Consider the following 72,089-nt stretch of genomic DNA (forward strand, 5'->3'; position numbering starts at 1 on the left):
TCATCAAAACTCATCCAGTTGTTCCAAGTACAACTGCTATAATTTCTTCCATTCCAAGTCAGGCTAGATATTTCACCATGGTAGAATTACGTTCTGCGTTTTTCTCGATACCAATTCATGAGGATTCTCAAAAGATCTTTGCTTTCACTTGGGAGAAGACCTAGTGGACATGGACTCATCTTTCACAGGGGTATACAGACTCACCTAACCAGTTCTCTCAAATTCTAAATTGAGATCTAAAAAACGATGATAAAGGAAACTCAGCCACTCACTTCAAACGCCAGGAAAGGAATGCTCTCCCAGACCATGTTGGTCTCTTTTTATACCCCCTTTTCCCCATCCCTTCCTGAATCTCCTCTTCAAAGAAGCCTATTACAGCCTTTTGATTTGCCTAGCAGTGCCCAAAGTGTGTGTTTGGGTGGAAGGAAGGGGGGTTGGGGAGGGGCAGTGACCTTTGGAGATGTGAGCTTACTCTAGTAAGTAACTTGTGAACTCTCATATTTAATGGTAAGTAGGGGTACTTTAAATTCTTGATTTGATTAGCTAAAAATAAATAAGGGGAGAGTTAATCCTATATTCAGACCATCATCCCACCCTCTCCCTCCACTCTAACTCACTCAATGCTGGACTGAAATGAAAGAAGTCACCCCACAGGGCTGACTGGGTCTACAGAAAACTTGTGATTCCATCTCCAGGCAATCCTTTTACTTGTTCCTAATTGATTCCTGTCTCACTCACTACAGTGGCTGTTCCAGACTCTCCCTCTCCTCTTCAAATTTATCACAGTACCCTGCCATCACCACCTCACTTTTGGGGGTTAGTATGAATTTGATTTGTATGTCCTGTGTGTATCTGTATGTGTGCATGTGGTCTCTGTTGACTGATTTCTAGGAGAGAGGACCCAAGATAAAAAAAAAATGAACCACAGTACACATGAGTTATTTATTGAAATACTTTAAAAGGTTGATGATGGAAAAAATAAGTTTATCATGAGGGTTTAGATTCATTAGATTTATTCTTTCATTTAAAAAAGTCGCTGTCTACAGGGAGTTCTAACCAGGTATAGAACACATCAGGAAGCATGCGGCAACTGTGATATTCTACAACAGAGCAAGAACTGTGCACTCCCTTGGCACTACAGACACGGCCGAGACAGGATGATTTTACAGTTTGGAGGAAATTAAACAGTAATGGTCTTTTGAACTAGAAACATTCATAATGTATAAATTGGCTCCTCCCCATCCCACCCCCATTTGATCTGAAAGGGTTTATAAAATACAACATATTCAAAAATTAAGGAATACATAACAATTACACTGATTCTTTTGCTATGTGACTTTGGGAAAGTTTTGCTGCACCCTTCAAGGGGAGCCTCACGTCCAGCTGTGCATGTCAGAGATCATATCAAGCCCCAGTGGCTGGTGGGCCATAGTGAAGCTGTCCTTGAAATGAAACAAAACTCTATTGGAAAACTGACAGGTATCCTCCAGGGAGGGAAAATCGTGAACTGTGCCTCATGGTGCTTCGATGCTGTACCCCCCCCCCTGCCCCCAACGCATCATTTCAAATGAATGTGAAATAAATAAGTAATCCGTGAGCAAGTACAATTGAGTTGAACTAAAACCTATGATAGTGAGTTCCAATTAAACACTAATATGTATGTGGAAACATCTATGGACAGCATTTCCATAACTCAGTTTTTTGGGAAGCCACATATCTTGCTGCCTGAGTATGTACATTATTTACAAAACATTCCCTTTTGGCCTCTGTAGGCCACCTTTACGTGGCCATTAAGTAGAACTCTCCTTTGCATACACACTAGCCAATACTGTAGTCATTGCTATCTTTTAAAATACTCTTATGCAAGAATTACAAATATTAATAAAGTAACTCTGCATATATAAATATCTCAATATTTCTAGCACAATTTAAAGCATTCAGAATGTACATAAAAGTATTGGTTTTTGGTAGGGCCATTATTGAACTTGTTGTTTAGATCATCGCTGTTTCAACAACGCTTTGTACATAGCAAACCCCAAAACTGCAAACACTGTAGCACCAAAACTTGCTCGAAGCCAAAATGTGGAGCTCTTGAGGTCTGCCTGCGTCACATGCCTGCAGTCAGAAAACAGAAGCGATTTCAAAAACAGGATTTATTTTGAGAACGTGGTGTAACAGCAATCAAGAACTTTTAGGGAAGTATTAGGACACTTGTCAGCTATGTTTACTGAAACTCTTCATCTCAATTCAGCTTCTAATAGAGATTGGTCTTTATGGTGTAGGAGGAAAAGGCACTTTTGCAATTAGCTAACATTTTGAAACAGATGAAATTTAAGATTTCTCATCACTGCCTTTTTCTCATGAAGAAAGACCAATAAGTTGGTAAAAAAAAAACAACCCATGCTTTTAAATTATTTGCTGGGTCATTAAAAATAAGAAATACAATCAAGTTTTCCCATTTTTGAGGATGGTTTTGCTGAATTCAAACAATTAGCAAAATCACCCTAACCCAGGAGCTTCAAGATACACTGTGTAGCTTAGTGACAAGTCACAATACTTTCCTAGGAGCAGTGAGAAATAAAACTTTAGAAATTCTGGTCCCCTTTAAAAATTCTGAAGGAACCCTCCCCCTCCAAAGGAAAAAACAAACCAACTACTAGTTTGCATTACATCGAATACTTGTTAATAGGAAATCAAGTGTTAATGAAACAGGCAGTGACAACAGTACAAACCAAAAGACGCAATGTCACACGCAATGTAAGACGGTGGATGGCATAAAAGAAGCCATGTTATGCATGACAAGGGCAGGACAGCCAATGCCCCCAATCTCCCCCATTACCACAAACTAAGTTTGTGAGCATGCTCAGTTAAAAACACTGCTGGCCACCCTCAAGAGTCTCAAGTATGACAGCTTACCATAAGGAAGATAAAGCTCTAAAGCCAAGGTGGGACCAATGAGTTTATCAAGTGTCACCAAAGTTTTGGTTAAGCAAATGCAACTGAGGTGATGTGGGAAATCTATGAATCAAAGGGCTTCTGGATACTGTCTAGGCTGGGTTATCTTTAGACCTACCTACATGGGAGAAATGGATTTGAGGTGAAAGTTAAATGTCTACAAGGAATGAGACACTGAGTGTATAAAAACATACAAAAGAGAGTTAATAATAGCCAAGACATGAGTTATGCCAAATTATTTTGCCCCTTGATTGGTCTTAGACTGCAGAATCACCTTCGTTTCTAAACATTTCCCTGCATGTTGTAGCTAGGGTGATTCTGCATTCCACATGCCCCAGGAACTGGAGACGGTAACACAAGCTGTGGTATTCCATGCTTTATCAGTACTGTCCAGCAGCACAGCACTCCAATACTCTCCCTCACACATCAAAAGAAAAGTAAATCTCTTTTTAAATTATTCTTTATGTGTGTTTTTTAAGAGTAAAATGATAACACAGGTGCATTCCATCTTGCAAGTTAGTTCTTTCAACACACAATCTCTCCCTTTTTTAAAATCACTTAAGGAACTAGTTATCTGGGTTTCAGTTTTTCCAACTGGAAAACACCCAGCAAGGTCAAACTGGTGAGCGTGGGAAATGTTACCTGGCTTCAAGAAAAAGTGGACCATGAGATGACTCCATGAAGATGGAATCTTCTACAGAGTTGACAGCGTGCACCTGGTGAACAATACTGCCTTCGTCGTCTGCTAACAGCATGGCACCCCACTCGGCTACCTGGGCTCTTAACCTTTTGCACACATGCACAGTTGTGGTTCATGGCACAGCTCAACACAGAAAGGCTCTTAGAATATACCTCTCAGTTATATAATATAAATTTAGTTGCTAGTTTGCATTGCTTTGTCTCATTCTTTCTACCTTTTTCAGACTCTAAACAAACTTATTATTCTCTAAGAAGATTATCACCTTCAATAATATTTTGTTAAAAATAACATTTAACACCTGAACAAGAAACTCTAGGGCTCTTGGACACATTTCCCTGTACATTCTCAACACTACTATTTCTAATGATAGGTCTGAGACACTTTGAGAAGCTAACACATTTGCTCCTCAAAACCACTACCATTCAGCATTTTTGGACAAAATATAAGCACACTGGGTGTTTGTTAATAATGAAGCTAACAATTAGATCCTACTATATGGGGTCAAGTAACTCACCAAGAGCCTAAACTCTTTTAACCTTTTCTGACAGACTAATTAACCATTACAGAAATAGCACGTATGAAAACTAACACACAAACCCAACTAACATCTTAGGATCTATGGAAAATGTCCAAGTTTAGACTGACGATTCCATGGCCTAGTGAGAGTCTTCTCCAAGTTAACAGATACATAATCATAAATAGGAACACAGGCTATCAGTCCATTCCAGATCCTATTTTACAGTGGGCTCCGATCAGCAAATGATTTCTCCACTTGGTATTGAGGGCAAGTTTCTCACTTTTTCTGCTTCAGAAACAGCCCTTTAGACCCTACTCTCTTTGCTGGGATTTTTACCAGCATGGAGAAGAAGAGGTGTTTTTTGTTTTTATTTTTTTAACCTTGCAGGACAGGAAGGGTTGGCTTGCTCTAATCAGGTGAAAAATATAATTAAAATGATTTCCCAACACAGAATCCCTAAATCTGTAAAGATGTTTAATGCAGGCTCCTCTTTATGGAGTTATAACAGGGTACTGCTACTGAAGAAAACATCCATCTTGTCTTGACAGCTGCGTTTTCATTGGCTTTGCAAAACAGTATTTACTCTATTCCCCACAGCGCTTTATGTAATATAGATGCACATATTTACACATGAGAAGCATCAAACACACACTGCTGAGACTTGGCTCACACTGATACAGCACCTTAACGCCACTGGTTTGCTGTAATACTTAAGGCAACCAACTACTTACTCATAAAATATTTCAACATCTTCATCAATGTTACAGATATACTGGGACATGGAAACATGCTTGGGGAAAATAAATTTTTCCTTTACTAAATGTACTTGAAAGCTATGCTAACTAGGTAGTATTTACAACAGAGAAGGCATTTAGAAATCTGACAGAACATCTGTCATTACTCAGCTAACTGGCATCACGTGAACACAGACAAGAGGGATCTAATATGTATTAGTCAAGCAGGCGGCAAGGTCTGATTCATGTTTGTTATTTCAGGAGCGCTCTAGCATAAGTACAGGCACTGGTTTCATAAAACTGTTCCATATTTCATTTGCAAAGGCAAGCCAAAACCGTTCCTCAGCGATCCCAAAGCACAAATCTCTCATAAGGGCTCACGCCAATTATCATTTTAGAAGACATGTCGCTATCTTATGACATATCTGTTCTACCTCAACTACCACTCCAGGATCTCCTAATGTTGCCTGCCAGCCTAAGACATACAGTTCAGCAATTCTCAGGGACAATATCTGATTAGAACATAAATAATGAATTAAGTATGATTAAATGCTTGAAGCAGCCTTTACTTCAACGAATGGGACTTATATTGGTGCCTAAAATATAAGGCTACAAATGTAATTATATATGCATAGGGTGAGCCCTAAGCTGCTGCAACATGATGAAAATGAGCAATTCTAAGTATATGTTTCTTAATTTCCCTAGTTTTTTGCTTTATCAAGCAATTTAAAGATTATTTTGAAATTTAGAAAATATTCTGAAATTTTCTATTGGATAAACATCAGTACATTTCTAAGTAATCCAAAAGGGACTCAATTCAAATAAAATCTACCCTAGAACCTAGCAATTGTGGGGGAGGGGGAAGAATAACTTCTGGGTGAAACAAAGCACTTAATTGTATCAAAAAGCACATTCCCTACATCAGCACTGTGAGATGTGTTATACAAGCTTCACTACTTCCATTTTACAGATGAGAAAGCTGAGGCTAAGAGAGCTGTCTCCAGCTGAGTTGCTCTCATTCACAGAGCAAGGAAATGGTACAGCTAGGTCTCTGACTCCGAGTTAAGTGTCTTTTCTGGAATATCACCAATAACTCTCATATTATATATATCCCTAGGCAGAGTCCTAATTTAGAGTGGGGGGGGGATAGTTAAAATGGTAAAGTATAATTTATTTTTCCTTAGCGTCAAAAGCAAGTCATTTCACAATGGGAAGAATTCACTAGAACAAGCTTTCTGGGGCTTATTCAACAAAATAACCGGTAGACTCGGGCCTCAAGGCGTTCTGAAAGCACTCAGAATATTGAGAAGCAGGGCATGGGAGAGGGGCACTGTGCCATGCAAGTCCTTTGGGACCAAAGAAGAACACTGACTCTGGAGTCAAGTCCAATCTCTAGTCTCACCTCTTACTACCTGTAGGGCTATGGGCAAGTCACTGAACAACTGTGGGCCTCATTCCCTCATCTGCAGGATTTGGGGGTCAGACTGAGAGCTCTTTCAGTCCTAGATCAAGGATTAGAGGATGGGAAAGGGAAATAGGAGGAAGACGAGTATCAGAAACCACTGCAGTCATTCTCCTGTGTCTCCCCCAATTATCTCTGATCTGAATTGATACTTTCCTATAATCTTATCCCTTCAAACCATAACCCAGAAGAACACAACACCTAGGGGAAAATACATTCTACTGACATTCCATGCACATGAGCACACACACATGTACTGTAGGCATGAAGTTAACTTAGAAGAACAAAATAAATTACCATATTAAGTCCAAGATAACATGCACCTGCAACTGAAGCTCATCTGACTGAGAGGACCCATATACAGGCATTCTAGTCATCATAACACCAGAGCTACAAAATCAAAAACCTGTTGAGGCCTTCCCAGACTACAGTAGCACAAATATTTTTGTTCACATCCTGTTGGGGGGGTGAGGGGTGTTGTTTTGTTTTGTGTTTTTTGGTGGGGAGGAGGGTGTCAGCTATCAGTACCTCAGATCCTAAGGGACTCAGATCTCTGGACAACACAGCTAGATTATGGGGGAGAAACAGAAAGTAAATCCAGTTTTTCCTGACTGCAAGGCCAGCCTGTTACCCACTCTGCTACTTGACATCCCATAACCAAGTCCATTAATCAAAAGATCATTTCTCTCAAATTTTGAGATTGTTTTGCCGAAAATGCTTTTTTGAAGTTATGTGTGTCAGTTTTCTGATTTTATTTTCTTTTTTCTTTTTATTTCTCTATTCCTTGTTTGGCATAAAGTATTTTGAATATTCATTTTCAATATAAAAGTTGATTTTATTTATTCAAACTGTAGGCCTCGGAGACACAATATAACACAATATTTTGGTGACGTGAAATGTTTTAATCTGTTTTTTCTCAAAACATTTTTAGAATTTCCATTATAAGAGCCCAATGTGGGTTACTAGCACCACATCCTGAAAGCAAGCTGTTAACTGAGCATGCCTTAATACTGACACAATTTGGGAAAGGCTAGAACAGTGGTCCCATGTTCCCTGGATGTCAGCAGAATTCAGATTTGCAGAAGATGGAAGTTACAGAAAAATGCTCTAATATCATCTAAGTTCACCGAAATAGATGAATTAAAAAGAGCATCAGATAGAGCAAATTGCAGCTTGCTATATATTTTAACACACCAAGAAATAGATATTTGTCAACTAACAGCAAAATCTAAAAGATGCAAGCAACGACAATTTACTTGAGGGAATTTTAACAAATTCTTAGGTACCATAGATGAATACAATATCTATGAGCAAACTTCTACAAGGTACCAGCTGCATTCATGAGGAAAGTCTAACTACACCCTATGTACATTTGGCAACTTGAGTTACAGTCAAGCACCATCGTTTGTTTTCAAACTATAAAGAAAAGGACAAAGCCCTTCCCTTTCACAGAATCACCTCCCTAATATAATATTTAAGATTCTGTTACACTATCTGGGTTTCTGTCTTGCCATACCCATCCAACAAACATTGACCATGCACCTCAGAGATTTTTTTGAAGTGCTTGGGGTACAAATATTTTTAAAAGACTTTCTTAAGGAGCTTGCAGTATACTTAAGTCAAGGAAAATGGCCACATTTTAAACACAAGTATAATATAAGGTAGGAGATGATGGTAGCCAAAGTAGTCTTTAAAAGACCTTTGTATCCAAGTGAATGAATAAATGCAATGGAATTTATGAGTTTACATGTGAAACAACAAAAAGGTTCCTTGAAGAACCATGTTTTATTAGCATATTGCCCAAGCATATGACATCAGACTTCTGCCACAGAATAATTCTAAAGGTTTGAAAATAGGAAGATCTCTTCAAAAATGATTGTGGATTAAGAACTGAAAGAATTGACCACCATTACTAAATCAATGGTGTTTGTCCTGCTAACCAATTTTTAAATTCCTAAAATGAAGTAATTTTTTAATTTAAAAAATGTAAGTGGGAATCCTAACAGATGTGAAGTGGGAATCCTAACAGATGTGAGAACTACAATTCCTGGATGGAAAGTTATGATCAACTCCTACTCTAATATTCAACAGAAAATGAACTAAGAACTTTGCTACTGGAGTAAAATGCTGTTCTCATGACACATAAACAACAATCTTGTGATTTGACTAAACTAATACAAATCATTAAAACGGAATGGAAAAAACCTAACATAAAACAAAGTTGCCAAATAAAAGTTTCTTTGATAAACATGTGGCTAAATAAATAGGAAGATTATACATAGAAACATACATGAACCATGTGTAAAGAAAAGTTATAAAAAATGACCAAGAAGTAGATGAGCACTAATGAACACCTATGAAAAAGAAATTTAAATTATGTAATTTAAGTCCCGTATTAGACTAACATGCATAGAATAGAATGGGAATGTATGAATTTGGAAGAAAGACCACTAAAAAAGGGACCTAGGTAGTTCAAACAAATGATCTAATTTACACCTTTATAGTAATTTTGTCTCAACATTAAAGAAGAAAAAATAATTTGGTAATTTTTTGCAAGAAGGATTATATATATACATAAGTATAAAATATATAGAGAAGGCATTTTTCATTGTTTTGAACTAATATGGCTCTCATTAAGGAAAATCTTGGGAAGAAGCAGAGAGGAAACAAGTATTTATTAACCATCTTCTATATGCCAGGCACTATGCTAAGTGCTTTACAAATATAATCTCATTTTATCCATACAATAATCCTAGGAGGTGGGTACTGTTCTTTTTCCCATTTTACAGTTGGGGAAACTGAAGCAGAGATTAAGTGATTTAGAGAAAAAAACAACCTGATAACAGGTTAACAATATAATTTATCACTATGTAAAAAGATAAACCTAAACAGATTGGTAAGAGCAGAATCAAATTAGAGCAAGGCCTAAACAGCTTTTACTTTGCAAGAGAGCTCAATAAACATGACTCTGTTTGTGTCCTCAGTTTTACATGCTAAATACAATATACACTCAGTCAAATGGAATCAAGGTAGTTGCCTATCCTGGGAAACAAAACTAAAGAAACAGGAGGTACCTCTTTAACAGAGAAAGGGGCTATCTTTCTGGATAGACTTTCAAGAAACAACCCTGAAAGGGACTAGGTGGTAGGATGATCCTTTCAATCATTCCTGTTCCTCTTTCCACACCATCAACATTTAATTTTTCAGTTACCTATTTTCATGTCAGAGATAAAAAAATTCTACTGTTATTGGTAGACGTTATGCTACTTCCATTTTATAAACTGAAGTAGTTAAAATACTTATGATTCTTTAGAGATCAGTCGTAGTCCCAGAGTATTTCTTGTATGTCCTACATCCCTCATGTTATAGTATAGGTCAAAGGTACTGGCCTAAAATCATTACAGCCACCAAATGGACACAAAAGAGTATCAATAAGATATATAATAAAGATAAAAAAGATAATATCTATTACAAATGTCACTCCAAGATAGCTTATGAAACACCAATCCACAATAAAAAAGTCACTAGGGATGTCTAGAATGGATTATCAATGGTGAACAATATTATGCCTTAAAAAGAATACTGAGAGGTAGAAGCCTTGGGTTCTAGTCTTAATGTTGGTTAAATCATCACAACCTCTAAGAGTCAGTTTCCTAAGGTGTCAAATAAAGGGGTTAGAGTAGATGATATCTCAGCTCCTTTTCAGTTCTAAAATTCTATAAGTCCATAGGTTTGTAAGTAGTACTTCCTAGGAGCCCATGAAGATTCACAAAAGATCATGCTAAATCAAACTCATTTCCTTTTTATATAGAATCACAACATGGATAGATCTGTGGAATACTATAAATGCATTATAGATTTCAGCAAAACAATTATCAGATCTCCCATGACAACATTATGGATATGATGATGAAACCCTGATTCATAGATGATATTCATGAGAGTATTGATCCAGCATTTCTCTTTCAATCTGTAGGATGTCTCTTTTAGTAGAGTCCTATTAGGGGCAAATGAAGATTTATAAATCTAACACTTTCACCAATACTTTGGATGAAGGAATAAAAGGAATTCTTAAAAATATGATGATGACAAACTAGAATGTGCAACTGAATAGACTACAGATTTGAAATAATATCAACAGGCTAGAATGATGGGTCAACAAGATGAAACTTAACAGAGATAAATATAAATTCCAAAAAAAAAAAAATAACTGCATAAAATAAGCTGGAGTCTTGGTTTAGTAGTTCACACTAAGATGATTTGGGAATTTTAAATTACACTCTTAGTGTGAACCAACAGTGTGACACAGAGCTTTTTTTTTTTTTTTTTAAGCCCTTACCTTCCGTCTTGTAGTTAATACTGTGTATTGGCTCCAAGGCAGAAGAGTGGTAAGGGTAGGCAATGGGGGTCAAGTGACTTGCCCAGGGTCACACAGCTGGAAAGTGTCTGAGATCAGATCTGAACCTAGGACCTTCCATCTCTAGGCTTGACTCTCCATCCACTGAGCTACCCAGCTGCCCCCGACACAGAGCTTTTTTAAAAAGCTAACATCTTTAACAGAAATATAATAGACTAGAGAAAGTAATAGTTAAAGTGCATTATGTGGGGTCATACTATATCTGGAAAGTCATGCTCAGTCCTAGGGGTCACATCTTAAGAGGAATGCTACCAAACTAAATAGTGGTCACAGGCCACCATGAAAGAGAGAGGTCTGGAAAGGATCTGATCTGAGTAACAGAAATGGGGATATTGGACCTATAGAAGAAAAGACTAAAGAGAGACTTATCTTAATAACTATCTTCAAAACTAGAAAGATGAACATGCCAAAAAGTGAGGCTATTTTGTGTATTTCTAAAGGAGAGAGAGAAAGGACTAATGGGTGGGTGAAGTTGCAGAAATGGAGTAAGGGAAAAAAATTATTCCAACAAGAAGTTACTAGGTCATTTAGTGGCACAAGTACTATAAAAGGTCCCATTTAGATATGGCCAGGAGGAGGCCAAATGATCTTCTCTGTAGGATGCCACATTAGCAATTCTTGTTCTAAATGAGAGTGTGATTTGTGAGTCTATGACTATGAAGCCACTGAGCAAGAGAATTATTTAGTTTGAACTAACATTATTTTACCAAATCAAGAGGATAGTTTCTGTATGATCAGTGTTCTATAAAGGTGTCACAATAAAATAAGATGGATTTTTTAACAAAACTAACTGAATTTTTACAATCCAATCATTGTTATTCCTGTCGAATCTTAGGAGGTGATATGCTTATTTTGCCATCACCCACATCTAAACCACTTTTGAATCTTCTCTTTTAGAATTTCCTTCAAAGCCAGTTTGCAAGCTTCCCTTGAAATAAAATTATACCTCATTCTTTGTTACTCAGCTTGACTGCAACTTTGTTTACCAGACAGAATAACATTGGAATGCTTTAAAAAATAAAATAAAATTTATCATTAAAGCACAAAGATTTGCCAGCATGAAGGATGTTAGCTATAGGTCTGAAGAAGATTCCAAAAGAGGGTTTCTAGACCCATTTCTGAGCCCTGGCAATGCTGCTGAAGCAAATATAAAAACTTTTGAGAGTAACTGCACTGGAGGGAACAAGATCATTTGGAAGAATCAGTTCTGTTTTGTTAAATAATCCAATCCCATCTTTCATATGCCAGGAGGCGAGGACTTAGAAAAACACAACTCTCTAAAAGTGGTCTCGTTGGCCCTGAAATCGCTTTTCCATATTATTCTAGGTGCTTAACAAGCTATGTCAGATGCTATGTTGCTTAGGAGTCAAAACCAATCAGTTAGCTTCAGGAATAGAGATTCTTTAAAAAGCTACAGCTCTCTTCACAACACATACATTAGTTTAGACCAGTGATGGGCAAACTTTTTAAAGAGGGGCCAAAGAAGGAAATGCTTATCTGTCAGTCTGTTTCTAAGGCAACTCTTTCGAAGTTCCATTGTATTGTATCCTACTTGTTGTATTTGTCAGGTTAGGAATAGTGTCTTACAGCCGGATAGAACATTTCAGGGGGCTGCATCTGGCCTGCGGGCCGTAGTTTGCCCATCACTGGTTTAGACTATATGCCATGAACATTAGTGAAGTGATTTTGATAATGTTTCATTTGTCTGAATAAGCAAAATTCAAAAAAATACCACGTACCACTGTAATCTTTGTACTCTGGATGTCTTCACCTTCCAACATTTCTAACATATTTCTACTGCAGTCTATTATCATTCAATATTAAAAAATAAAAACATCAGCCTCTTAAAGTAGAAAATCCCAAATCTTCCTTAGTCATTCCTTTGCAAATTCCTCCCCAAATCCATCTCTTATCTTTACAGAATTACTAAGGATGATACAAATCCTAAGTACAAACCACCATTCAGCACAATGAGAGTTTTAGTGAAAATTAGTTGCATTTTAAGAGGAGTCTCCTGGCAAGTGGGTGGCTACATAGTGAAAATCTGTATCAAAAAGAAAAAGTATCTACTTTCTTTCTCTGGTACTTTAATAGAATGCCCGGCAGGCAGTAAATAAAGTGAGGACCTGGTAAGAACTGCCGTGAAGAGTTTGTTCTTTACAGATTGCAGCAAGTCTGAGTTGAGGAAGCTCTGACAGATGCAGAATGTGCACCTGTTGCAGGCGCACAGACAGCGTAACCGGGCATGGCTGCGAAAACACACAGAAGGACACAGTTGAGTTCTTACTCACCAATGAGGCACCGCGGGGCTGTGCCAGTCGTTTGTTGTCGTTGTTTAAGAGACTAAGGCATAAGCAACACTTACAAGGAAAGGGGCAGCTGGGGCAGACTAAAGCTGTGCAGAGTGTGGAGCTCCCTGAGGTGACTGGATGGGCCCCAAGGCCCATGGAAAAGACCTAAGGGCACAGGTCCAAATTTGAGCTTTTGGGGAGGCGGGTGGGAAGAAATTATTGCAGGGCTTTCAATGGAAAGAGTCTGCACAGCATTAGATGGCACCCTCATCAGAATCAATTTAAAAAATAAACCACAATCCGCCAACAGGATAAGGTTTTGTTTGCATTTAAAACAACCTCCACTCCGCCCCCCTCCCCTAGCACACACACATGCTTGAAAACCAGGAAGGAGTAAGTGCTGCTAGAGGACAAAAGACAACAAAAGACAACCTATCCGCCTCAGGAAAGGCAGGAGTCCTGCCCCCACCCCCAATTTACCCACCACTTTGGATCTCAAAGGAAACCCAAAGTGCTTCTTCCTAACCTGGAGGCCCATCGTGGTGTTAAAGTGCTCTCCACTGAAACTGCGCCTGGCAGGCATACCTGGGACAATATCTAATCCAACTGGGATCAAAAAGGAAATTAATTTAGGGGCCTTTCAAATGGAGAGAAACAATTCGGCCCAGTGGCAGGCCAGACAAGTTGCACTTCAACATTTGTGACCAAAGGCTAAAGGTGCTCTTTAATGACTGCCCGTTGGTCAGGCCCGGTCAGCGTGTGATGCCTGGACAGGTGCCCACATCTCCACTTAAGAGGCAGGGAATGGAGTCGGGGGGCCTCTGTGGAATCAATCATCTGCCCTGAGCTTCAGCCTCTGAGCATTTCCAGAGGCTTTTCAGATGGACGACATGGCTCTAGTGGTGAGGCCTGGGGGCTGGGGGTCGTCACAGCATATGGTGGTGGGATGGATAAAGAAGATTAGCCCATGGAGAAAAAAAAATTAAGTTCAATAAGAACCAAAACATTCCTTTTAAAAACATGACTTGTGAGGATGAGCACATCACTGATATTAAAGCCATTACCAGCTGTCATACTGGAATCCATCTGTTATTTTATAAATTGAATCTAAGTCTTTAACATACATAAAGCTCTATCTATCAAGAAAAGCAGGATGCAAAGTGTGCTTAGCAACAGCAAGATACTTCAGGAGAAGCAGCCTCAGATGAATCAGAGCACAAATCTCAACGTATGTACATTTTTCAGATATGGGTGGTGTGTGTGCATATATGTAATACTGTGAAATGCATTTAAAATGTAAGTCTACACAAAAAGATACATTAAAAACATATTAAAAGCATACATTAAAAAAAGATGCTATATATCAAGCAATAAGCTCTACCAAGCAGTGGGTTTCTTCCTGATTATATTATGTTAAAAAGTATTATAAGGAGCAGCTGGGTGGCTCAGTAGATTGAGAGCCAGGTCCACAGATGGGAGGTCCTGGGTTCAAATCTGACCTCAGACACTTCCTAGCTGTGTGACCCTGGACAAGGCACTTAACCTCCATTACCTAGCCCTTACCTCTCTTCTGCCTTGGAATCCATACGCAGTATTGATTATAAGACAGAAGGTAAGTATATATTTTTTATTTTTAAAGTATCATAAGAATTATAATTTTTAAGTATTATAAGAAAAGACATTTGGCAATCCTGAAAGGAAATGTTAACAAAATTCCTGGGGAACTATAAGGAAAAAATAATTTATAAAGTAGTTTTTTAAGAAGACTCAGACTATTCTTCAAATTCTATTCTATTAAAGTTGCTAATGTTTTAGCAGAAATCTGTCTCTATAATGATCCTCTCTGCAGATATATAAATACAATGTATATACATGAATTTTAAAGCAATAATACCATGTAAATTGTTCAAACACAAGGAATTACTCATCTGAAGAACCAGGAATGACTGTTCATTTAATTAGAAAGTAATTAGAATTTTAAGAGGGTTTTGTTATTTTTTTCTAAGGAATCAGTGGAACAACAAAGAAGTCAACTATTTGACTTTTAAAATTTATAATAGGCCATAATCTTCTGAAATCATCCTTTCACTTGGGGAAACATAAACCAATCCTGGTTAACAGCAATGTCTGATCATTACTCTTTATCATATTTTTTTATAAGAAAAAATGTCAAAATCTGTATGATGAATTAATTAAAATGTGTTTAATGATGGAATTTTCAATTTAAGCCCCTAAGAAACACACAGCCTGAAGCACAAGATTTTGTTGCAAAAGAGAATTTATCTCTATGCTGTACTAGCAGAATACTTTTCAGTAATGCATTCTGAAACAGTCAGTCAATTCAATGGGACCAGTTCTAGGCATGTGTGATCCACAAATATATGGATCAATGCCATAAATGTACATGAAGTCATGACCCCCTGGCCATGTATGCAGAGCATTCCTTCTGCTCAGTGCCTTCTACATTAAGGTTTTCAGCTTACAAAATTGAACTTTCTCTTGTCTGAGCTCCCCTTTTCCTCACTGATAATTAAACACCAGTAGAAGAAAAGTTCCTATGAAGAAAGGACATATGAAAAATGCCAGTTCCCACAAACTGGTTAAAAATCAAAGAAACAAATTCTTTTTTTTTCTGTAGTGATGTCTTAAAGGCACAACTTAAAAACATAACCCTCATATGCTATAGTAGGCTTTGCTTTGAAAACAGGGGCTGTTTTTTAATGGATTATCCAAACTTTAAAAAATAAAAGTTGTACTTTCTCACTGAAGAAAACTCTCTTTCTGTTGCTAAATCACTTCAGTGTGGCAGCATTCCCCCCTCATGACTGATCGTGGCATGCAGTGCCCCTATACCCCATGCAGCCTATAAACAGAGACAGCAAGTACTTACGGATACATGGCCATTGTTGTCAACTTAACAAAGATATCCTTACTAGGTGCGTCAGCAGTATTGCAAGTGAAGGCTTGTGGTGGAGGCATTTTGTGTTTCCTGCAGAAATCACTGGGTGAAATGCTATATTCTTGTCGAATTTCATGCAGGTCTGATTTTGCAGCTACAATTAAACAGGGGATTCTACTGTCCATGAAGTGTTGCTATGGAAGGAAAAAAAACCTTCAAAACTCTGGCTATATGAAAACTCAAGAGCAACAGTCTGTGAAGCGTGAACTGTTTCAGTTCTAATTGGGAAGGGATCATTACTTTCAAAAGGACTAACAAACATCAGGAATCAAAGAATAGTGTTTGTTTAGACCATTCTCGAACTACAACTAGGGTTTGGACAGTCTTTCTTTAACCTGGGAAATTAAGCTAATCTATAATGGTAGCCTAAACTCACTAAAACATTATTAAATTCCACATAGGCATGACTTTGATAATAGAACACCACAGTTACAAACCTTAAAAATCCTGGCACAATATTCAAAGGACTTGGGATTACTGACATCATATACCAGGCATACAGCATCACATATGATCTCCGCCTCAGTTAAGAATTCAGATTCAGAGATATCATGCAACTTTGAAGAAAAAGATAAAGATAAATGTAAACACCAGGAAATAGTTAATGGTTCATTGTAAACTAAAAGTCATGCTTCTGAATTAAAAGGCCACAAAGGGCTCCACATTGCACAGAGGACTGGAATCAGAAAGACCTGAGTTCAAATGTAACCTAAGGCACTTACTAGCTGTGTGATCCAGGTGTGATAATGAAATTAAATCTGCCCTGCCCATCCTTAATCTAATCACCAAAAGTGTAAACAACCCCACTTCACTCAGAAGTTGGGAGGTCTCTGACCCCTGTGTGCTAGAGTGAGTGACAAATCAGAATTAACTGACTGACCCCTAGGCAGTCCTAAGAAAAGCGTCTGTTGTGATTGGACACGTAAACTAAGAGGAAGACACAGGAAGTGATGAAAGAAATGGCCTGGATAAATTAAGAGAACTTCCGGGGCTCAGGTTTTTGTCTCTTCTCCTTCCTGTCTTGGACCTGAAGGAACTTTTTGTTCGTGACTTGGACATGGAGGAGCGCTGGACCTGGAACCCTGAGACCTTGGTGAGACTGTTCTTAAATCTTTCCCTTAGAACTACATGTGGTGAGTGAAGAAGGCTGACTGACTACTTTAACTTCCCTGGATGTACTAGCCTCCAGGAGGCTCCCTTGATTGGGAGAAACCCTAGTGGCCAAACCCTTTTCTAATTGACTTTTAGGCTCTCCGGCTGGGCCTCTGGAGCCCTGCCAGAGTAAAGCCCGATTTGAATACAAATCTAGGTCTTTAAATCTCTTACTCTACCCTCTTCTCATTTCTCTACTTCCACTCTCTCCTATATTTTGTAAATAAATCACTAAAATCATTTTAGGAATTGGTATTTATTCAGTTCCTTGGTGACCACAACTTTAAATATTAAAATATTAAACCAAAAAACCCCTTTTCCCTCTTACACAGGGCAAGTAATTTTTGTCTGCCTGCTTGTTTCCTCATCTGAAAAAATGGGGATAATGATAGTTCCTACCTCCTTGGACTGTTGTGAGGTAAAAAAAAAAAAAATCTGTAAAGTGCTTTGTAAACCTAAAAGTGTTATATATATAAACTCTAGCTATCACCATCACTATCCTCTGCATTTTGGGCTTCATTCTGAGGAAGAGGTACAAATTAAATAGTCATTTTCATCATTTCCCTAGATGTTTCTGAAAAAGAACAAGTGTGCTTAAGTGTCTGGCCTATGCATAAGAATTGAATCAATTAGGAAGGAGAACTATGAAGGAGGCTGGCTCTCCTTTACACTCTGGGTCTACCTTGACCTCTTTCATTTCCACTCTACAGGTTCCAAAAGAATCACTTCTTCTCTGGTAAGAAGATGACCTAAACTGAGAATTACATATAAGAGACTTTATCATACGTTACTGTATTCTTACTGAACTGCATTTTCTCTTCTTTTGCCTTTGTATTAGATCTCCAAGTTGCTGGAACTACTCCAGGGCAATAAGTGGCATTACCAGCCATACCCTTGGAGAGCAAGAATAAATATATGACTCACCCAGTGTGGAAAAAGGACCAATAATAGTCATCAAACTTTGAGAGCTCCTGAATACTACTCTATGTTGATGAGAGAGGAAAGCAGGGTAAAGTGGCGTTAAAAAAAAAAAAAAGCAAGAAGTATACATTCTCACAAGGAGATTTAATCTGGCAGACTACAGATACATTTAAATTCAATGTGGTCATTTTATTTGCAGAATAAAAATAGTTCAATTGTTAAATGGAGATCCTTATGCACTCAAAAGGCCCTTTTAGCCCTCTTCTTCTTTCAACCCTTTTTTTCACTGAACTAGTCTTATACAAATTTAATTAAACTTTCTAATGGGATTCTAGATAAGGTCTTGATAATTGTACTATTTATTTCTGGTTCACATAGTGATGAAATAATAGCTCTTTCAAAGTAGCAAAGGATTGGTTTGCTTGTTTAACTTGGATGCCTGATTTACAATATGGAACTCTTGGGAAGGAAATTCCCTTCCCAGACATAGGTCAGCAGTTCCTCTACATATAAAGACTCAGAGCATTCATTATGAGAGCTGGGGCAGGGGGACACACAAGAACTCTGAGGAGTTCAGTAACTTGCTCAAATTTACACAGGTAGTATGTATGTACCCACAAATGAAGTCTGAAGACCTGTCCTGCTCAAACAACCAACAAGCCCTGATTTAGTCCCTTGTGTGAAAACTGTCCCTTGTTCTGGTCCCCCTAACAACCACTGCCCCTCTTAAATAGTAGGCTAAGTTTATAAGTAGCCAGTCTAAAGTAACAATAGCAAGAAGTAAAATGGTTAGAGGAATCCAGAAGTCACTTATAAAGTGTCTCATAATTAAAGAGAGCATAATAGTTACTTGCAAATTATCTCATAAATTAGGGGGGCAGAGGAGCCATTAGAAATTGCCCCATAGATTAATTTAGATTAACTAAGGCCACATCCTGAATGTGGGGAAGCCACTGTAAGGGGCCTCTTGGCCCTGCTGCCCACCCATGGCACTCCAAACACATGCAGTTCAGACTGGCAGGACACCAGCAAACATTATGCTAATGAACCAACCCCAAGTCGTAGTTGATAACTCTGAGATGATGTGACTGTGTTAATGAGCTAAGATAGCACTGATAAAGAGTTACTCATCCTTTACCACCAAAAATATAAAAATGAGACCCCAAGCCCCTCCATCTGTTACCATGCCCATGCTGCCCAAGAAACTCAACATTGATCTGGTTCCGTAAGTGACTCTTTGTGCCTCTCCCACCTCCCTCCACCACACGGTCTGTCCCTGTGCCTTATTAAAGGTGCAGTGTGACCAAAGTCTTACTTCCCATTTGCTGCCACTGTGGTCTTTCCTGGTGAGCATTCAAAGAAATGGAAGTGCTTGCCCCTGGGACCCCCATGCTAACTCAAAGTCTTTATGGGTAAAATGGACTCAAAGTTTCTTACCAATAAGTATTTCTCTTGTCCATATACATAAACAGTATTAATTGCATAATAAGATTTATGGTCATCACAAATATGCTTTTGCCTCTGAAAGTAGGACAGAAATATATTATTTACAATATGAAATCATGCCATTAAATTTCCACCAGTAAAGCAGAGTTTTATAACTAAAAAGGCCTATTTTCTGCACTACTAGCCATTTGGCAAACGCGAAAATTATGTTGGTTTTGCATGGTTTAGTTATCAGCAACTAAGGGGGAAAAGACTTTTTTTCATCCTATGCTATGGCTCAAAATGTTTTACATAAAGAGACAGCTGGAAATGAGACAAAATCAGTGACTGAAAATGCTAATTCTAGAGCCACTTCTGGCTAAAAGGTCATAGTCTAGGAGTTCTTTCCTTGTAAACCATTAGAAGAATGAAAGACTCAATGGGGTTAGGCATATTTCCAGCTCTTCACCATACATGGGATAAGAAACCAGGAAGGCAAATGCTGGGAACAATTAGGGCAGAGAAAGACCTTGGTTCAATGTTTTTCAAATGGTTCAAATCTAAAAAGTCTACTAATGCTTTACACTATACTTTGCTCCCAATATATATGTCACTGAGTTTTGTTAAATCATCATCTACCAAATATAAGGGCTTAGAAAAGACCTATAAAGACCTAAGCATACAGCACTTTGTTAAATTTCTGAAAGATGAGAACTCACCATTAAGTTTCTTCCAAGAAGGGCCTGAAGAACTCCACTCTTCCCACATCCTTTCATTCCAATAACATTACATCTAAACACATTTCTTTGAGTCTGTTTCTTTTGAAGATCTATCTTTTTATCTCTTGTTACTAAATAAACAAATAAAAACACACAGGATAGACTATTTCTCAGCCTCTAGTTTACCTTCTGTAAAACAGGAAAATGATACGTGGTCACTCATCCACCTTAAGGGAAATCTGCACTTAAGATGAAGGCCATATAAAAACAATACATTACTACCTCACAAGACACAGAAAAAGCCAACACCACTGATCAGAATATGAAACAAAGAACATGAGTTTATTCCTCTTCTTCTCACTGGATTCCAAAGGAATTATCATAACAAGCAAATGGAGGAAAACATACCAAAGCTAATGTGTGGGAAGAACAATGAAGACCAATTTATTTTAATTTTTCAGTATTTATGAATTCATAATGAAAAAATTTGATATAATCACCTGTGATGGCAGAAGCTTGAGACTCTTGTTCAGTCAATATTGAGTAGCCGAGATAGCCCAAATACTCCAGGCACCGCTGTACATCTAAATAGGTTGTAAGCCTAATGAAAGGAAAGATTAAAGGAATAATGAAGAGCTTCTAAAGGAAGATCTAAAGCTCTAACAGCTCAAAAGAAGTATCATCCCTTCTGGACAGAAAAAGGTCACATGCTGTCTCTTTCTGCTGAAACTCTTCCTTGAACTACTCTGATGCTGAGAGCACTGGCCTGAAGGCAAGAGACCCAGCAGCCCTGAAGACCCCAACTCTACCACTTCCTGGGTAGGATCAGATTTGGGGCACATCACAACCTCTTTGAATCTCAGAGATATTCAACTCTTGATACTATTGTGAGAAATGAAATATTCAGTGTAATTTTTTTCAGCTCCTAGCACCACAGCACATGTAAGCTACTGTTGAAGCTGATGTTATCATAACCCAGTCTCTGGGCGAAGAAACTGCTCTGCCAATGTAAGTCAGTCCTTCTCTGAACTGCCTCAAGCACTAAGAGGACAAGTGGCTCTTCTAGGATCACATGGTCAGTATATGTCAGAGGGAAGATATGAACCAAGGTCTTTCTGGCTTAAAGGTCAGCTCTCTGACCATTATACCAGGGGTTCTCCACCCTTTTTTTCTGGTTGTGGACCCTTGGCCAATCTGGTGAGGCCTATAGGCCCCTTCTCAGAAGAATAGCTTGTTGACCACATTCATAATGGAAGGAAATGCTCAATTTCATTTAGAGGACAATGAAACTAAAGCTATCATTTTCAGCCACATTAAGAACCAATAAACCATACCACATAGTCTCTCAGAGTCTGAATAATCTTGTAAAAATGTGTTTTCTAGTTTGGAAAAGAGAATGAAGTAAATAGCTGTCCAATGAGCTCTTGCTGAAAATAAAATAGTCCCTGGTTAGGAAGAGCAGGCCAAGTGGAACACAGCAATAAAAGTACTTAGAACTGGAGCTGAAGGAGACCTCAAAGCCATCCAAAGCCTTCAGTCTAAATCCCCAATTTTACAGGTGAGGAAGCTGAAGAATCAAGAAGCTAAGTGCCCTGCCAGGTGAGACAACTAGTAAGTGCCTGAGGTGGGATCTGCACCCAAGCCTTCCTGATTCCCTCTGCTGTCTCTCTTTGTGAAATCTCCACAAAGCATGCTTTTCTGTCTCTAGGGAGAACATGTTCTTCAAGTCACACATGTGCTTCCCATAGATACTGGATGACTGAACATTTAGTCATGATTATTAGCCAGTTGATGGGATAAAGTGGAAGGAGCTCAGGATTGTAAGGATCAGAAGATCTGGTTTGAATGCACAGCATATTATTTACTGCCTATGTGATTTGGGGCAAGTCTCCTAACCTAAGCCTCAGTTTATTCTTGTCCTCACCCTTTTGGGGGACATGAGTAAAGACCTGTAATTTCCTTGGAACAATTCATTCCCTCAGAGGAAGGCAAGCCCCCTGGGTCAATAAAGAGTGCAGCACTGGGTATTTGGGGCTCCAAGAGGTCAGGTAATCTGCCCAGGGTCACCCAGACATGTATATCAGGGCTGGAACTTTCTTCCTGCTCTTTATTCACTCTCTTACTCATTTGTGAAGCAAGGAAAACCATATGGTTGTTATAGGGGATCTCCTGGCCTCAGAAACAGAAAGGACCCCAGAGACCAGCAAGGCCAACCTTCCTCTTTCTTCATAGGTGAGAAAACTGATCAAACTATGGAAATTCTGCTTTATAAACTGAGGATAATGCAACAATAATGCATCAATAATAAGTTTATCAAGTGCCCCAAAATAAGCTCCTAGAAACATCAGCACAGGAAAGCACAGCTTCATTGTAATGAGAAGAATAAAGCCTCTAGGAACATCATAAGATCAGGGATTTCTGAGCATCCTAGGAAGAATGACAAACCTATGAAGTAACATTAGGGCATGCATTGATTTCTTTTTTTAAAAATCCTTGATCCTCCATCCTAGAATCAATTCTAAGACAGAAGAGCAGCAGGAGCCAGGCAATGGGAATGCGGGGAGAGATGGGGAGGCCGGGTGGTGTGACTTGCCCAGGGTCACACAGCTTAGAAGTATCTGAGGCCAGATTTGAACCCAGGTCCTCTTACTCCAGGCCTGGCGCTCTATCTTCTGTGCCACCCAGCTGCCCCACACATTTATTTTCAATAATGGAAAACACACCAGGAAGAGTGATAAGCCATCTGGGTTCAAACCCCACCTCAGATATTCTGGGCAAGTCAGTCACCCCTATGAGACTTAAGTTTCTTCATCTGTAAAATGGGAATGACAAACCTTGCATTACCTGTCTCATATAGATGTTGTGAGAATCAAATGAGATAGTGTTTTTAAAGTGTTTGGTAAACTCTTGAGAGTTAAACAAGTATGATCTTTCCTTATTGCCAACATCCAAAAAATACATAAAGGCAATTTATACATGAAGGTATTTCTGCTCTCGAATGACACTCTTATCAGTTTAAACTAGAGGCCCAATGCTCCTGTCCTGCATAGCCTGGTTTATAAATTATTCTAAAGGAACATTTCCCCATTAAATGAACAGAGACAGTATTATTTTCCTCTCTGCATAATTTGCTGTCCTTCCAACTGACCGTCTGGGGGGGCTCCTTCACATGACCCTGTGCAGGCTGGCCCCAGGTTCACCAGGCTCTTCCTTCTCACCTGGGATTCTAAGAATCCCAGGCTTGCTCCAGCTCTTCTGCCACTTCCTCCATGAGGCCTTGCCTGATCTCCCCAGGGGCTACCTTTCCTTTACTGTGTCTGTTATGTACCCATGGCACCTCCCTCAAGAGCTGGGACCATTTAATTTCTGGCTCTTTATCCCCAGACCCTCGCACAACATGCAGCACAGAGTTGCCCTTAATAAACCCTCACACGTGCCCTGAATTATCCTCCAAAGCCGATTAGGTTTAACTGATCTGGTTAAATCATCAATAGGATCATAGACTTAGAGCTCGGAGGAATCTCAGCGGTAACTAGAAGTTTGGTGTCTGGCCAGCATCACAGCTGCCAGCGTCTGAAGTCCTCGGACGCCAAGCAGAGACAGCACTAAACTCTCTGCGCCCCCTGGTGGGCTCAATGCCAAAGTGACTCTTACTTGTCTGATTTTTAAAAATTAACAATTTTGTACATATAAAGTTTATCTTGTCTTTTCAATTCCGATCAAAAGCATTTACAGTTCTGACCTTCAATACAGATTTTAAATATGTTTACATGAAAAAATTTGAAATAATATTTTCACTGTTTGTGAGAATCATACAAGTAACATAAGATAGTTAGTCCCAAGTTAGATTTATGTTATATCTAAAGAGCTACCTTTCATGTAGAAGAGAAAAAAGCATTTAACAATTTCTCCTTATTTTCCTATCCCTAATACCATTGGGTCTTTGCTATATCTAGTTTCATGGCATTAAAAAAAATTACCTGGGGGGCAGCTGGGTGACTCAGTAGATTGAGAGTCAGGCCCAGAGACAGGAGATCCTGGGTTCAAATCTGGCCTCAGACACTTCCTAGCTGTGTGACCTTAGGCAAGTCACTTAACCCCCTTTGCCTAGCCCTTACCACTCTTCTATGTATTGATTCTAAGGCAGAAGGTAAGGATTTTTTAAAAATACCTGCAACTCCCATACCCTGAGAACAAGAACATAAATTAAGGAATAAGAGTCTGCTTAAACATGACTGTTCCTAGAACAGAAGCAGCAGAGGGCAGAGCAGGTCTAACTGAACTCTTAAACAAGGTAGGACATGTTAGCAAGTTGGCAGATTGGGTCCACCCACGGTGAGAGGCTCTTTTACTTCAGAAGAGTTACAAAACTTGCAATAAAGTTAACCCCAAAACATCACTTAAAACTACATTATCCTATAATCAAGACATGTGAACTTTATACTCACGTCCACTGTGAAAGAAATCCCTGATAGGTGATCCACCCCCGTTCATTTGTACAAACTGTGTTGTTTACATCAGGTCCCCAAGGCATGTAAGGGAAGACTTTGAATAAATCTTTAAGTTCATCAGGTGATAAAGCACAGTCTCTATCCTGAAAATACACAAAGATGAAGGTAGTGGTTCTCTAAGAGATTAATTCTCCAAGGTAAGAGGTTTTTACTTCTACATCCAAAGTCAAATTAATGAATCTAAACTGTCCATGTACTTGAATAAATCTTCTGTGAAAAATCAATTAGTTATTTTTTAATATAATTCTATGCCAAAAAAATATTTTGCATTTTTGTAGAGTTTAGAAAATAATAAAGAGCAAGAAAATAATTTCAACTGTTCAATTTGAAGAGTTTCCATCTGTTTCTTGTCTTATGTGGATTTTGCAATCATAGTTAAAAGTATCAAAGTAAGCCAATCATACTGAAGTATTTACCATAAGATATCAAAATCTGAGTTAAAAGCTTACCAAATCATGCTTGTCGAAAATGCTCTGGAGAAATAAATAAGCATGATGATTTAATTCAGTGGTGCAGTCAGGAGGTATTTTTAGTCTATAAACCAAAAAGAAAAAGTAAAATAAAAATTAGCTATCTAAATGTAAATTTTAACCAAGAAGTGAACATAAAAAAATTAGAAGTACTCAATTTTTTTTAGCACAGTATATTTCTCAAAGAGGTAGTGAACATCCTTAAGATTAATAATAATGATATTTATAAGTAAAGGGTAAAGTCACAGGTAAACATTTTTATATGTAAATGGCAGATCCTCTAAGGAGAATTTATAGAAAGATAGGGATAAGAATCACACAGGATGAAAACAGGAAGCCCTGCATTGGTGAAAGGAGCACCCACTTTGATGAAACCCCAGATCCAACATAATTAAGAAAACTGAGGGCTAGTTATGATGAAAACTCTCTCTCTAAAATACTGTGTGCTACATCTAACTCATTTCTAATGTCCACAAAGTTACAAGATATAAATGTAGGGTTTCCATATACTAAGATTCCATATTCCATACTTATATGGATGTGATGAATATGGTAGCCAGACTGGTGAAATGTATTTCCAAAAAAACCATGGGAGATTGAAATATAAACAATGTGTGCTCTTTTAGAGAAGGCAGTATGATTAATGCAGGCTGGGAAGCTGCACTGGCCTATTAGAGAATCCTAACAGACCAGTCACCGGATTAGTCGAGGAAAGACTTGAAAGTGAGAAGTATACTCTACAACACTTTGTCCAAACAAAAATGGGTCTAAAGATACAAAACATGTAAATGAGTTTTGGGTGGAATCTAGGAAAGCTAATGAGTTAGGTTTCTAGTGACTCAGATAGAAAGAACTTTCCACACTGCATCACGGAACGAAAAAAAAATTCTCAGTGTTAAACTGGAGACATTAATATGAAAATGTCACATAAGAAAAGACAAATAAAGTTCAGTCCCTAAGATATACTACTTGGGAATGAGCCACATCGGATTATTAACCTTTGTCAAACTAAGTAACAAACATCTATTTGTAATAACCTTGTAATAACCTACCCTTTGGTAGTCTGGCAAAAGCTATGAGTCTATCCCTTCACAGAATCATTTTTTCTATTTTTTTCCTGTTAACCAAATTAACTTTTATTTTTAAATATTTTCCCATGTTTACATGATTTATTTTCTTTCCCTCCTCTCTTCCCTCCCTTCTCCTAGAGCCGACAAGCCATTCCACTGGGTTGTACAAATGTTATCACTTGATACCTATTTCCACAGTATTCATTTTTGCTATCAAGAGATTTTCTTAAAGCCTAAACCCCAAATCACATACCCATATATACATGTGATAAGTGGTAAGTCATATGTTTTGCTTTTGCATTTCTACTCTCATAGTTCTTTTTTTAGTTAGAAGTTAGTGAAAATAAAGATGTCATTTTTTTCTAATCCACACTTACAACTTTGTATGTATGTGGCAAGGGGTCGGTTTGCTGGGAGGTGTTTCTTACATAGAAACAAAATATATCCATAAAATTTGCTTTTAAAGTTTGAGAATCTTGCTTATAACAATTAGGCATATAGGCATATCCTACCTTATGTCACTAATTGGTTCTGCAAAAACATGACATCAGGAAAATCTACATTACAGAAGACAGTTACACAGAAACAAAGATATCAATGAGCAAGTTGCCAAATGATGTTACAGAAGGATTTTTATGGTTTTCCAGCAGGCTTTGTTTCATATCTGTGTGTATCTACATATAATACAAGGCCAATATTAGGAAATATTAATTGGCAAAAAGCTGGGTGGGCTGAGCATCTACCGAGGTTGGCTTTTTCCTTGCAGATAGTGGGAGCCTCCATATGAAGTGCCTGAATCATCACTAGGATAATTCTCCCAAGGGGAGAGCTGTCTCTGAGTCTAGAGCTCTAGCCTGACAGGGAAACAGCCAGGAGCCCTTCCTGGAGCCCTAACCTGGGAAGAAGAAAGGGAAAAGTCATACCTTCTTGGGAAAGCAAAGAGCCTTAGAGGCTAAGTCATAGTAGTTATATGCTGTATATAATTAAGGAAGGTACACATAGGAAAAGAACACTTAACTCCTATTTCTGATCTCACTCAAGACAAATTTGTTCACTATATTTAAAAGAATCCTGTTAATTAGGTAGTCATATCTGAACAAATAAGTATAATCTCCTTAATAAGTTATAAAAATGCACAGGGAAAAAATGTTCTACATATACCATCCCCCTCCCAAGCCCCAATCTCCTGCCCCACCCCCACCCCATTCCCTATTCAGAGCATTAGAGAGACCTGTGATCTCCCTGATGAGGGTACTTCCATTATTGGTATAGATCAAAATCCCTATATACCTTGTTCTGTGTGATTCTCATTAATGTATTTCCATAAATCCTCTATAGAGAATCCATCCTCTCATTCTTTTATTAACTCAAGGCACAAAGATGTCTTAAGAACATCAACATAAGCACTCAGATCATCCACCTACACTTCTCTCTCTCACTCTCTCTCTCTCTCTCTCTCTCTCTCACTCTCTCTCTCACTCTCTCACTCTCTCACTCTGTCTCTCATCTCCATTCCCCCAGCCTCATTCCCACTCCATCCTTGAGCCCACCTCCTTCCTTTGCATATCCTTAAGGATATTTTTATGCCACTTTTTTAGTCTTGGCAATTCACAGAGAACAAGAAATTTAAGCCAAGTGTTAATGATCAGCTGCGGAATTTGTTACCGATAGAAAATTAAACAATTTCCTTTCCCCCCCTTTTTTTGGTGCTCTGCAGACAACAGCTGGCAATTATGCTTCAAAAAAGTTTTTAAAAAACCCTTGAAGAAAACATGAAAGTAGGAAGCTAGAGATACATACAAAGGGAATAAATATTCTGGTGTAAGTTCCAGATCATCATCATAACCAAAACGACGAAGCACTGTCCAAGTCGTTTCATGTCTCCCTCTCTGGATAAAAAGTGTATGTAGAAAAAGAAAGCCTGGAATAAAGCAAATCAGTAAGTAAACCTTCTAGGTAAAAGGTATTTAGATGTCATTGTATGGCATTGTTACTAAATGACTACCTAGAGGGAGTGCTGTTTTATCTAGTGAAACAAGACTGGTTCAAAATGATTCAAGAAGTCTATCATTTAAGACTCTCAGATGGACAAAGCCATGTACAGTCAAATGGAAAGCTGGATAAAACTAAAAAAAAAAAAAAAAAAAAAAAAAAAAAAAAAGAGCTAATCAAATAACAACCATGCCTATGTCCAAATCACACTTTTAAAAAATAATCCAAATAAAGTTCAGGCTGAAGTCTTAAAAGGCAGCTGATTTCCGAATACTGACTTCTGCATATATTCAGTTCTAAAAAGGAAGACAATAGATACAAAAACCCCAAAATGCATCAGAGAGGACAAGTCTAAACTGAATCCTATATTCTATGACATTCGCAAAACGGATAAAGTGAAAAGAAAAAAAACATGGTTCCAAGCTTCATTTTCTTTCATCTTTCTATAATGGAAATTCTGGGTTTCACTTGTAGGTGGCTCATCTTTACTGCATCTCTAATGTATGCTGCTCTGACAACAGGGAACATTCTGTACTTGGTAAACAGGACTAAGAGACAGAAAGTCTTCACTAAAAATAATTTCTATTTCAAGGCTGCTTCAGAAGGAAGCTCTTTGAATGGGGCCACATTTGTCTCTCTCTCAGGTGTTTCTGTGCATCCCTGAGAACCTGGGCCATGATTGTCAGCTGACCAAGACATCCATGACTCCAGATTATCTGAACCCTGGGACTGGGGATGACATGTCAATCTCTCTGCCAGAGGGCCTGCCCTCAACAGATTTTGTCAGTGCTTTGGTCAAGGGAGGCCTAATCTTTCCTATTGCCATCTGATGACTTTTAATCCTTCTGACCAGGATACCATCCCTCCCCCACCCACAGGCTTGTCTGCACAGAAGGCCCTCTAGGAGCTTTGGATGTTAGAAACAAATTTCAAATGTTTTAACAAATCTTGGCACCTCTAAGAGTCACAAGAAGAATACTACAGGGAATTCTTGCTTCTATCAAATTTAGCAAATATTATGCTAAAAAAAAAAATCACCCACCCACCTTTTAGGGTCAGTCCACTGTCAGCCACTCCATCACTTAGATTTTTCCTGACTACATTCTTAACGTCTTCCAGTGCTTGAGGAGCTAATGGAGTGTTAAAACAAATTCTCTAACAAACAACATAAAATAATGAGAAGCAATCAGCATGAAATCAGACAATAATCATAAAATATTTATCTATGAAACAATCTGAAATCAACATAGAAAAGTTACAATCAAAGCAAGCAAACTCAAAATCTAGGGTGGCCCCTCAGTGACCCAGGATTGTATCATTTAGGGGCTTGCTTGCTCACATACAACAACCTGAGCACTGGCTCAGGAAGGCAAAGATTCTAAGCCACCACAGGCACAAAGGGAAGCAACATGACTGGAGGTGACGGAAGAGTAATAAGGAAAGCCAAATAAAAAGGGTCCCTAGCAAAGGCCTCACTCAAAGTTACAGCAACAAGAGGAGAGGAAACTCCTCCATCTATCCCCATGGCCTTCTACCAACCCTCTTTGTGTGGCTCAGAGTTCTAGGTTTTACTTAATCCCCCCCACTGTCCACAAGGCCACGACACTTGAAAGGTGCTCTACAGGAGGCCAGGAGAGTCCCCCATGGAAGAGACCCTCACACCTGCGGTGTGTATCAGTACAAATTAATGCCGGGAAGGACTGACCAATGAAGAGACAGAGCCCTTGCTCACAGACTAAATGCACAGTCCTCTACCTGAAAGAAGTTGAGCTCGGCATCGTTGAGTGTGCCGTCGTTGTCCTGGTCAGATATCTTGAAGATTCGTGTTAGGGCCTTGACACAAGCTGGTTTCATCTACAAAGGAAAACAGAAAACAAAGGATATTTTTCACGCATTGATCTATGCTGGAGCTTTTCCATCTGATTTTCTTAACTACATGGGCCCTCCCTTGGCCGTTTCAGATACACATCTATCTTTCATTACTGTCATCCAAAGTAACTCATCATATATAAGGGAACAATGAGTGAAAAACTCATACTTATCAGACACTGGATGCTACTGATCCTATTTTTTTGAGCTGCTATCTGGAAGAGGAGCCCCTTTATTCTCCCCTTCTGGCCAAAGCCTTATGAAAGTCAGACCTCCAGACAGACCTAGAGGCCAAGGAATAGGATTCTCTGTTTTGACCTGATCCTAGAACTGATAATAAGAATTCATGTCTTATGATAAAGCCTGTAGGAAGAACAGACCTACTCCAAAATGGTTGGCAAAACATTCTTGCCCAAATATGAACCACTTCTACTGTTATCCTTAGCTATGTTATAAGAACTGGTTTGTTTTTTGTGATTCAGTAACATTCTCTAAAGGCTTTAAAAGGTATTTCTGTCATCTTTGTCTGGGACAGTTTAAAGCAGTGGTTCCCAAACTTTTTTGGCCTACCACCCCCTTTCCAGAAAAAATATTACTAAGTGCCCCCTGGAAATTATGAAACTATTTATTGAACTCAGAATAGAATGTAATACAAAAAAAGTGTGGCCATCACCGCCCCGCTGGATCGCTGCAGCACCCACCGGGGGCAGTGGCGCCCACTTTGGGAATCACTGGTTTAAAGGGAGAAAAAAATAAAGAAGAAAAGGAAGGTATGCCAAAGTCAATGACCCAGAATGCAAACTGTCTCTGCTATTTACTGTCTGTATGACTCTGGGTAAATCATCACTAGCCCAGGTCCTGGCATACAATAAAACCTAATAAATGCTCACTGACTGATTGGTTTTCTAGGCCTTGGTTTTTTCACCTGTAAAATAAGGAGGTTGTACTAGATAACCTCAAAAGTCCCTTTCAGGTCTAAATTTCTGAACACTGAGATGACACAAAAGCACTAACATTATTAGAGAATGGAAAGAGCTAGAATCAGTAAGATCTGGGTTCATGTTCTGCCACTCATGTTTACTAGCTTTCTAACTAGGAACAATTCCATAAGATTAAGTTACAGATAAACTGCCATCTGTTTGAGTTTCCATTCATGAAGCTCCCCAGGCCAGTGAAATCACAAGACCCGCAGAAACACTCATAGAATTCTAATTTTACTTGTCAGTAGATCTAGGAATAAAATTAATCTATACGTGTAACAAAGAACTTTGAGAAACATTTTATTTAGGGGGAGAGTGCACAATGAAGGGGTGACCCATTTGGGTCTAGGATATAAGATGAGTAAGATAAAAAAAAAAGGAATCATATGGTAGCCTTAATGAGTCCCTCTGCTAGGTTATTCCCAGAAAGAACGTAGAGGAGTTGGGGATGTTTGTAAAAGGATCATGTATTTTTTGTTTTTTAATTTTTTTAAACCCTTAACTTCTGTGTATTGGTTCCTTGGTGGAAGAGTGGTAAGGGTGGGCAATGGGGGTCAAGTGACTTGCCCAGGGTCACACAGCTGGGAAGTGTCTGAGGCCGGATTTGAACCTAGGACCTCTAGGCCTGACTCTCAATCCACTGAGCTACCCAGCTGCCCCCCTAAAAGGATCATGTAATCCAAAGTTTTGGTCATACTACCTACCATATCAGGTAACTCTGGAATGAAAAAAGGGCTCCAGAAAGAGGTGGAAAGAATTCTGAACTCTGAGATTGCCTTAAAAAAAAATAACAATTTCCAAAACTAAGTTCAATGAATTAGAAAAGGGGTTTTGAGAATGAGAAAAGAAGAAAATCAAGACTCTAGGATGGAATCTACAACTATTTTCTTTTGTGAATGGGTGCCTGGCATAACCAAACACAAGCTCGGTCTTTTAAAATAGTTCTTAAAGAATCTATGAGGCAGATAAGAAGTAACAAAAGAAGATATGGATTCTATAAAGGTAATTTCCATATTCAAAAACAACATAAGGACCAAGCATAAAAAGGTCTGTTTCATGATAATCTAAGTCCACATTCTAAAGTCTTCAGGAACACTCCTTGTATTTCTCAAAAAATATCTGTTACAATACTACACACAATTGTTACTAAAATTAGTCTCTATTTTGTGCATGTGGTGTCTTCTCTCATAGTAAAAAGCTATTAAAAGACATTGCCAAATATGGAAAAAATAATCAATTACATGTTTCTCAGTAAAAGTTAAAAAAGATCAGTGATTGCTCTCAGCCCATTAATTGAATGTGATATATAAATACTAGCTTCCTCTTTTAACATATTATAGTTGAACCGTCTAAAAGTACTAAAAATAATTGTCTTGAAAATATTTTAGGAATATAGAGTTTAGAGAAAGCAAGAAACAGAGATTATAATCCAAATCACTCTTCACAGAGAGAAAGAACCTGAGGTCTGGGAGAAGTTAAGCGTCCAACCCAATGACTATACCCAGTGTAATAGAGAGAAGGTATGAATTTATGTCCTCTGACTCCAAATCCAGCTTTCTTTCCAGGGTACTATGACTAATAATCTAAATTAGTCAGGTTTTCACTAAATTAAACATTTTTCTCTATGCAAAGAAGTTCATGTTTCAAATGATAAAAAGGGTTCCATTACACTTCTTTTGCCTAGGAATTCTCATAGATCTGAATTTTTTATTTTAAATATAGCCTTTAGGATAAAAGCTATATTAATAATAAAAACAACTTTTAATCTTTTTTAAAACCTTAAGTTTTCTGTCTAAAATAAAAAGTAAAAGTTTGGATTTTTAAATGGAAGTTTTATACAAGAAAGCAGTCTCTAAATATTTCAGGTTGTTGGAGAGTTAGTTGTAACAGGATGGTTAGGTTACATCTAGCCAGGAGCTCCAGCAAAATAGCAAATTCTTGACTATTTTTTTATAAGTGGGGAAATTACTTGGGGGTGGGAGGTGGGGAGTCACTAGAAGAGACAGCGATGTGATTTTTTTTTAAAAAAGGATCAATAAAACATAAAACAAAGTTTAAGAATAATTAAAAGGGGAAGCAAATAGCTGGCAAGTAAGAGGCCAAGGTGACTATTTCATGTCACTATAAATAGAGAAAGAAATCAAAAGGCTGTCTCTCTCTCTCTATGTGTATATGTGTATGTGTGTGTGTGTGTGTGTGTGTACACACACACTGTCTTTTCTTTCATAATCTCTTTCTTTTCTTTTTAAAGAAAAGAGACTGGCAAAGAAACTAGAAAGGCTAGTCAAAGAAGTAAACCAGTGTGGGGTATTCAGCAGAGAAAAGTAAGGAGCCATTAGTGGAGTTAATATAAACTTTTGTGGAAGGTTTTCAGAGCTGAAATTCTCAATGCCTAGGATAGAGAAGAAGTTTAAAAAGACACATTTTAAATAAAGTCTAGGAATTAGACCAAGGCTGCATTAAGTGATATATGTTAAAGTAAAATATTAATAAGAAAGAATATAGGGATTAGCAAATTATAACTAGATTTTACTCTAAAAGCTTAAGCTATCTTTAAAATAGTTCTCAGTAAAATTGCTTAAGTTAGGTTGCTAAAGAACATTATTTTTCATTTTAAATGAAAAACAGAAGAGAATATAAACAGAAGTTCCTCCGAGTTATTGTCACCTGAAGCATTCTGGGCTGATCACTAATGCATATAAGCCCAGTAATCAAAGCATCTCCGAACACTCAGTAGATGGACAAGAACTCAAACCTCAGGTGTGGTTTTTCTGAGGATACTTCTGGAGAGTGAAACTGAAAACCTTAAATAGCTCACAGACCTCATTAACATGATCAAATCTAGATTAAACCAGATGAACTAGGCAGATGATATTTTAATTTTTTTTTGAACCCTTGCCTTCCATTTCAGAATTGATACTAAGTATCAATTCCAAGGTAGAAAACTGGTATGGGCTAGGAAATTAGGCTTAAGTGACTTGCCCAGGTTCACAAATTAGGAAATGCCCAACTAGCTCTCCCCAGATGGTATTTTAAAATCACTTGTGCTTTTAGTTATGGGAGAATCTAATTCTATTATGAAATAATCAATTCAAATTCTATTCAAAATGGACTAAACCTATTAGTTTGTGTTCTGGAAATTCTGTACCATTTCATTTCATTTACTATATGAAATATTCTAAAGATATTTGGCAAAAAAATATTTCAACTAAAATACTTCAAGTACTTAGGGTATCTAATCCAAAAAAAATGTTTTAAAAAATTAGCCTTTCTAATATGGAAATATATTTTGCATGACTGCACATGTATAGTCTATTTGAAATTGCTTGCCTTCTCAAGGACAGGAGTGGGGAGAAAGAGAATATTGAACTCAAAATTTTAAGAAATGAATGTTAAAAACTGTTTTACACATAATAAGGAAAAATAAAAAATAAAAAGACTTTAATTTAGCCATTAATAAAAATTTAACAGCATTTCAGAACTTTTCATTTTTGAATTTCATAAAAAACTTCTTGGAGAACACAGTAAAAGTTACTACCCATACTTTCCCCCAACTTTCCACAAAAAACTATAGAAAAATTAAAGTACCTCTTTTTCTTCTGGACAATACAAGGGCCCTGTAGGATGCAGAACAGCCTTCTGTGCATAATAAAATAGCTCCGATATGTTTTTTAAGTTTTTCGCTGAACACTAAAAGACAGTTTAAATATTTATACTTCAATAAATATAATCAATAAAAAGATTAACAAGTTAAACTCATTCAGTATGTGGTAACAAAAAACAGTTTCCTTGGAGAAAACAATTTATTTTGCGCCTATTCATAACAAAGAAATCAAAAAGGTGTAAAAGAGCTTAGAACTCAGTGGGGAGTCATGCATGCTGCCCAAATGGCTTCATTACTGATCTTAACTTCATGTTCAGTTCTGCCAAACAACTGGGCAGTACCAACCCTTGGCTGACCCAACAGTGCAGTATATCAGCATACCTCTACACAGGTCTCTATCTCTGTGTACTGGTTCATGATGGGAAGAATGGTTTCCATACTGCTATATTCCACTAGATCCGACTTGTTCCCAACTAATATCAAAGGCAGCCTAGAATATACAAAACATAGTTAAAGGCAATAAAGAACTTACTCCTTTGTTATCTGCTTCAAAACCTATTCTAGATGGAAAAGATTTCTCCCTAACTAGCACCTACCACTCAATCAGGTCAGTATGATATCCATTCTCTTCCTGCCCCCAATACCTACCACACTCATTTCCACCTCTGCTATTCTCTTTTCTTAGAATAAATCATTCTCTGTGTTTACTGCCTATACATATTTTCCCCAATCTTCAAATTGTCCAGTCCTTGTCTCTCTGCTTGGAATTCTTGCCCACAGCTATATTACGAAATGTGAAAGGAAACAAGTAAGAATTAGTCAAGAGGAATGGGGCCTATGATCTTAGTGAAACAGGAGGCATCTGACGCTATAACAGGTCTATGAGGGACAAAAAATGTCTAAGACAAGTCAGCTAGGACAGGGAATTAGGAACCATATTACTTGGCTCATGAGTACCACAGCATTTATAGGTTCCATAATTCTAGAAAGGTGGAGCCCAGGGTCCAAGGAGTCACAGAATCAGTAAGGGTAGTACTATCAAGCAGGGGTGGCATAATCTCTGAAATCAGAGCAAAGATTGTATTCTGCCCCGTTTTATACTGACCCCAAGTCCATACATACCCAGAAAGAAGCTATACAACTATAGGCAAATAGCCTCGAATATGTGGCCAAAGGGCCCAATATCACCCAGATAGCCTTATATTATATCTCCTAACAGGGGGTATCCTGACCCTTCTTTTTATTCTGTAATAGAGTTTTACTGATATCTTTTGTTGTTACATCACCTAGATTCCCCCTATGTGTTTTCCCTTTCCCACAACCAGTCATATCTTATAACAAATCTTTTTTTTTTTTAAAGAAAATGGAAAAAAATTCAGCAAAACTAAATCTGACATTATAAGTAGCTGTCCTCTCTTACTCTTCTTTGGGGTCAAATTTGTTCTTTATAATTTCCCAACATTCATTTTTGACTATTTTGTGGTTGTTCTTTCCATTTATATTGTATAATCACTATGTATATCCTTCCCCTTTTTTAAAGTCTCAATTTAATTATGCTAGAAAGCTGAACTTTTTCAGGTGCTCAAACCTACATCTTTGACCTAATGTCAACACTGGAAAAGAAACAGATCAGCCTGGCTTTGCGAAATAGGTAATGTGTGCCTACTAGAGGGTTTGGGCAATACAAAGTATCTGCTGATGAAAGAACTCTCTTTTCTCTCCACTAATCCTGATCAGTTTTGACACATAAAGGACGCTACCTATAATGTGTGAAGGAAGTCAATGTTTTGGGAAGCCCAGGATCTTCTATGGCTGCTGAGGAGTTGACTCTGGGAAATAAGGCTTCCAGAGATCCTATCTTTGCCTGTGTTCCTCATGGAAACTGGTTCCCAGAGGTTTCCAATGAAAAGTCTGTCTGTTTGGGGCTGCTTTAGAAGTAGTCAGTATAGGACAAAAGGGGATTGATGTCCACAGAGAAAGTCACCAATATAAAAAACGTCAAAGTACTTGGCTGTCTTGTATCTGTGTAGGCACAGTTATAATTAGAGGAAAGTGACACCGTAGGGCAGGAATTATAGCCGAGGACACAAGTTCTTGACAGAATTTGTCAAAGGAAGCTAGTTGTTCAGGTACGGTTTGCGGAGGAAGAAAGAACACTGAAGGAATTTTGAGTATAATGAGCAACAAGTCTATAGGCATCACAGGAAATCTTTTTAATAGTAAAAAGGGGGTTTTGGTAGTTAAATTTTAGAGAGAGACAATCAGTCCATATATGCTCAAACAGCTAGCAAATCTTATCTACCCCTCAGCCACAAAGATGGTCATCACCATCATCTTGGTCTCATAATTTATCAAGGATTATTCACAGGTGTTTGTCCCAAATGATGGTAAAATCCATAGCTGGGATAGAAGGGTCTATTCTAAATCAAAGCAGAAAGCTAGACTCAGAAAAAGAAACCTGGGTTCAAGCCTGACCTCAAACCCTTACTAACCATATGATCCACAAATTCATTAATCTCTTAATTTCTTCATATGTGAAATGAGGAAGTTGGACTCAACCTCCAAGATCCCTCCTAGTTCTAAATCTATAATCCTGCTAATAATAATCTCCTGAGAAATGGTTTGGACATTTAGTTCACCTTTCAGGCCTGCCACTGGTCTACAAAAAATGACAATAGGTAGCTAAACAGGGCCTATGAAAGCCTAACAGAGTCAAGATAGTGTTCTAAAATGGAGATGAATTGCAACTCCCTAGACAACAAAGCTCTCGGTAAGTCTGTTGAAAAAGAAACATTATCCAATTGGAGTTGTGGAGCCTATGAAGCTTTGGTACAGGATCAAAATGAAATGGACCACTCTGGTAAAAACTTGACCACCAAAAGAATAAGGATGCCTACATGATGGGGCAAGGTTGAAACTGAATTTCTGAGATAGGTTCTCCCAAAGCCTCTGGGCGGGAGTGGATTGTCAATGGCTACAGCAACCTCTAAAAGTACTTGTTATCAATCAATCAATAAGTATTTCTACAGGCCTTACTCTACTCCAGGTAGAATATTAAAGGATATTATAGGATGGAGGGCCAAACGATCTGATATAAAATCTTCAGCATTTTCCATGATCCCAAATTTCCAGTTGTGATACTATCAAGGTAGTCTAACGAGCTTAGATTTTTAAGTGACCTGAGGGAAATATATATTCCTTTTTAAAAAAATATAAATGGAAGCCCCTGGAAATTAGAAGTTGGCCTATTCCATCCCAGAAGACCTATTAGAAGTAGACCTGGTTTTAGGGTTTGTGCAAAAGGCTAAGCACTGAAAACACAAGATCTCAGGAGGGTGTAGGTGCTGGGAACTTAGGGATGTGCCTCCCTGCTCTTTATATGGCCTTCACCTTATCATTCAAATGCTTGGATGGCAGGTCACCACAAAGTTAAATCAAGCAAAAATATGAGCCTACCTGACCAGCTAGGGTTTGCAGTATATCACAGCACAGTGGTATTCCAGGTTTCAAATGGTCCACGATAGGTATTCTGTGCCTAACAGAAGAGGCACAGCATGGTATAATGGAAAGAACAAGGAATATGGAGTCCTAAGTACTGGGTACAAATTCTGGTTCTAGTACTATCTGTATGACTATGCAAGTCACAGACTCTCTGAACCTCAACTTTTTAACTGTAAAGTGAGAATAATGATACTGGCACCATCTGCCTCACAGGATTACTTATTAAACAGAAGTACTTTATAAATCTTAAAGTGCTATATAAATGTAAGTTAAGTCAGTGATTACTATTAACAGGTACCTCAAATCTTGAAGGCCACTTCTCATAATAGTAATAGCAGTAGCTGGCATTTATATAACACTTTAAATTTCCTATCTCATATCAGTTTCTTCTCTGTAGCAGTCAAGTGGTCTAAGTAGTGAAAGGAGAGAACTCTTGGGCAGGACAGGTTTTACAGTAAGTTAGTGCTAAGGCAACTGCCTCCATGATAAATGAGTATGAGGGTCAGAGTGAACCAAGAGAGAAGGGAATGCCATCTAGACCTGGACAAAGGCAGTCCAAATGGCTAGAGTCTACTACAATTAAATAGCTTTCTTCAATAAATAAGAACATCTCAATTATAGAGAAAATTGCTCCTAAAGCCCCAGCAGAAATTATCAAAGCAACCTGCATGCATTTTCATTCTTTCCAAATTCTATCTCCAATGCCCTATTCTCAAGCACATTTTTAAGAATGTTTCAAAAAGCTGTTCAATAATGACCTAACTAAAAATTGTACAAGTGTGAGGCAAAATAATAATCATTCTATTTCAAAATGTCTCTACTTGATCTAAAATATGATTTCCCATCTTTCCTCCTAATCACTGAGACTGCTACAGAAAGCCAAAAAGCAATAGAATCTCAAGGAGCAAGTGATAGAGTGAAGGCCATGTCAAAATGTGCCCCTCCACCTTAAGTTAGAGAAGTTGGGATACTGCTAGGTAGAGGGTAGAGGGAATTTTTTTTTAACTTTTACTTTCTATCTTAGAATCAATACTGTCTTGGTTCCAAGGAAGAAGAGCAGTAAGAGCTAGGCAGTGGGGATTAAGTGAGTTGCTCAGGGTCACCCAGCTAGGAAGTAGCTGAGGTCAAATTTGAACTCAGGACCTCCCATCTCTAGGCCTGGCTCTCAATCCATTGAGTCACCTAGCTGCCCATGGTAGAGGGAATTCTTACTCAGGTATGGTTGAACCAGATGACCTTTCAACTCTGAGATTCTGGGATTCCAGTGCAAAGGAAGCAGACAGCTTTTATAGCTTTTCCTGAAGACAAATCCTTGGGGCCTCTTATTCTAGTACTGATGAATGCACACAAGTACTCCAAGCTGAAGGCTGACATGGTAGCCACATAAGCCACATGGTAGAAATGTCCAAAGCTCCTCTTTTCTCATATATATCCCACAAGTTTCAGCACTTGGGCAGCAGAACCTATATTTCTGAATGGAAAAGGCTATCCAGAGAGAACTTTGAGAGAAGATAGGCTATAACAACTCCCCATAGCAAGTGATTTCTAGTATAGAGGAAAGGAAGGTCACCAAAGAAATAAAACTGCTGGCAGGAATTCTAGGCTCCTAAGCCAAAAGACAATGGAGATCAGAAATGTAGAGTCAGGAAGCTTTTAGGAAAATGGAAAACCTGAATCTGAAGTTTTTTGATATAGGGCTAGTTTATGGTGCCCAGGGAATAAACAAGCTAGGAGAAGGATTATCCAGGGGCTGGCAATGCTAGGGATAAGGAGCAGGGGAGGAGGGGAAGAGTATCTCTACTGGCTACCTCTTCAATGTCAATGGGGAAGGCCCCAGGATTTCCTTAGCCCTCACAAAAATGAGCACCTCAATCATCAGAGGAGAAAAAAAAGGGAAGAGGGGCAGTTAGGTGGCTCAGAGCATAGAGTCAGGCCTGGAGACAGGAAGTCCTGGGTTCAAATCTGGCCTCAGATGCTTCCTAGTCATGTACCTAGTTCCTGGGCAAGTCACTTAACCTCAACTGTCTAGACCTTATCACTCTTTTGCCTTGGAACCAATGCTTAGTATAGTACAGAGAGGGGGGTCATGACAGTTTTTTCAAGCTTTGGCTTAGGTATCAATTTTAAGGTTGAAAGTAAAGGTTTAAAAAAAATCATCAGAGGGCATATGTATATATTTCTCTCTCTCCCCGCTCCCTCCCCTTTCTCTCACAGAGCAGAAAACACAAGAGGGCCTAGAGCTAGATGGGGCAACAGCCCAATAATTCTGCCTGACAAAAGGAAGAACTGTCTTCACTTGGTGTCCAAAGGGTGTTTCTGGAGTGAGTGTTGATTATTAGTCTTCCCACTTCATACAGATCAGAGATGCCTCTAAGGGAACTACTCTTTAGTTCCACTCCAGTCATCACCCAGGGTCAGTGTACATACAGATGATAATAAAAGCTTTTAATTTCAGTGATGGAGCTATTTAGGTAAGCCCATTCTTCATGGCTTAGCTGAATCCCTCGTCTAAATGCTTGGCCCTTTAAATCCACTTGGCATTGGTACTCCAGCAGGACAATTCCAAAGTACACTGAAGGCACAGAATGCTTCCTCTGACAAGAGATCTGTATGACCTTCTTGGGGGGCCAGATTATGCCTCCCTCTCAAAGATACAAGATAGAAAGTCCAACTAATATCAAGGAATCCTATTTCATAGTAGCTTCTGTACAAAGGTTTAGGATAAGATTGATCTAACTTTTTAGGATAGTTAGAGAAGTTGGTAGGTAGGGAAAAGCCAAAAGGCATTAAATGATGAATTTATGCATTATCAAACCATTTCAATAATGGTATAGCCAAGGCAATAAGTCGGAACAGGAGCATGGAAGCTAGTAGCTGGCTAAGTGGTACATTCTCATAGAAGTGAACATTGATTAGGAGGTCAGCAATATGATGGTCAGGGCCTACAGAAGGGGTTCAAGGATACTTCAGAACAAGATAGGTATACAGAATCAAAAGCTAGCTAGCAGGGCAGATCTGGCAGGAACCATAAGTCTAAGGAAACAAAGGGTCAAATTCAAGGAGGACACCTAAGCCAGGAAAAGGCAGGAAGCAGGCAGTAACCACTGGTCCAAATAGGATCCAGCCTGGGAAGTCAGTGAATCTTTAACATGGATACTGTAAGGGCAATGGCAATGGCCTCTGATTCTAGGACACAGAAAACTTTCTTTGCTTTGTTTTATTTGCTTCCTGAGAATGGGCAGATCTGGATCCACAGATGAAACATAGCCATTAACAGGTCAGAACTCCAATTAAATTCTGTTTCTAACAGGAGAAAGATAAAAGTGCTAGAAGAATGAGAAAATTCTTATAAGAACTCTCCTCCTTTCCTAACTCTCATCTATATCATATAATTACTATTTTCTTATAAATTGTCTCAGTGATATATCATCATAGTTGTAATTTTCCAGAATAAGCCATTCCTCCCTGGCTACCTAATGTAAATTATCTCCTTTCAGAATATAAGTTCCTTAAGGACAGAGATTGGTCTTTGGATCCCTAGCACTCAGCACAGTGCTTGGAACATAGGAAGCACTTCAAACAAGCATTTTCAGCCATTCATTTGCTTATTCAGTTTAATCAATCAACAATCATTTATTAAGGCTGGAGTTCTTTATCTGGTATTCAAGTACTCTCAAGAGGGTCTACAATAGATTTTTGGGAGGGGGGTGTCTATGAACTTGGATGAGGAAAACATTCTGATAAATATATTTATTTCAATATAATTTTTCTTTGAATTTCTTATGGACTTTATTTTGTGTATAAAAATAACTATTCTGAGAAGAGGTACATGAAGAACCTTTATATTAAGCTTCTACTATATTCCAAGGACTGTGTACTATGAATCCAAGGACAAAAGTGCAACAGTCCCTGTTCTCAAGTTTATAGTCTAATGGACACACACACACACACACACATACACACACACACATCTTGAGAGTCCAAGAAGTAGAGGTAAGGAAGCAGTGCATTCTAGCTATGGGGGATGGCCAGTGCAAGACAGAGAGATGGGAGATGACGTCTCATGTGTGAGGAACAGTTAGCAAGCCATTCTAGCTCACTCACAGAATGTGAAGAGAGAAAAAAAAGTATAAGAAGACTGGAAAGAAAAGAAGGGGCCAGACTGCAGAGATTTAAATTCTAAGCAGAGTTTCTATTTGATTCTAGAGACAACAGAAATCCACAGGAGTGGAAGGCTGGAAGCTAGAGAAGATTTGATAGGATTAGACCTGAATTTTAGAGAAATCGCTGGGGTAGCTGTGTGGAGAATGCTTTGGAGTGGAGAGAGATTTGAGGTAGGAAGAGAGCATAGGAGACTATTATAAGACTCTAGGTGGAAGGCTAGAAGGATTTGAACCAGGGCACTGGCTATGGGAACAGAGAGTTGAGTGGATACAAAAGATGCTGTGGACACAGGGATGACATGGTTTGGTGATGGCTTGAATATATATATGGGATGTCAAAGATGACACTAAGGTTGGGTGACTGGAAGATAGTGATGACCTAAATAACAACAGGGAAGCTCAGAAAAGGGGCGGGAAAGATAAAGTCTTTTTTGGGGAAGGGTTGAGTTTGAGATGCTTATGGAACACCTGTTGGAACAGCTTATGGAACTGTCCAATAGGCAGTTATAAATGACGAAATGGAGTTCAAAAGAGAAATGACGATTAGATTCATAGATCTGGAAGTCATCAGCACAGAGACTGTAACTGAATCTTATCCAAAGAGAAAAGAGAATGAAAGAAGGGCCAAGGGCAGAGCCATGGGCTACCCGAATTAGTGGGAATACTGAAATAGTAGAAAACACACATGATATTTCTTTGTTTCTAGTTCCTTTGTTTTGTCCTTCCAACTATAGCACAAGCTCCTTAAGGAGCTACACTTCTAATTTTTATAGCCCTAATAATCAACCCACAAAGTGAATACATAAGGGGTACCTTTTACATGCAAGGCATGTGGAAGGGGCCCCACAAATGCTTGCTGAATTATTTATGCAAGCATTAATCCTTGCAAAGATTGAAAGTTTCCAAAAGTACTGTTTTGACCCATCAAAATAGGCCTGTCATAATAAGTCTTTGAGTCAATTTTACACTAAAACTCAAGATATTTTTACTTAATCTGGTGATTTCATTGATGTAGAGGATTCCTGGTTCAGAAATTCTCTCCGTCAATGCTAATCAATGTGTATCAGCAGATTGCCTGCAACTGACAGTCTTGGGAAGCTGCCAGGGTTATTCTATGAGAGGTTAAGTAACTTGTCTGTGACTGCACAGCTAGCATGTACCTGTGGCAGGACTTGCACTCAGGTCTCCCTACCAAAGAAGGCCCTCAGCCACTTACAACCCCCTTCATCTTTATGAATGCACAATTAGCATCCTGCTCAGGCAAAAAAGCTAGGCACAAGTTTTTGTATTTCTTTATCACCCACCCCCATTACAAAAAACCTAAATTCCATACAAAATTTTAAATAACAAGAAATCATTATGAAGGGACATTCCACAACCAAGCAAGTCCACAGACAGAACACACTTAGCCACAGACAGAAAGGAACAAAATGGTCATGCTGAGGCTGCTATGTCTACACTGATAGAAACCAACCAGGAGGACTCAGGAAATGAGCAATATAGAGGCCCCTTGGCCTCCTCTCCCAAAATTGGGCTGGCCTTTTGACAAAGATACATGCAATGACTCTACCCCAGATTTTTGCATGAGAACACCTGAATCACTTTAGCAGCATAATTTCTACTTCTTGCTTTCTTCTCAATAAATACCTGCTGTCTTTGTCTGTTCGTTCGTTGATGAGAGGAATCCACCGGCTTGTTACCTAAAATAGAAGTTAAAATTATTCAGGATGATGAGATATGACGGAGATGATTATGACAGGAGTTACCATCATGCTTGAAGGTTTGTGGAGCACTTTCCATATATTATCTCAATGGTGGTGTAAACATCTAACTAGAGAAGCAGGGAAGCATCTCTGGAGCTTCATCAAGGCCATTTCAAGAAAGATAGAAATGAAGTACAATAAAAATAGCTAATATATACATAGGGCTTTAAAGTTTGCAAAGTACTTGATGTCTATCATTTCACTTAATATCACTTAATTTTCACAATAATTGTGTAATCCAGGTGCTTTAATTAATCCCATTTTATAAATAAGAAAACAAAGGCAAAGGGAGGTTAAGTAACTTGCTCAGGGTCATACAGTTTATGAGTGTCTGAGACAAGAATCAAATTGAGTCCTGACTCTAAAGTCTAAGACTTAGGTGGGGTCCAAGGAACACATCTCAACACTTAGTGGTGAAATGCACACCAACTAGGCACAAGTATAATGGAAACATTAAAATAAGCAATTAACTCCACAGAATCTGAAATCCTGAAAATGTGATTCCTATCTCAAAATTCCTATCTCAAAATATATTAAACATGCAGCACAACCTGCCAGTAATAATACACATGCTAAAGCATCCTGACTACCATCCCTCAACTTTATTCTAATCAAGTTATCCATGAAATAGAAGAAGAAAATTCCACTAATGAGGCATCTAACATTCTAATTTAGGGTTTGTTAGTGAAAGCACTATTTCGATTTAGCCAAATCCAGGCCACAGCACAATGTCCACCAAATACTTGAGACAGACATACCTTGTCAATAGAATGCTTGTTGTTAACAGCATAGACTATACAGATAACATTAGCCTAGAAGAAGAATGAATAATTAGTAATCTCCTTTAAATTAAAACAAAAACATAAAACAGCAACAGTACTAATGCAGAAGGCTAATGAAGAGAGGAATAAAAAAATCAGCTTCAAAGACTAGAAGAAACCTTAGGTTTATATACTGATGAGAAGGGATAAAGAATTTCTAAAAGGCTCAGGTTATTATACATTTGTAATTATCACATATTAAAGTCAATAATCACAATGGAGTACTGGAGGCAAAACTTCAGGGGCAGAAGAGCAAGCTGGAAAACAGCTGATCCAAGTCATTACTTCCCATTCACAAATCCCAACACAACTGTGCTTCACTGCATGCCTTGACTTACCTGGGCGATCTCATGGTGAAGCTGTTCATCACTTTGTTCTGCTTCTACAAGAGACAGAGATATTAACTTCCATGGGGGAAAAAACTGGAAGGTGAATAGTTTCTACTTTTTCATTAGCACTACTGAGTATACCAAACTGCATGATCACAATTTATTATTAAATGATGTGAGGGTAGGACTTCAACTATAGGACAATGAAGGTCAGGGGAAGACAGGAAAGTGAATTTATTCAGACAGACGGATTAGCTAATAATATTCAACAGAGGGGCAACATGTCAAGGTCAATCAAAGAAGACAGCAAAAAGGTAGGAAGAGTCAAGTAGACCCTGTAATTCCAAATAAACAACTTGTCCAGGGCACAAGGAACAATTAAGGAAAGCAAAAGTAGGTAGATACTGTGGGTCTAAGCAAGCATAAAATTCACAGTCCAGAAAAAAGGGAAACAGAGATTAGGAAGCCAGGCTAAGAAACAAGGAGTCTGGGAGCAAAAGAAAGGCAAAAAAAAGCCACCAGAAGACAAGGTCAAAGAACTTAAGCAACAAAAGATAGGATCTAAAAAACAAGTCTAGACTACAGGCACAAGGAACTAGAAATAAGAATGAAGCTTACAATAGCCTTAAAGTTCTAGTCAAAAAAGTTCCACCTACACACTTCCTCCCTGGAGCCAGAACTGGTGTCCAATGACAGCAGTTAAGGATGCTTCAAACCTCTGTGGTCCATTCCAGCTGAGGAGTCTATGAATGTGGGCAGACTAAGCCTACAAGTGATGGTAAATAAGCATAACTATGCTCTTCACACCAGGATCTGGGAAGAGCATAGGGTCAAACTGTCATCCCAAAGGACAATACAGAGACTAAGAAATTTGGCTACAAAAGTGTCTCCTTTTCCCCATGCCAGTACTACAAAAAGGTTCCATTGTATTTTAAATGTTCTAGTGCTTCCTATTCCCAACGTCATACAGAGAGTAAGAAGTAGACCCAAGATTTAAAGACCAGGTCTCCTACTCCAAAACCAGTTCATCATTATCATAAAAAAATGAAACTTTTCATTAATTTTATATTAACAATATTGTTGCAAGATTGTACACACAGAAAAATTATCACACCCTTCTGGGACTGTTGTGGGCCAAGTGATTTCAGAGTTCTGGGTTCGGTATGAGGGAAGAGTTTCCTCTACTGTCAATCCACTCAAATTCCACTCCTCTACTGGAGGGAGAAAAAATTACAAGTCCCAGAGACACAAAAGTGCTATATAAAATAAAGAAGTTACTAAGAGTATGTAAATGAACTTAAGAGATTTTAAGAATGGTAATAGGTACTCTTAATGTCTTCATAGGAATATTTTTTAAATATAGGTACCAGAGCAAAGACAACTGGCAAAATGATTAAAAGGAAGCAGTGATATGCACAAAATTTCAGCTAAAAATATAAATATGTGACTTTAAGTCGGTTCAAATGATATAATGTCAATTAGGAAGCAGACTGACAAAGTAAAAAATTTTGAACCAAGGCTCAAATTTGGTTCTTTTCCTAATCCATGGCATCTGTCATATACAATACTAGAAACCATGACAAATTTTGGATTTCATTTTGTAAATACCCTAGGTCAACTTGGACAAAGTCTTAATCTGAATTTTAACTCAACACTTTTTGCCCTTCAAACTGACAAACGGATGAGACCAAATGATCATCACCTTCTAGAAGGCAGGGTTTCACTGCAAAGAGTCATCCACCATAATCACTTGCTCAATTAGTACTGTACAGAAGAAAACCACAAAATTTTACTGACAGTAGATTCATTACCTGAGTAATCGACTATGTGCGTTGGAACTCTCTCAGGTGTAACATCAGCTGGAATGGTGATTTCTTCTGCCCGTGGAGGGACCTTGGTTTGCAAACAAACATTGAAAAAGAAAACATTTCAAAAAGAGTCAATCAAAGTCTGTTCAGAAATGCTAGGAACTGTGAGCCTTTTTATAGGTATTCCAATAAGGCAACATCCCAACTGGGTTTTCACAGAACTAATGAAATACAGAATTAGAGTTGGAAGGAACCCTGGGGATACTGAAGTCAACTCTCTCCTTTTACAGATGAGGAAACAAGCAGAGTGAGGGGAAGAGACTTGCCCAGGGTCAATTCTTATTTCTATGCTTTACTAGATACAAATCTACATAAGATTCACTTATCAAAATGTGTGTTTTTGATAAAGATTACATTTTTATTTCTTATTTGTATGTATAATAAAAATACTTCCCATGACATTTATGAATATAGATTAAATATGCAATTTTAAAATCTTCAAAGCTCTTTATTTTATTACACAAATAAAGGGTTGTACTGATATAAAGAATATCCAAAGTGAACTGTAGGTAAACCTGTATACTCTCAAACTACATTATCTGCTCAAAGACTTTCAGGATATTTATGGGCTCATGAGTAAGTTCATCATTTAATTTTTTTAAATATAAATCTTTTACTTTTTTACTTGCAATTGACAAGTGCCCCTATATATTACTTTCTTTCTTTCTTTAAACCCTTACTTTCCAACTTAAAATCAATATTATATATTGTTTCCAAGGCCGAAGAGTGGTAAGGACTAGGCAATGGGGGGCTTAAGTGACTTGCCCAGGGTAACAAAGCTAGGAAGTATCTGAAGTTACATTTTAACCCAGGACCTCCCAACTCTAGACTTGGCTCTCAATTCACTGAGCCACCTAGCTGGCCCCATGTCACTTTCAAAGACTAAAACTCCAAATGCAAACACAATTTTGCTAGATTCAATCCCCTCAAAAGATGTTCACATACTAGGTATGACTATCAAGCAACGTGACTGCTTCTGAGAGAAACATGAAAATGTGGCTCGTGACTCACTAGTCATACCTCACTTGGCTTTTGGTATTACAAAAAGTAACAAAGTAAAACACAAATTTTAAAATAAAACTCCTCATTAACATACTAATAAGGACACCTCATGTATTCTGATTCAAGTAAGTACACATGTTACAGCAGCTGCAGAAGGGGCTGAGGCTGAAATGGGTGGTGACTTCTAGGGGACCCATGAAGAAGAGACAGGAGAGCCACACTCCCACCAGCTTCTCCCTACTTCCTCAAACCACATAGTGAAAGACCTCACACAAGTTTTTGGCTAGAGTTATTAGAACCAGTAAGATTAAATTTAAACTATACATTACTGCTATCTCCTCATAGTGTGGAGGTAACACTAGATTTTCAAAGGCTACATTAGAAACAAAAGCACAGGCAGGTCCTATACCAGGCTTGAAGCTCTATATTCTGGCCCAGCATGGGGCTGTACTGTGTCTGTCATGCAAAGACTAATACAAAGTTGAATGAGCAACACTTGAAATTTCTGGCCCAGCAATTTATGAAAGCCATCTACCAAGATGTAGAGGTCGAGATGTGTCAGTGAAAGGCACATCCATAGTGATTAAATAACATTTTTAAAAACTACATTTAAAAAAAAAAAATTTACACAGATCATTAACACCTCCAACATTTGTTTTGATCCTTAAAATTCTCTAACTTTTCTATAGATGTTATTTCAATAGATTCTTATAATAACTCAAGAGATAGACAAAACAGGTATTAATATCTTTATTTAACAAGAAGAAAAAATTGGTTTAGACAATGTTAAGTGGCCTTCCCAAAACCTTATACCTATTGACAAAGCCTAGACTAAAACTTAGTTATGACATTTAAAGATAATTTTTTATCTTTATTTTAATAAATTTCCACATAAATTTTCCAAATTTATATGATTCTTGTTGTCTCCCTTACTTCTTCCCTCCCCTCCCAGGAGCTGACAAGCAATTCAATCTGGGTTATATGTGTATTATCATTCAAACATATTTCTATATTGTTCATTTTTATTAAGTGAATAATCTTATAAAACCAAAACCCCAAATCATATATCCAAATAAACAAGCAATAAATCATGTTTTCATCTGCATTTATACTCCAACAGTTCTTTCTCTTGTTAACATCACTCTTAAAAAATGTTACTACTTGAAATGAAGTAAACCTAATTCCCCTTCTCCCCATCCAATGTATTCATTTTATTTTTATCTAAAATTGAACAAAATCTGATCAATATTTAATCTCTGTGGAAATAGGCTATTAAAGGAAAAATCAGAATGCCTACCTCTTCTGGGAATTCTTCACTAACCAGAGACATAATCAGAGATGTCTTCCCAACTCTGGCTGTGAAAAGAAAAATTTCTTATATGAATAAAGCATGTATGACTACATGGAATAAAATGGAACAATCACACTTTCAGGGAGAGGGATCTATTAGATCTACAGAACTCACCCTAAGATTCTGGAAATTTTATATCAGAATGTGACTGACCACCCTTATGATGCCATCCATGTCTCTATTACCTTCTTCATCAAACATTCCTTTAGTATGCCTCTTCATTGCTCTCTCTACTGGCTTCCTCAACTCAAGCCTCTCTTTTCCTTTAAAAAACAAACAAATACCTTCCTCTTGACTGTATACCAATTATCAATCCCTCTTACTTTACTTGTCTTACTTCTATAAAATGTCACTTGCTCCTTACAATTCCTTGCCATCCCTTTGTTACTGAACTCCTTGACACTAAGTCCAATGGCTTCATCATCCTCAACCTCTTCAGCATATGTACCACTTACTCCCCACTTCTTGATACCTTTCCCCACCTCCTGACCTCTATGCCCCCATACCCTCAGGCCCCTACAGCTCTGACCACTTTTTATATTCTTTTGCTGGCCCCTCTTCCTCCTTCTTGCCCTACATATCCCCCAAGGTTCTTAGCCTCCTTCTTTTTTTACTCTAGACTCTATCTTCCCATAATTTCATTATCTCATAGTTTCAATTGCTAATTAGTTTAATCTCTGCTCCCAATCTTGTCAGAATTTCAATTCCATTATTTTCAACTGCCTGCTGTGTACCCCTACTAGAATATCCCTCTGGTATACTCCAAATTAAATTCCTCTGATATCCCCAAACCTGTCCTCCTCTTAATCATCCAGATTTATAACTTCATAAATGTTCTTATTTTTCCCTTGTACCTGACTTCATGGGATCACAGAACCACGTGTAGGAAGTGAGTCAGGAGGAATCTATCTAGTCCAACTCCCTCATTTTGCAGATAAGTAAACTAAGGCCTAGAAGGGCTAACTGAATTGTACATCTTATAAGGAACTGTACAACTTATACATAGCTGAACAGAGATTTGAACTCTTTTCATTGGACTTAGAGACCTCTCAGTCTCAGTTGACCTTATCTCCACAGTCTTTAGAGTTAGTCTTCTATTAACCATTCCCATTAGCACAAGTGTCCTTCTTTAGGACTTTATCTCTTGTCATCCAAACTATTTTAATAACTGCCTATTTGGTCATATTACTCTCTATACAGCTTAGCATACCACTACTCTTACTCTGATCACATCACTTCTCTATGCAAAATCTTTCATGGTTCCCGTTGCCTTCAAAATAAAGTGTTATCTCCTGATCCTAGCATTCAAGGTCTTCTGCTATCCCCTAATGTTATTTTCCCATCTTAACCCATACCACTCCCTTCATGTATGCTGCATTCCAACCAAACCAGATTTTTCTACATCCTCATTCTTTCTCTATTGCCTCTACCACCTTATTCCTCATCATGGGCTCCTCTCCAATTTTGATCTGGGAAGGTCCCTTCCCTTCTTTCAAGAGTCAACAGAGATGCTGCTCTCTCCACAATGTCTTTTTAACCCCACTTCCAACTTCTATGTGAAAATGATCTCTCCCTCCTCAGATTTCTCATTGCCCTTTGCCTAGACTTCTCCTTAGAACTTATCTGGGTGTTCTTTGTATTTTAGTTATTTTCAAGCCTGTTTTTCTCTCTCCTAACTATAAAGCTTCTTGAAAACAGAGCCAAAGTCATTGCTATCTATTTTTACCCCAGTCCCTTGAACAGAGGAGGCACTGAATACATGTTGATTTGAGGGGAAGAAAAAGAATCAAAAGTATCAGTCTATTCTACAGTACACTTTTATTAAGACTTGGGAGTAACTGGGCATTTTTTTTTTAATTATGAGAAAAGCTGAGTCTCGTCCAGAGCCAAAATGGCAGAATAGAAATAGGGAAGCTCAAAACCATGTAAGCCTAAGTCTAGAAATTGTGCCTGACCTAATGAAGTGCAGAATGAGACCAAAGGACTACACCCAAGCCGGAAGCTAGAATCTAAGCTATTAGCAGCCTCAGAGGGTTTTTGAATAAGCAGTGGGCAGTGACTCTCAGAGCTCCCAGCCCACAGTTCATTATATCATCTTGGAAGAATTGAATATTACAGGAACTCATAAATAAGGCTAAGGGTAGCATTAAGGAAGAACATAAGTTTAAGAGGGTGCCCTAAACTCCCAGAAAATAGAGGCTACCTTTAAAAAGGCTGGGAAAATGAGCAAACATAAAAAAAACAAACAAACAAAAAAAAAACACCTACCCATTGAGAATTTTTATAAAGACAAAGAGCAAGGCACAGACACAGAAGGCGAAAATGAAAGTAATGCAAAGTCCAAAAGAAAAATATGAATTGGGCTCAAATTCTGGAAGAGCTCAAAAAGGATTTCAAAAGTCAATTAAGAAAGGCAGAGGAAAAATGGGGGGAGGGATGAAAGCAATGTAAGAAGAAATGTGCTAAATGAAAAAAGAAACTCAAAAGCTGACAGAAGAAAATCATTTCTTAAAAATTAGAATTGGGCAACTAGAAGCTAATGACTTCATGAGACATCAAGAAACAATAAAACAAAATCAAAAGAATGAAAAAGTGAAATATCTCATTGAAAAAACAACTGATCTGGAAAATAGATCCAGGAGAGACAATTTGAGAATAATTGGACTACCCAAAAGCCATGATTAAAAAAAAAAAAAACCTAGACATCATAATATAAAAAATTATCAAAGAAAATTGCACAGATATTCTTGAACAAGAGAGTAAAACAGAAATTGAAAGAATCTACAAATCAACTCCAGAAAGAAATCCTCAAATGACAACTCCCAGGAAAATAATAGCTAAATTGAAGAGCTCCCAAGCCAAGGAGAAAATGCTGCAAGAAGCCAGAAAGAAACAATTCAAATACCATGGAGCTACAATCAGGATCACACAGGACTTAGTAGTTTCCACATTAAAGGATCGGAAGGCACGGAATATGATATTCCAGAAGGTGAAAGATCTAGGGTTATAGCCCAGAGTCACCTGTCCAGCAAAACTGAGTATATTCTTTCAGGGGGGAAAAATGGTCATTCAATAAAATAGAAGATTTCCAAGCATCTATGAGAAAAAGACCAGACCTAAAGAGAAAATATGAAATCCAAATACAAGACTCAAGAGAAGCCTAAAAAAGTAATATTTAAGAGAAAAATTGAAGGGACCCAATAAGGTCAAACTATATGTATTCCTACATGGAAAAAAGGATACTTATAATTCTTAAAAATTCTTATTAGTAGTAGAGCAGTTAGAAGGAGTATGCTTAGACACAGAGTGGGGAAGTAAGCGGATAAGGATGACATGCTATACAAAAAAAAATCAAGGGGTGAAAAAGGAGACTGCACTGAGAGAAAATGGAAGGAAGAGATGGAATAGGGTAAATTATCTAACCTAAAAAGACATTAAAAAACTTTCAATATAAGGGAGGATGAGAGTGGTGACAGACAATGCTTAAACTTTACTCTCATTGTAATTGGCTCAGAAAGGGAATAACAACCACACTCATTGGGATATAGAATCCTTATCTTACCCTATAGAGAAGTAGGAGGGAAATAAGACAAGGGAAAGAAGATGGTAATAGGAGGGAGGGGGGAAGTGAGAGGGTGATAAAAGGCAAAATACTGATGAGAAAGAACAGAGTGAAAGGAAAAGGAAGAGGACTAAAAGAGGAAAATAAGAAGAATACACAGTTGGTGATAACTATGAATGTGAATAGGATGAACTCACTCATAAAATGGAAGTGGGTAGCAGAGTAGATTAAAAACCAAAATCCTACTATATATTGTTTACAAGAAACTCATTTGAAGCAGGGTGAAACACATAGAGTAAAGGTAAGAGGCTAGAGCAGAATTTATTGTGTATCATTTAAAGTAAAAAAACAGGAGAAGCAATTATGATCTCAGAAAAAGCTAAAGCAAAAATAGATCTGATCAAAAGAGATAAGGAAGGAAATTACATCTTGCTAAAAAGTACTATAAACAATGAATTAATATCAATACTAAACATATATGCAACAAATGGTATAGCCCCTAAATTTTTAAAGGAGAAATTAAATGAACTTCAGGGAGAAATAGGCAATAAAACCATACTAGTGGGGGACTTCAAATTCCCCCTTTCAGATCTAGATAAGTCAAACCAAAAAATAAATAAGAAAGAAGTAAAGGAAGTGAATGAAATTTTAGAAAAGTGAGAACTAATAGATCTCTGGAGAGAACTGAATGGCAATAGAAAGGAATATATCTTCTTTCTGGCAGTACATGGCTCCTACACAAAAACTTCACAACCAAGTGCAGAAAAAATAAATGCACCCTTTTCAGATAACACAATAAAAATTATAATCAATAAACCTCCATGGAAAGATAAATAAAAAAATTAATTGGAGACTAAATAATCTAATGCTAAAAAAAAGTGTGGATCAAAGAACAACAATCAATAATTTTATTAATGAGAATGACAATGAGACTGCCAATGCAGTACTTAAGAAAAAATTTTTACCTCTAACTGCTTACATCAATAAAATAGAGAAAAAGTAGATCAGTGAATCAGGCATGCAATTTAAAAAAAAACCTAGAAAAAGAATAAATTTAAAATCCGCATTTAAAGACTAAATTAAAAATCCTAAAAATTAAAGGAGAAATTAATAAATTGAAAGAGAAAGAAAATAAGAAAGTAAATTAATAAAACAACTAATAAATAAGACTAGGAGTTGGTTTTATAAAAAAAATAGTATTGGTTAATCTACTTTTAAAAAGGAAAAAAGAAAATCAAATAATCAGTATCAAAAATGAAAAGGGTGAACTTACCATGAATGAAGAAATTAAAGCAATCATTAGGAGCTATTTTACTCAATTATATGCTAATAAATCTGACAATCTAAGTAAAACAGATGAATATTTACAAACATACAAATTGCCCAGATTAGCAAAAGAGGAAACAGAATCCTTAAATAATCCCATATCAGAAAAATAAATTGGCATCAATGACATCAATGAACTCCCTAAGAAAAAAATCTCTTGACCTGACAGATTCACAGGTGAATTATATCAAACATTAAAAGAACAATTAATCCCAATACTACATAAACTATTTGGGAAAACAGGCAGAGAAATAATCCTACCAAATTCTTTTTATGAAGCAAATATGGTACTGTTACCTAAGCCAGGAAGAACAAAAACAGAGAAAGAAAATTACAGGCCAATTTCATTAATATGGATGCAAAAATTTTAAATAAGACACAAGGAAGGAGACTACAACAATATATCACAAGGATCATTCACTATGATCTGGTGGGAATTATACCAGGAATGCAGGTTTAATATTAGGAAAACTAATATAATCATATCAATAACCAAACAATCAGCATAATTGACCATATTAATAACCAAACTAACAGAACTCACATGATTATCTCAATAGATGCAGAAAAAGCCTTTGACAAAAAATACTATACTCATTCCTATTAAAAACACTAGAGGATTCTGGGAAAATGGTGGCTTAGATGGAGCAAATCTAAAACCTCCGCACCCTTTCCACACCAAGATAGAAAACAAAGAGCTTCAAGAAGAAAGAGGACCAAACCTAACAATAGGAGAAAGTAGGGGGATCATACTGCTAAACAACTCAAGAGGTATGCCAAGAAAAAAACTTGAATTCTTGAACTGTTGGGTCTGAGGGTATAGAAGGGTAATCCCAAGAACCCTCCCCCATGGGCTGTGTGGAATCTCCAGTGGCCCCTGAAATCTCAAGGCAGGTGGGTGTATCGGTCCAGAGCAAGGGCCTTGCTGGCGCCAGACCCAGGGAGTTGAACACAAGCACTGGAGAGGTAGCTAGAGGAGAAAGCCAGAGAAACACAGCAAAAATACTCAGAAGATGGCAGCTTAGATGGAGCAAAACTTCAGACCTACTTGCTTTACAACACCAAGATAGAGAACCCAGAGCTTAGAGAAGAAAGAAAACCAGGTCTAACAGCAGGACTGAGCAGGGGGACCCTACTGCTGGTCAGCTCAGTGAAAACACTCCATCTTGTCCCGTTCCTCCCCCCCCCCCTTTTTTTACTCTCTTGAGGGTTTAGCCACAGGGCACATTAAGTAATACAGACTAATCCTGTCCAAGCTTAATCCCATCAATTGGACAGACAAGAAGTCATTAGAGGGCTGGGAAACTCCAACACTCCTCCCCCATAGACTGCAGAGAACTTAACTACAAAACTCCATTGCCAGCTGAGGGAAGATCTTTCATCAAAGCTCATTAAATCCATCTATTTAAACTAGCAGAACAGAAAAGGAAAAAATATGACTAAACAACAGAAAAAGAGAAAATAAATTACAATTGACGGTTTATTTCCAGGAAGCAAAAAAACAGCAAATGAAATAGAATAAGATCAGGAAGCTCCAGCGAATTGGACACAGGCTTTAGAAGATCTCAAAATTCAATTAATTCAAGAACTTCAGGAACTCAAAAAGCAATCAAGACAGGCTGAAGATAATTTGAAAAAGGAAATACATGAACTAAAACAAGAAAATAAAGTCTTCAAAGCCAAAATTGACCAGCTCTAAAATGAAGCAAAGAAGGCAAAACATGATCTAAAAAGAAAATCAGACCAAAAGGAGTATGCCCAAAAAGCCAGGGATGAAATTCAGTCTTTAAAAAATAGAACTTAACAACTAGAAGCAAATGACTTCACAAGGCAGCAAGAATATATAAAACAAAATTTTTAAAAATGAAAAAGTTGAGGAGAATATGAAATGCCCCATTCATACAACCAAAGATCTGGAGAACAGATCTCAAAGAGACAATTTAAGAATTATTGGTCTACCAGAACATCATGACAAAAAGAAAAAGTTTGGACATCATCCTACAGGAAATTATCCAAGAAAACTGCCCTGACATTCTCGAACAAGAGGGAAAAGAGGAAATTGAAAGAATCCACAGATCACCTCCTACATTTAATCCACAACTGACAACTTCCAAGAATATTATAGCCAAATTCAAAAACTACCAGTCCAAGGAAAAAATATTACAAGCTGCTAAGAAGAAGTCATTCAGATATCAGGGAACCATAGTTATTAGGATAACACAGATTCTGCCTGCATCTACACTGAAGGACCGGAAGGAATAGAATATAATATTCCAGAAAGCAAGAGAACTGGGTCTACAACCAAGAATCAACTATCCAGCAAAACTGACTATATTTTTGCAGGGGAAAGTATAGTCATTCAATAAAATTTAAGACTTCCAAGCATTCATAAAGAAAAAACCGGACTTAAACAGAGAATTTGCTGCCCAAACACAGAACTCAAGAGAATCACCATAAAGTAATTAAGAGAGTTGAGGGGGGGAGATCTTTTCTTTAAGGGACCCAATAAGTTCAATTGGTTTGTATCCCTAGAAGAAAAGATATTGGTAAATATTAAAAATTATTATCAACAGGGGAACTAGAAGAAGTTTACTTAGAGGGAACAGTGACAAACTGTATAGGATGAAATGTCAAGATACAGATATATAAAACTAGAGGGGGGAAGGAGATAATATTAAGAAAAATGGGAAAACAGACAAAATGGAGTAAATTTATATTCCATAAAGAAGTGCATGGGGTGAACAGGGGAGAAGATCAATACTGGAATATTGGAAATTTGGGAGTCCTTGAACTAATTTTGAGGTCCCTGATTTAAACTTCCTGTGAACATTTAGGGGAATTAAAACTACATTTCCCATGATTTCTCTTACATAATAAGGTGGACAGGAAGTCTAATAACGTAAACAGAAGGTTAAATAGGGAGTGCCAGGACTGGCTCTCTCTTTTTTTGGTGATTTGGAGCAGAGCCAGGATGGGAGGAAGAGGTAACAGGGCCTGCGTATCTTGAACTAACTCAACAGGCACGTGGCTTCATTTTTCTAAATGGCTTTGAAACCATGATATTTTTAATTCTGTCCCTCTATATTAATTTTATTTCTTACAATACACTGGAAGGGTAAAGAGGTTGGAGAGAGGAAATACTTAATACTTAAGTGCATTGAAATTAACTTAAAGAGGGAAGAACAATCAGATCCATTGGGGCAGAGAATTGATTTGGACCCTATAGAAAAGTAGAAGGGTAACAAAAGGACTGGTGAGGAGGGAAGCAACACTAGGGAGGGAGAAGGGGAGGTAGCTTAAAAAGACCCTAACGAAGAATAAGAGGGGAATAAGAAGGGAAAGGGGTGAAAGGGAAGTACAATAAGGGAGGGGATCAGGAGAACTGATTAAAAACAAAACACTGGAATAGAAGGAAATAGTGAAAGAAGAAAGGGCAGGACAAAGGGAGAGAATCAAAATATCTGGGAATACACAGTTGATAATTATAACTCTGAATGTGAATGGGATGAACTTGCCCATAAAACAGAAGCAAATAGCAGAGTGGATTAGAAACCAAAATCTTACCAAATGTTATCTACAAGAAACACACATGAGACAGGCAGACATACATAGAGTAAAAAATGAAAGGCTGGAGCAAAATCTATTGGGCTTCAACTGAGAAAAAAGAAGGCAGGAGTTGCAATCATGATTTCTTTTTTTTTTAAAACCCTTAACTTCTGTGTATTGGCTCCTAAGTGGAAGAGTAGTAAGGGTGGGCAATGGGGGTCAAGTGACTTGCCCAGGGTCACACAGGCAATCATGATTTCTGTCAGAGCCAAAGTAAAAATAGATCTGGTTAATGGGGTAGCTAGGTAGCTCAGTGGAGTAAGAGTTAGGCCTAGAGACAGGAGGTCCTAGGTTCAAACCTGGCCTCAGCCACTTCCCAGCTGTGTGACCCTAGGCAAGTCACTTGACCCCCATTGCCCACTCTTACCAATCTTCCACCTATGAGACAATACACCGAAGTACAAGGGTTTAAAAAAGAAAAAAAAAAGATCTGGTTAAAAGAGATAGGGAAGGTAATTACATCCTGATAAAAGGCAGTATATAAACAATGAAGAAATATCAATACTCAACATGTATGCACCAAATGGTATAGCATCCAAATTTCTAAAGGAGAAGCTAGTGGAGCTCAAGGACGAAATCGATAGCAAAACTATACTAGTGGGTAACCTCAACCTTCCTCTATCAGATCTAGATAAATCAAACCAAAAAATGAATGAGAAAGAGATAAGAGAAGAATGAAATCCTAGAAAAATTAGAATTAATAAGATATATAGAGAAAAATAAATAGGGACAAAAAGGAATACACCTTCTTTTTAGCAGCACATGGAACATTCACAAAGAATGACCATGTACTAGGGCAGAGAATCATGGCAAACAAATGCAAAAAAGCAGAAATAATAAATGCAACCTCATCAGATCATAATGCAATAAAAATAGTAATTAGCAAGGATACATGGAGAGGCAAACCAAAAACTAATTGGAAATTAAATAATATGATTCTCCAAAATAAGTTAAAGAACAAATCATAGAAACAATTAATAATTTCATTGAAGACAATGATGAGATACAGAATAGTATACTTGTCAGATCTCTGGGAAAGGTAAAATATTTTAAACCAAGCAAGAGTTAGAAAAAATTACAAAATATAAAACAAATAATTTCTATTACATTAAATTAAAAAGGTTTTGTACAAATAAAAACAATGCAACCAAAATCATAAGGGAAACAACAAATTGGGAAAAAATCTTTATAACAAAAAACTCTGACAAAGGTCTAATTACTCAAATATACAAGGAGTTAAAGCAATTATATAAAAAAATCGAGCCATTCCCCAATTGATAAATGGTCAAGGAACATGAATAGGCAATTTTCAGATAAAGAAATCAAAAGTATCAATAAGCATATGAGAAAGTGTTCTAAATCTCTAATAATTAGAGAAGTGCAAATCAAAACAACTCTGAGATATCACCTCACACCTAGCAGATTGGCTAAAATGATAGAAGGGGAGAATAATGAATGTTGGAGGGGATTGGAACATTAATGCATTGCTGGAAGAGTTGTGAACTGATCCAACCATTCTGGAAGGCAATTTGGAATTATGCCCAAAGGGCTATAAAAGACTGCCTGCCCTTTGATCCAGTCATACCATTGTTGGGTTTGTACCCCAAAGAGATCATAGGGAAAAAGATATGTACAAAAATATTTATAGCCGCACTCTTTGTGGTAGCAAAAAACTGGAAAACGAGGGTTTGGCCGTCAATTGGGTAATGGCTGAACAAATTGTGGTATCTGTTGGTGATGGAATACTACTGTGCTCAAAGGAATAATAAACTGGAGGAATTCCATGTAAACTGGAATGACCTCCAGGAATTGATGCAGAGTGAAAAGAGCAGAACCAGGAGAAGATTGTACACAGAGACTGATACATTGTGGTAAAATCGAATGTAATGGACTTTTGTACTAGCAGCAACACAATGACCCAGGACAATTCTAAGGGATTTATGGAAAAGAACACTACCCACATTCAGAGGAAGAACTACAGGTGTAGAAATACAGAAGAAAAACAACTGCTTGAACATATGGGTTGATGCAGACATGATTTGGGAGTAAACTCCAAAGGAGCACCCTAGTACAACTATGAATAATAAGGAAATAGGTCTTGATCCATGACACATGAAGAAACCAGTGGAAATGCATGTCGGCTGGGGGGGAGGGGGATTAAAAACATGAATCATGTAACCATGGAAAAAATTAAAATAAAATAAAAAACACTAGCATAGGAATACATAGATCATTCTTTAACATAAGTAATATATACCTAAAAGTTTCAGCAAGTATCATCTGCAATGAGGATAAGTTAGAAGCCTTACCATAGGATCAGGGGTGAAGTAAAGATGTCCATTATCACTACTGTTGTTTCCCTTCTAATTTTATAACAAATGTCTCTGATAAAGATCTAATTTCTCAAATTTATAAAGAACTAAGTCAAATTTATAAAAATACAAGCCAATCCCCAGCTGATAAATGGTCAAAAATTATGAACAAGTAAATTTCAGATGAAGAAATCAAAGCCATCAATAATCATGAAAAAATGTTCTAAATCAATCTTGATTAGAGAAATGTAAAGGAAGACAATACTGAGGTACCACCTCATACCTATCAGATTGGTCAATATGGCAGTAAAGGAAAGTGGTAAATGTTGGAGGAGATGTAGCAAAATTGGAACACTAATGCATTGGTGGAGTTGTGAACTGATCCAACCATTCTGGAGGCAATTTGGAACTATACCCATAAGGCTATATAAAATTGTGCCCTTTGACCCAGTAATGCCACTTCTGGGTCTGTATCTCAAAGAGATAATAAAAAAAGAAAAAGGATCTTCTTGTACAAAAATATTTATAGCTGCTCTTTTTTGTGGTGGCAAAAAATTGGAAATCGAGGGGATGTCCATCAATTGGGAAATGGCTAAACAAATTGTGGTACATGTTGGAAATGGAATACTATTGTACTATAAAAAATGATAAGCAAGATGATTTCAGAAAAAGCTATAAAGATCTGTGGGAACTGATGTAGAGTAAAATAAGCAGAACTTGGAGAACACTGTCAGAAAGGTCACAAAGTAGAAAAGTTAGGATTCAAAGTCAGATCCTATAAAACCAAGTGGTGCACTCCTTCCACTGTATCCCACTGTCTCCCTATACAACCTCAGGCAAGCCATAAGCTCCCTTACTCTCAGTGTCTTAATCCTTAAAACAAAGCTGAACTAAATTATCACTGAGGCTCTGTATGAATCATAGAACAACAATTCTATGATTCATATATCTGTGGTGCTGTGGTGCTGAGATGGTCTGCAGAAATGCCAGGATATACCAACTCTATCTGAACTCAGAAGAATTCGCATTTGACCAAAAATTGTGACAAGTCTCTCATGACTTTCAGCATTTCCTCAGGGCTGCTAGTTTTTACTAACCCCAACTAGAGAAGAGCTTAACTGTAGTTCTAGAACATGATGGAGTATTCCTGAGCCATAAGAAATTAAGAGAAGCAAGGGAAAACTCAGGGACAGTTAAATAAGCAGAGGTGGGAAAACAATACATAGATTGACAATACAGTTGTCCTTCCCTATATTGCGGTTCACTTATCATGGCTTCACTGTATCATAGATTTAAAAAAAAAAAAATTTTAATTCTGTATCACAGAGTAACTTATCGCAGCACACTATAGGCTGATGGAATGAAAGGCAATCAACCACAGCACTGTGTTCTGTATCCTGGGCACTGAGTGGCTCAGTGACTGTAGGTTAATAAGAGTGTGGAAAAGGTTTATAGAAGAGTGGGAAGGGTTTATAAAGCCTTAAATAAACAAATAAATAAATGAATGAATGAATGAATGAATAAATGAATGAGTGTACACACACACACACACACACACACACATAAAATAAAATAAAATAAATATAACAAACAAACAAATGAATGCTGTGTGATTATAATGAACAAGCTTAGTCCCAGAGAAGAGAAAAGAAAATACATTTCAGGGGTAGCTGGGTGGCTCAGTGGATTGCAATTCAGACCTAGAGATAGGAGGTTCTGAGTTCAAATCTAGCCTCAGATACATCCTAGTTGTGTGATCCTGGGGAAGTCACTTAACTCCCTATCATATACCCCTCACCACTTTTTTCTCTTGGAACCAATACACAATTGATTCTAGGATGGAAGGTAAGGATTAAAAAAAAACCTTATTTTTCATCTTTACAGAAGTGGGGAACTATGGGTGTAGAATATTAAATATACCATCAATTGTGGTTAATATGTTGGTAGATTTTGCTGAACTGTTTTTTCTTTTTTTTAAATGTGTTAAAAGGGATGACTCACTTGGTAAATGAGAAAGACAAGATATATTTTGAAATAAAGGTGATGTAAAACTAAATCAAAATATATTTTTTAAAACAAGTGAATTGGTAATCTTATTTAAAAAGGGAACTTGATTCTAATGAAATCAAGAGATCTAAACCCTTCAGCCAACTCAACATGCCCTTTGCCTCAGCACAGGGGCTAGTACATTCTAATCCCAGAGGCCTGTTTGTGGTAGAGGTTCATGCTTCCAGATGAGGCACCAGGTTATTTACTTCAGTTTCAGTGATCCCAGAATTTGCTCCATCTGTGCAACTGATGCAGTTTACAAAAGCTTTTGAAGTACCAATAAATTATTTATTAAGTGTAATACATAAGAAAAAAATACTGCCATCTTTTTAAAATGCAAAATTCACATACAACTTAAGGGACTTCAACAATATGAACCATTTTACCATGTTACATGGTCTATGAAACTAACAATTTTGCCAATAGATCATTCCATCAAAATGAAACTACAATGTGCTAGCTATGATATCCACAAATAATTAACGTGAGGTGTCTTTAGAGTACATTGGTTCAATCTCATATGAGAATTTCTAGCTTATCCATGTCCTAGGCAGCTAGCAACAGGATAAAGCAACAGGATACAAGAAGCTAGGACCTGTAACCTGATTAATGAAAATAATCAATTCCTAAAGAGGTCTAATGCATTTGAAGTCTCACTATTTGAAGATATAATTATGTAAAATATGGAAATTGGCTCAAGCCCAATGGAAATACACAGTGCACGTTCAAATAATAAACCGCTTAGAGGGAATTCATAGTTTACACTAATAAAGACCTAGCAATATATTCACACCAGTGAGATGTGATGTATATCAAGCGTCCAAATAGCAAAAAGTCATAATCAAGAGGTCAGTTAGTATAAGAATGAGTGCCTAAATGTAAGTCTAGGTGGGAATATAGATCAATGTCAGAGATGTCCCTACAAGTATAAAAGAACATGGTAGCAGGCTTCTCAAAAAGCAACCATAATAGGGGCAGCTGGGTAGCTCAGTGGATTGAGAGTCAGGCCTAGAGACAGGAGGTCCTAGGTTCAAATCCAGCCTCAGACACTTCCCAGCTGTGTGACCCTGGGCAAGTCACTTGACCCCCATTGCCTACCCTTACCAATCTTCCACCTATAAGTCAATACACAAAAGTTAAGGGTTTAAAAAAAAAAAAAAGCAACCATAATAGATTCCAAATCAGATGAGATGAGAACAGGACAGGAGGCTCAAAATTAGTAAATAGAGTTTTGTGACCATTTATTTTAGGGCACAGGTTGACCAAGGACAACTGAGGAGAGGTAAAGACCTGAAAGGACCAGTTACTCCTTATAACAGTAGTAGCCAAAAGGTTGAGTCTCTCAGAAAGTTCTTGATGTCCCTTTCTTCCTTCATAAGTTGTTGATAACCCACTGTGGAGCCCTCACTTTTTGTGACAAGTTTGATAGAAGGTTTACATTTTTATAAAAACTTGGATCTACTACATAGCCTCCCAAGAAATAAACTTCTGTTCTATAATCTCCTAGTCGAATAAAAGAAACTAATAATCATTTATCTAGTACCTACTATGTGCCAGGCACTGTGTTAGACCCTGAGGATACAAAGACAAAAATGAAAAATTTCTGCTATTAAAAAACCTATATTCTACTGAGGAGACAATGTGTACATATTATGAATATGTAAAATAAGAAGATAGCTTATGGAAGGCATAAGCAGTTGGGGAAATCAGGAAAGACTTCATGTAGAAGGTGGTACTTAATTCTCTAAGTCATAATTAAGGAGAGAAGACATTCCAAACATGGAAAATGATCATTGCAAAGGCATGTTTAGCTGGATTACTGGGAATTTGAAGTTAAAGGGAAATAAAATATAAACGGGCCTGGGAAAGAAGATTGGGCCAAGTTGTGAATTATTTTAAAAGCAAAATAAGAGGAATTTCTATTTTATCTTAAACGCTAAAGGGAGGTGCTGGAGTTTACTTAGTTGGTGAGTAGCATAATCAGACCTGCACTTAAAATCACTTTGGTGGCTCTCAACTAAGGTTGTAGTTGTGTGTCTAGTGAGAAGGGGATAGACATGAGAGATGTATTATTAAAAATGGAAAAAATCTGGCAACCAAATGAATAGATGAAGAAAAATGACAAATTGACCACAGAAGTATGTCTGAATTTTCTTGGAATCGAGGACCTATCAAAGCTTAAACATTACACTTAGCATCTAAGTTTATACAGACTACATTTTTGGTAATTCTGAATGGTTCCAAAAAGACTTAAATCATAATCCTAGTTTTTTTACAAAGTGTAGAGATATCTGTTACACTATCTATTTGCATAAAAACATATTAACTTCCCTCCTTTTTCACCTCTTATATTTTTAAAGTTTCACTTGAAGTTTGATACAGTTGATGTTCAACAATGACAAAAGGTTATGGCTACATAGAAGTCTAGTTATCTTATAAAAGTATATATAATACAATGTTATTTTAATCAGGGTTCAATATACAATACATTAACAATTTAAACCATTTGTTCCTTAAGATTACTGATAAAGCTTTTAAAACTAAGAATGTTAATCTTTTATTCACAACAGTTTGAGAAGTCTCCTTTAAAAAATATTTTTAAACTAGAGACTAATGAAGCCTGGAGACAGCTATAATAAACTCTCTTTGGCAAAGCAGTTTTTTTAAAAGCTACTTTTAATGGGTGGCTCTCTCAAAGGTAGAGAAACTCTGGCCATGCAAAAACAATTCTTTTTAAAGGAAAACAATCATGGTATAGAATGTTTAGAAGTTTATAATGGTAAAAAACATACTATGATTCAAAATATGTTTCCCTACTGCCTTAATTACCTCTGCAGCCATGAATGATTTAAGATTATCAAAGAATTCATGAAATAAGAAGTTTAAAAACAAATACACTACTTTACAGCTAACTTCAATGATCGAACCAGCAGTTCTCAAAGGGTGGTCCAAGGACTTATGGAGGTTCCCCAAACCCTTTTCTTTTCCAAGTACATGTATATGAGCATGGATTTTCTTCCTATATTCAACCAAAATAATATATCACAACAAACTGAATACAGAAGCAAACAAGAGAATTCATCTGCCTTCTATTAAGCTAGACGTTAAAGAAACTTGCAAAAATAAAACAATATCATTCTTCTCACTACATTTTTTAGTTTTGGAAAATATAGTTGTCATAAAAATGTTATTTAAATGAACATGTAATAGGTTTAATTTAAATATTAATTTAAACAAATGAATAAATATTTAAATAGTATCAGTTTTAATTAAAATACAGTAAATACTGAGCTAACCAACATAAACACAAGCTCTTTTGGGTTCCTCAGTAATTTTTATGAGTGTAAAGGTGTCCTAAAATCAAAAGGACAACTGATTTACTGAACAAATAATTTCCATCTGAAGATAAGAAAAATAAACTCTCTAGTTTAGGCCTATAATAAAATTATTTTAATCAACTTAATATCCAAACTATCTCTTAACAATGACATATTTATAAATATTTATAATTGTGTAAGGGAAAAAATCTTGAGTTCTTCCCTCTACATTAATTTAATGACTTAATTTCTTGTGTAACGTGGTTCTTTTATCACTGACAAGCCTTGTGATGTCCAAGTTTTCTGCTTCAAAAGAATGCTGCTCTTAAGTTTGCTGGATCAGTACCATGAAACCAGAAACATTTCTTGCAGAGGTAAGAATGTAAAATCTGTTGGCTTCTCATGTCGATTTTAGTCTCCTCAATCCCCATATAACTACAGTAAAAATAAACTTTCTTACTAGAGTTCCCTTACCAAAGGTAATTCCCCGTTCCACCCCTGGTCTCTTACTTACTCCTAGTTGCCCCCAAGGAAAAAAATGGGCCTTAAGATCCAGTTCAATAAAACATGCCAGAGTTCAGTTTAAGGGACTGCTCCAAAGTAGGTCACCCTTGAGACATAACTTATTAAAGAGCAAATTATTAAGGCTTTATTTACTGTTTTCAACAAAACCTCAGAACATTTAGTCCCAAGTAGCAATAAATTTTTTGCCATCCATGAAACAAAAACAGTATTTCTTGGTCCAGTCATCACCTTTATTCTAAAAACTCAAGTGGTTATTTCTCTTGATAGCAAGTAGCTCTTGTTTTAGGTAGCTCTTTCTAGGATGTCCTACTTTTCCTGTTTATCAACATCTTTCATCATAAAGTTTTTACTAGATACTTCCTAAACCATTGCTTGTTTTTTTAACACTTACCTTCCATCTTAGAACCAAAACTGTGTATTGTTTAAAGGCAAAAGAGCAGTAAAGGCTAGGCAATGGGGGGTTAACTGACTTGCCAAAGGTCATCCAGCTAGGAAGTGTCTGAAGCCACATTTGAAACCAAGACCACCTGTCTTCAGGCCTGGCTCTCTATCCACTGAGTCCCCTCACTGCCTTGCCTAAATCATTTAATTAGTATTACTTCTAAAAAGTATCACCATTTTTCCTTTAAAAAATGGTTATAAGTTTTATTTTTACATTATACTGTAACAAATCCTATAGTCAACTACTCCACAGACATTGTTTTTATCCTTCAGAAAAGCTGCTTGAGAATTTCTTCCATTCTATGAGCAAGAGTCCATTTTCTCCCAGATGGGACCACTACTATTAAACTTTGGAGGGGTGGGGGGAACCACGTGGCAGGGAAGAAGAGGTAGGCAATAGTGTACCTGCATTTGGAGGAGAACTGAGACAATCCCTCAGGAAGACAGTACAGTCCACAGCAGAATCACAACTGGTATAGTTAAAGGATTAAACAGCATACTAATAAGGAGTATAAAGGCTTGACAATCTATGTAGCAAAACTCATAGTTAGCCTAGAGCAGTGATGGCAATCCTATGGCACATGTGTCATAAAAGGGTAAACAGAAACCTCTCTGTGGGCACACCTGCAGTCACCTGCCCCAGTTCGTTACTAGAAAGCCAGAGGGACTTGGGGCAGAACTGTTCCCCTCCCCCTCTCCATGCACCTGAGCACATTCCTCACTTCACCTACTCCTCTGCCTAGCAGCCCAATGGGAATGCCTCTTCCCTCCTCCATCTAGGGTAAGGAACTAGAGAGGGGTGGAGCAGGACTTACCTGCTAAGTGAGGGTACGGCACAGGCAGCAGCCTGTTGAGTCTATGATGAAGATGATTCCTATGGTGGGGGTGGAAAGGAGCTAAGTTTGAGGGGAACATAGCTGTGTGACACAGAGCTGGAGGGGAGCAGAGGGCTTGGGTCATTCTCCTCCCCTTCTCCACATGTCTCTCATCATCCACCCCTCTTCCCAGAAGCCCAATGGGAGTGCTTCCTCCCTCCCCTGTCTAGGGTAAGGGGGGGAGGGATGGGGAGGGACAGCATGGCACTTGGTCTGGGTTGGGGCTAGCAGAGCAATCCTTCTCTAAAAGGTTTGCCATCAGGCCTAGCAGTACCAGATCTTAGACTGTACTATAAAGCAGTGGTCATCAAAACAATATGGTATTGGTTAAGAGACAGAAGGGAAGACCAGTGTAATAGACTTGCAGTAAGTGACCTTAGCAAGACAGTGTATGATAAATCCAAAGATCCCAGCTTTGGGGACAAAAACTGCTGGGAAAATTGGGAAACAGTATGGGAGAGATTAGGTTTAGATCAGTGATTCCCAAAGTGGGCACCACCGCCCCCTGGTGGGTGCTACAGCGATCCAGTGGGAAGGTGATGGCCACATGTGCATTTGGGGGTGGTGAATAACTGTAAGAGGGTGGTGATAGTATGTGACAGGGGGTGCTAAGTAATATTTTTTCTGGAAAGGGGGTGGTAAGCAAAAAAAGTTTGGGAACCACTGGTTTAGATCAACATCTCACACTCTACACGAAGATAAATCCAGAATGGGTTAATGACTTGAAAAAGGAAACTATAAGTAAATTAAGTGAACACAGAATAGTATACCTGTCAGATCTTTGGGAAAGGAAAGATTTCAAGACCAAACAATAGTTAGAAAAAAGTACAAAATGTAAAATAAATAATTTTGATTACATTAAATTAAAAAGGTTTTATATAAAAACAATGCAATGTAAAAGGGAAGCAACAAATTGGGAAAAAATCTTTATAACAAAAACCTCTGACAAAGGTCTAATTACTCAAATATACAAGGAGCTAAATCAATTGTACAAAAAAATCAAGCCATTTCCCAATTGATAAATGGGCAAGGGACATGAATAGGCAATTCTCAGATAAAAGAAATAAAAACTATTAATAAGCACATGAGAAAGTGTTCTAAATCTCTTCTAATTAGAGAAATGCAAATCAAAACAACTCTGAGGTACCACCTCACACAGAGCAGATTGGCTAACACAACAGCAAAGGAAAGTAATAAATGTTGGAGAGGATGTGGCAAAATAGGGACATTAATGCATTGCTGGTGGAGTTGTGAATTGATCTAACCATACCACTGCTGGGTTTGTACCCCAAAGAGATAAAAGGGGAAAAAACTTGTACAAAAATATTTATAGCCATACTTTGTGGTGGCAAAAAATTGGAAAACCAAGGGATGCCCTTGGGGAATGGCTAAACAAATTGTGTTATCTGTTGGTGATGGAATACTATTGTGCTAAAAGGAATAATGAACTGGAGGAATTCCATGTGAACTGGAATGACCTCCAGGAATTGATGCAGAGTGAAAGGAGAAGAACCAGGAGAACATTATACACAGAGACTGATATACTGTGGTACAATCGAATTTAATGGACCTCTTTACTAGCAGCAATGCAACAATCCAGGACATTTCTGAGGGACTTATGAGAAAGAATGCTATTCACATACAGAGAAAAAACTGGGATCAGAAACACAGAAGAAAAACAACTGCTTGACCACATGGTTCAATGGAGATATGATTGGGGATGTAGACTCTAAACAATCACCCTAGAGTAAATATCAATAATATGGAAATAGGTCTTGATCAATGACATATGTAAAACCCAGTGAAATTGTGTGTTGGCTATAGGAGAGGGTTGAGAGGAGGGGAGGGAAAGAATACGAATCATGGAACCATGGAAATTTTTTCATAATTAATCAATAAAAGAAAAAAGAAAAATAATAAAAGGTTTGCTATCACTGGCCTAGAGCCCTTCTTCCCTACCCTCCTATGAAAATCTCCTTAAATTTTCTATGGACATACTTAGGGCTTAGAGACAGATTGACCCTTTTCACTATGACAGCACTTTCTGACCATCAATCCATGAAATACACTTAGCAATATCCTAAGAAGTTACTTTACAGGTTAGACTAGAAGAAAAGTACAACTATCCCAGGCATGCAAAGCTGTGGAGAAAAAATATAGGATATAATGGATTCTTACAAATCCCAACAGGCTTGAAATCACATGTTATCACATTTTGATGACTGAGGAGAATACTTGGGAAAACTGAGTGTTTCCCTCTTCCCCTACAGAAAAGAAACTCAAGCCAATTTAAACTGCAAAAAAGGGGGAAAAAAAAAAAAAGCAGCTACATTCCATGAAGTGAAAAAGATGTTGATGAAATCTGACCAGCAGCTGTATAGAACACTGAATTTTTTTTAAAGAATTATTTTTATTTATACTTAATGTAGTTATGTGGTTTAAATCTGAAGTTTCAGGACCCTAAACTGTTTCATTCACAACAAGGATATCTGTTAGAGAACATTTAAGCAAATTTAGTTAAATACAAATTCCAGTCAATTTATAAGGAAATATAATAATTGAACCTTTGTTTTTTAATTTAATTTTAACAAATTGTGGCATACTTCTAAATGAAGCTAATAATGGTGTCTTTATGCACAATTAAAATTTCTGTATAATGCTGATTTAAAGTTTCTGATTTTCACAGCAAGTTAAGGATTATTAATGATTAATAAAAATGCTAATACCATACTGTCCAAGTTAAAGGTCCCATTCTCCTCTCTTCAGTTTTGCAGGGAATGCACTTTATAAAAGGGCTTGGGTATTGAGGATTTTGTTGGGAAATATCTATTGTGTCAAAATAAAATGTATAAATGGATGGTAGCTGGACTTTTACAATCTTTTTGAAGTTATTTATAAAATTTTACTTCCCACTCGGAAACTCTTCAAACAACAGACATAAGATATCACTTAATATTGGACTTTGGATAGGTCAAAAGTTGAATAGCATAAAATGCCTTTCACCTCTGCATGATAGTAAAAGGTCATGTGAAATTATGCCATTATTTGAACAAAACTAGTCTTGGAAGTTCAACAAAAACAGGTTAATAGCAATAAAATATATCTCCTAAAACCATGTGGAGAACCAACTACTATTCTCTGCATTCCTTTCACAGGACATTTTTTTTTACAATACAGACCTTAGTTTCTAAGAATTAGTAAAGACCTCAGAGTGGTTTTGTTTCCCTCTATCAACAGTTTTTTGGGTGTTATAATAATAAGAATAGCATGCCTAAAGATTTACAAATGCATTTTATAAGTATTATCTCATTACATCCTCACAACCACCCTGGAAGATAGTTGATGTTATTATCATCCCCATTTTACATTTGAGGAAACTAAGGCAGAAAGAGTTGAAAGGACTTGCTACAGGGCACAATTAGGAAGTGTCTAAGGCTGGATTTGATTTCAGTGCTAGCTTTCTATGCATAGTGCTGCATATGCTATGAGATGTGTCTAACTTCTCTTTACCCAGCACATTTCCTGATGGTCCTAAATAGAATCTGAATGCCAGATGCCTTGATATTGTAGTCCAAGTTCTTTAATTAGCTATATCAGCACCTGAGTGACCTAACCTCTTTGATCCTCAGTTTCCTCACTTGTAAACTGACCCTCCTCAATGTCAGGCAAATTCAAAACCTTGGACTCACCTTTGGCTCTTTCCTCTCCTCTCCTATTCAAATAAGTCAGATAGACTTCATGTCCACATGTCTAGCCTCTGTCCCCTTGAGAGAGACCTCATACTCTCTTGCCTCCTATAATCCATCCTCCACATAGCTGCCAAAATCTTCCTATGTTACAGGTCTAAGCGTGTTGCATGAAGTGGTTTCCTGTCACTAGAGGATAAAAAAAATCAACCCTTCATATTGGAATTTAAGGGCCTTCACAGTCTGATTTCAACTTGTGTTTCCCTGTGCTCTTTCACCCTACTCTCCTTCATGCACTCTACATTCCTGCCAAACTGGCCCACTAGCCACCCCTCAACTTCATATTCCTTCTGCTGCCTCTGACTTTGAGTAAATCAACCTTCACTAGGAAACCACTACTTCACTGTCCCCTAGTGTCTCAGAATCCTTATCTTCTTTTGAGGCTCAAATCAGGTACCACATGCTTGGTGACACCTTCTGAATCCCCCTCTCCCTAGAGGTGGATGTTCTCTCCTTCCCCAAATTATCTTGTATTTACTTAATTTTGTACATGTTGGCCCCCATCCCAGCCTCGCCAGAGTGGTAAGCCACTCAAAAGACAGGAACTGCTTCCTTTTTGTCTTTATATATAAAGCCATTTCACATATGCTTGTCAAACTAAACTGAATCAACAGCATCAGCATTTCTCAAATTAATTTATCCATGGAATATTTTGGGCTTGAAATATATTGATAGAATCTATAACTAGTCCAGGAAATCTGTGAATATTCAATACCAAAAAAGAAATGGAGGATAGGGATATCATGGAATACAGTAGATAAAATTAACTACTTTCATAGCTAAA

General features: G+C 37.5%; 1 protein-coding gene across 2 annotated transcripts; it reads right to left on the bottom strand.

The window, feature by feature from the left end:
* Positions 1–923: 923 nt before the first annotated feature.
* RHOT1 (ras homolog family member T1) lies at positions 924–49,543 on the bottom strand. 2 transcript variants are annotated; one of them, XM_044672784.1, is made up of 19 exons: positions 49,493–49,543; positions 47,137–47,218; positions 45,335–45,378; positions 44,934–44,987; positions 44,060–44,112; positions 35,130–35,238; positions 34,733–34,834; positions 30,051–30,149; positions 29,342–29,450; positions 28,104–28,224; positions 25,213–25,297; positions 24,701–24,846; positions 20,753–20,853; positions 20,253–20,383; positions 19,546–19,629; positions 16,473–16,592; positions 15,967–16,169; positions 12,912–13,034; positions 924–2,115 (listed from the first exon to the last, which is right to left on the bottom strand). In XM_044672784.1, exons 1-19 carry the CDS (start codon positions 49,523–49,525, stop codon positions 1,998–2,000), a joined length of 1,917 nt encoding a protein of 638 aa, XP_044528719.1. In that variant the 5' UTR covers positions 49,526–49,543; the 3' UTR covers positions 924–1,997. The 2 variants fall into 2 exon arrangements, with proteins under 2 accessions (XP_044528719.1, XP_044528720.1); XM_044672785.1 differs by lacking the exon at positions 12,912–13,034.
* Between the last annotated feature and the right edge of the window lie 22,546 nt (positions 49,544–72,089).

Source organism: Gracilinanus agilis, chromosome 4 (assembly GCF_016433145.1).
Source record: "Gracilinanus agilis isolate LMUSP501 chromosome 4, AgileGrace, whole genome shotgun sequence".
NCBI lineage: Eukaryota > Metazoa > Chordata > Mammalia > Didelphimorphia > Didelphidae > Gracilinanus > Gracilinanus agilis.

Excerpts from the sequence above, each read along its gene's own strand:
- RHOT1 (XM_044672784.1), bottom strand. The coding sequence starts at position 49,525 with ATGTCTCTGGTTAGTGAAGAATTCCCAGAAGAG. Across the intron at positions 47,219-49,492 it reads GTGAAGAATTCCCAGAAGAG|GTCCCTCCACGGGCAGAAGA; the intron begins GTAGGCATTCTG and ends TTGCAAACCAAG. Across the intron at positions 34,835-35,129 it reads AGATAGAGACCTGTGTAGAG|TGTTCAGCGAAAAACTTAAA; the intron begins GTATGCTGATAT and ends ACTGTCTTTTAG.